The 72,089-nt window shown below is 44.4% G+C and overlaps 3 protein-coding genes across 4 annotated transcripts; 1 reads left to right on the forward strand and 2 right to left on the reverse strand.

The window, feature by feature from the left end:
• Nucleotides 1–5,437: 5,437 nt before the first annotated feature.
• LOC118795307 (coiled-coil domain-containing protein 50-like) lies at nucleotides 5,438–19,641 on the reverse strand. Of its 2 annotated transcripts, XM_036553707.1 has the most exons (11): nucleotides 19,453–19,637; nucleotides 15,715–15,777; nucleotides 13,843–13,972; nucleotides 13,113–13,203; nucleotides 12,184–12,283; nucleotides 9,360–9,484; nucleotides 8,941–8,985; nucleotides 8,633–8,716; nucleotides 8,320–8,393; nucleotides 7,551–7,633; nucleotides 5,438–6,632 (listed from the first exon to the last, which is right to left on the reverse strand). In XM_036553707.1, exons 1-11 carry the CDS (start codon nucleotides 19,499–19,501, stop codon nucleotides 6,613–6,615), a joined length of 864 nt encoding a protein of 287 aa, XP_036409600.1. In that variant the 5' UTR covers nucleotides 19,502–19,637; the 3' UTR covers nucleotides 5,438–6,612. The 2 variants fall into 2 exon arrangements, with proteins under 2 accessions (XP_036409600.1, XP_036409601.1); XM_036553708.1 differs by lacking the exon at nucleotides 8,633–8,716 and having other exon boundaries at nucleotides 19,453–19,641.
• Nucleotides 19,642–21,305: 1,664 nt separating this feature from the next.
• Nucleotides 21,306–30,024, forward strand: LOC118795394 (carboxypeptidase N subunit 2-like). The gene is made up of 4 exons (XM_036553852.1): nucleotides 21,306–21,375; nucleotides 22,744–23,927; nucleotides 25,040–25,044; nucleotides 27,173–30,024. Exons 1-4 carry the CDS (start codon nucleotides 21,370–21,372, stop codon nucleotides 28,780–28,782), a joined length of 2,805 nt encoding a protein of 934 aa, XP_036409745.1. The 5' UTR covers nucleotides 21,306–21,369; the 3' UTR covers nucleotides 28,783–30,024.
• Nucleotides 30,025–58,010: 27,986 nt separating this feature from the next.
• LOC118795732 (transcription factor HES-1-like) lies at nucleotides 58,011–59,916 on the reverse strand. The gene is made up of 4 exons (XM_036554432.1): nucleotides 59,449–59,916; nucleotides 59,222–59,317; nucleotides 58,932–59,019; nucleotides 58,011–58,553 (listed from the first exon to the last, which is right to left on the reverse strand). Exons 1-4 carry the CDS (start codon nucleotides 59,554–59,556, stop codon nucleotides 58,048–58,050), a joined length of 798 nt encoding a protein of 265 aa, XP_036410325.1. The 5' UTR covers nucleotides 59,557–59,916; the 3' UTR covers nucleotides 58,011–58,047.
• Nucleotides 59,917–72,089: the final 12,173 nt, after the last annotated feature.

Genomic DNA, 72,089 nt, shown 5'->3' on the forward strand with positions numbered 1-72,089 from the left:
TAAAACCAAGAAATATGGAGTGCGTTGAAACTGGATCCCTCTGGTCCAGACTAAATCCTGCAGACACGTATGCATGCGGCTTCCATTTTCCTTGTGTTACAAAAATGTGTTAGAAAAAATGTGCATACAATGAAATAAGAATATTTTAAACTACTATTTTCAATAAGGTGTTAAGTGAGATTCCTTTTAAAAGAGTACCAGAGTGAAACTATATTGATATACTATACATATTTCAAAATACACATATACATACTTACATATTGACAGGCATAATATGATTTTCTTAATAATTTCCTTGACAATTTCTTGTTCAGAGCATAATTTTGCAAGCACCGTTTGAGCTTGAGCCCAAACAAAATGCAGTACAAACATGTTTTATCACACACATTTCACTATTAAAAGTACCAAATGAACTGAATATTCTCATGACATTGGACACCATGAAAACACCTGGCCAAATCACCTCTGGCTTTGGTGATGTCACAGAGGACACTTCCTTTTTTGGGCAAAAAAAAAAAAAATGTCAGTGGGCGTGCTTAGACATACCTGCCTGAAAAAAAAACACCTGCCTGGTTTACTTTCAATCTACTTCTAATAGAACACAGCACTGCCTGTTAGAATGAGGTGTCATAATAAACTGTACTGGAAATTCAAAGTGGACCTACAAAAGAATAATAAAAGATGAAAAGAAAAGAAAGAGAACATGAATTAGACATTAGAGGATTCTGAGCCATTAGCTAAGTTGAGGTAAAGGAAAAGAGATGAATTTATTGTACTGGCAATCTCCTCCAATATGAAAAATAAATGAATAAATGCATGTCAAAATATATAATCCATTTTATACCATATATATGTGGAAAATGCATTGAAATTACCATGCATATTAACATGTATTTGTTTTATAAAACATACAAGAACGTAACCAATGTGAAAGTAAAATTCTAATAAATACAGGAAGTTTTTATATTTATGAAAATACTTCCTTATAGCTTAGACCTCATATCTGACTAGATATTGCAACATATTGTTTTATTTCATGAGGCTTTAGTGCAGTGTCTGTGCCTGTAGTGAACTGCAGGTAGGATTGCCAAACTCAAACCAGTCTGCTGTCATTCCTGTGGGGCAGTGAGTAAGATGCCGACGGCCAAACAACCCTTCTGTTTTAACACAGGTTATGGAAGTGTCAGTTTATATTCACGCTCAACCCTAACCCCACGCTTCATACCCCAGAATCCTCCATCCAAGAAAGCCTGAAATTGTTACATTGTACAGTGTTGTTCAAAATTTCTGTTATCCATACTAATGACTGGTGACCTTTTTAACCTTAAAGCCTTGCAGAAGAGCAAGCACTTATGAAGAATTAACAATGGGATTTTGTGGGAGGGTTAAGGCAGAAAATACAGTGACACAAAATAAACCATTGAGAACTACATGACACATTCTTACAAATACATCTATTAAGATGCTGCTGCCATCCACAGACAACCCTATAGCTAACTAGAATAGATACTGCCTTTTGGTATTTTTCAGAAAAACTGTCAACATGCACACACACATGCACACATACGTACACACTTACACTTACTTTCTTCTTTCAGGCCTGACCTGTTTCTTTAAGCTTTAAGGAGGAGCCCACACCACCTGGGTGTCACCTTATTCAGCATCTCCTAACTATCTACAGTTGTACTAAACTTTTTCAAGAGTATTTAGAGGTATTATTATTATTACTATTATTTCACTGATTTATGCAATATCACATGTTCTTGTTATTTTTGTTGACGTTTTGAATATTGTATTTACTCTATATTTTCATTATGCCACCCGTGATTTTTGCATTGTGCATTGTTGACACTTAAAATATGTCATGTGGCGTTATTGTATGTTATTATTGTGATTGGTTAATAGTTAGTCCTTATCGATGAGTCCTAACTGTCTTTTGTCTACTTTAATATTTGTAATATAATATACTTTATGCTACTCATTAACTTTAAATTATGCTACCGACTGCGTTTGGCACGAAATTAGCCCTTACGACTATCACCTACTAGTCCAGAAACGTTGTTGAGGGTTAAATGGCTTGCATAGCATATTTCCTATAACCTCCTCTACCGGTTTTTCCTGAAGGCGGCTCGGGCTTATCGGTAAGAGGAAAAAAATGTAAATGGGGAGAATTAAAGCGCGGGCTAAAGCACTCTGTATCTACAGCCGCAGAAAAGGCAACGGGACAATTCCCTGGCAAGACAACTCCTGTGACAGTGCACTCGAAGTTTCCGTGTACCTGAAAAATGTTTCCAATCGTTCACGGACTGCCCCGCAGGTCTCGCTCCGTTGCCTTTGGGCGCAAGTCCATGCTTCCCGACGTCTGGAGCCGCAGCCTTTTACGGGACCCCTACGCGTGCATATGTCAACGCACCCTGGTCCAGGTAAGCAAAGGAGCTGTCAGTTCGTTGCACCTGTAATTTCCACCTACAGCTCTTTGATAAACTATTCGTCTTAATCGCACGAGTTACAGCACAGCGTGCAAAGAAACTTACATCGACGGCGACGACTATGTGACGCGTATAAATGAAATGTCTACATGTAATGAACTATGACTCGTTCAATATCTGGAATACGTAGCTACTCAGCTGAACAGGCTGAGAATCCTGTCTTCGAAGGGAACTGACGACTTCCTCGACCAAGACACGACGCTGGATTAAACTAATTTATTCGTGCCATTTAAAACATTGTGTATATTGGTTTCCAAAAACGCGGTATTATATTCTGTTGGGTAAAATCTGTGATTGTGCTACACACAGACATAGCTAGCGAGCTACTAAAAACTCGCAAAGCAAAAGGAAGCGTTTGTACAAACCATTTCAGCATATGCTCCTGATCAAAATATCCCAATCATAAGATAACAGTATATCAGCTTTAATACAACAGCATTTCAAACAACATATCAAGTTGATATCAAGCTTGTCGTGAACAGCAGCTGTCACACACTTGTTGAGCCTGATTTTAGGCAAAAAGCGGTGATTCTCCAAGATAGGTAAACTTGTAAAAAGCAGCGGATTGCCAACGGCTAAACTATGGACACGTCTATGTGTGCATTTCTTTTAAGGCCTCAGTACTGTATTACCTCGGTTGTCACATAATGATTTCTCTCAGATAATGCACAGATTCATTATTTCACAACAGTAGGTGGTTTGATTGACTGTAACATTTTGTTCAGTTTCACTATAACAGGTGGGTACTACCGGAGGATTTCCGCATGTAGGACAGTTTTAAAGTTGATTAATTTTTGACCTCTCTTTCCGCATCAAACAAGGTGGTATCACCGCTGTCATAACCACGCATTCCTGAGCCCAGAAGCCCATTGAATTATACACTGACACACCTAGCACGGAGTGTTGGTACATGTATTACGAGGGAAGGGCCACAACGAACAGATATTCATAAGAAACAGGAACCCGCTAGCGTTCTGCAGTGCAATGTTAAGAAAATACTGTCGCCGGATATGTTTAATTTAATTTAATTTCAAATTAAAGACTAAACTGCTTATTCAAGCTGCCTTCCCTCAATTCGACACAGCTGCTCGCTACGCTAGAAACCTTGTCTGAGATATGCACGCAAATTTCAGTCATTGTTTCTGGTAGCGCGAGCTGCTGGAAGCAACAGGCAGACCGCAGTTGCGACGTCGTGCTTTACCGGAGCACATCGCATCTTTACGGCCTCTCTGAGGGAACAGAGAGGAAACATGCCACGGTTGTGTAGAGGGCAGTCTCCGTGCCATTGTCTGGGCAGACGGAGTGGTGTTTCTACACGCAAAGATGCCATCGAAATCTCAAGCATGCAGCTCAACAGGCTTAACCGAGTAAACAGTTCTGCATCTGGCTTCCTCCATTGCTCAGAAGAAAAGAGTTTTGATTTGTAGGCTTCACTGCTTAACAGAATGAATTAATTGCTGTTTGAAGACTAAATAAATATTGTTTATACTCCATACGATTCACTTCTTCACTGTCTTTTCTACAGTTTGCACTTTTATGTGATGCTGTATACAGTTCACCCACCCTGTGACTACGAACAGGAATACATTGTATACCAGGTCATGAATGCATGAATAAACTGTACACTGCCTCTGATAAATAATTATTTAGTAATAAAACTGTGAAAACACCTCTATAAAATTCAGTATGGCTATGTGATGGGTCACTGTCACAGGGAAGAGCTAATTTGCATGCTCAGATGGTGTTTTGTGTTGGAGGGTCTGTAGCTGGGGCCAAAGAGGAGTAACAATACTGATGATTACAACACTGACCTCTGCTGGTACAGCACTGACAGTGACAACACTAAGCCCTGCTATTGTAACACTGTTACAGCACTTACAGTCACAACATCGGCAATCACAACACTGAGAACCTGTGATCACGGCACTGTCAATCACAGTACTGACCCATGCTCTCACAACCTCAATCAGTCTCCTAGAGAGAAGAGAATATACAGCTTTAAAGGTAGAGGTCAATCTAAGGGAAAAAAAACAAAAATCCACCACCAATGGATAAGAAGGGGCTTATCAGGGCCCAAAAGGAATTAATCATGCCGCTATAACCTTTGTGAGGGGAAAATGTTTCTGAGGACAAAACAAAAAGCAGAAAAAGCAGGAAATGCCTACCGTGGGTGTGCCTCTAGGCAAACCAACAGAGTTCCTAAAAGAGTTCCTCTTTCACTGTGGCAACTCTTGATCTGGCCTCCACAGAGCACGGTAACCCCAATCTTCATGTCTAATCCCCCTCCACTAACCCTACCAACAGCACTTAGATGAGTAAGACAGACAGCAACGACAAAAATCCTCAGTGTCAAGTGAACTACAACTTGTCACTCCAACTTTTTTCTGAGCTGCCAGTGCAGGCCTGAGGTCTTTGTGAAAAGTGGCCCTCTGTTTTCTCAGCTAGGGCAGACCACAGTCATTCACAATCAGTAACAAACTGCTGATGAAGTTCCTCTGAGAACTTGGGCCTATATGCATCCAACAGTCATCATACATTTTCTCACACATAAAACACATGTACAAGACCATATGACAACACGTACAGTTGATATTTCTTAGCTCAAAGGGACATTATGACTGCGTATTCAGGTTTGTCAAGACACTTCATGTCATGAAGTGATGTCAACATTGAAGCGGCCTGATGCTTTGTGCCTCACTGCAGTAACATCCTTATCCCCACTAGAGGGGGGAATTCTACAGGAATTTTATTATCATTTTTAGAAGATGCAATGTGCTTTGCCATTAATTACATAGCTTCAAGAGACCTACTGTGTTTTTCATCTGGTTTATAACCATAAACTGGTTGGAACAAAATTTCAGATGTATAAAAGTACAAAAAATATGTATCTGTATTTTATTTTGTTCAGTTAAACTCCCATCAGTTCACAAAAGTGAAAACTCCTTCATACACAGATGTTATCCCTGAACACATTGATGTGTGATATATAAAAGTTTACTTCCAATAAAATAAAACAATTAAAAGCAGCTTAGTTTAAATAAAAGTCTCAAAAGTAATGGACATTTTCAAGATGGCAAACATCACAAACAGCATCACATCCAACACACAATCAGCCAAGAGAAAAACTAAACACTCTCAACACAAAAAAATGGAAATGCTCATTTTTAAAGCAGTGGTGCCAAGATTCTGTGAACAAGATCTGAGCAGTGAAACACACAGCAACCCACATGCCATAACAAGTGCATTAGGGAACAGAGACAAATTGAAGGAACACCCCCAAAAACCAGTCTGCACATACCTGTTGTGAGTGGCCCTAAACACTTGTCTGTGCACATTTACTACAAGTGAGCCTGAACACCAGCCTGCACATATCTACAGAGGGCAGGCCTGAAAGCTAACAGAATACAGGTGTTACTAATACCTGTAGACAGGGAGTCAATACCCACCGCTTCATGGCTTTAAGTGGCAGAAGCACAGGGACCAGACAAGTGTCAGAACAAGCCCATATGCTGTTTCAGCATTTTGAGACTAAAACGATGGTATATAGCCAGATAGGCAATGCCTATTTTGTGTCCTGGTATGACTAAACAGCTCTAGTCCCTCAGAAGGAGGACAGGGTGTGTGTGAATCCAAACATGTTGCACCTTCGTGAGGTCTCAATTCTCAACCTTGTTCAGTGACATTAAATGGAGATAGGGGCCTTAGCAGGGACCAGGTTGGCTCTGTGAACATTCCCATCCAGGTCATGTGACCCTAAATCCAGCCACGCCGAGCAAAGATGACCCTGTGTCTACAGGGAAGGTTGCATTCCCTCAATGTCTACAGTCAAACAGGAGGACACAAAACACTGTTCACAGCTTCCCTTCTTCCTCCCCCTTTCTGTGCCGAGTAAGAGTAATACCGTCCTCCATTTCCTTCTTTCTTTTGGTTGTGAGAATGAAAATTCATTCCATTCTATTGCCACCTCCTTTCTCCTGATATGGCCATGTGTAATTTGCCAGACTTTGGTCTGGGTGAAACATGAAATAAAAGGCAAAAAACCCAAATAAAATAACAGACAATATAAAATGAAACATAAAATACAAAATAAAAAACACGGCAACATGGCAGCAGGTATCCAGGGTCACCGCCTGCAGTTGGGGCCTGTAAGGGAGACGGAAAATTAATGTCATGTCAGTGCACTTCCATCAGACAAGGAGGCACCAGCCAGCTTTCAGTTTTCTTCCATATATTTTTAAACAGCTGCTTATTTTCCCTGTACTTTAAACAATGGGTAAACCTAAACTGCCATGAATAAATATATGTGATGTGAAATTTGATTACATAATGGAAACAAGCAATCCAATTTTTCTGGAATCTGAGAAATGTAATTTTATAGTATTCCTTTTTTTTAGTAATTAATCTACAGTGCACGAATGCAGCCTACATGGAAAACTGGTTGTACTAACACATCGTTTCCATGCAGAATTTTTGCACACACTTTATACAGAACGGATTCCCATGTGAGAGGCTTGGGCCCTCACAAATGAGCCTGTGGTTTGAATCCTGGAGCTGCGGCCCACCACAGAATGATGGTGGAGTTCCAGTACTGGCAACCGAGTCCCAGTTGCACACAGCAAGGAAATATAGGTTTTCCTAACAGCACCACTAAGTGAAATTCTCCTCAGATTTAAACAGGACTGCCAAACCTCAGTGTAGAACATTAAATGGCTACATGGTAGGTGATGTTTCACATATGTTCATCCAATCACAGAGATATACATTATTGGAATTTAACAGATGCTTTTATCCAGAGTGACTTACATAGGTTACAATTTTCCCATTTATAAAGCTGGATATTTACTGAGGGAATTCAGGGTTAAGTACAATGGCAGTGCCCCAGCAGGGAACTGAACCAGTAACCTTTTGATACGAGTCCTGCTTCTTACCACTGTGCTACACTGCCATCCCAATATATACTGCCTAACTCTTGAGTGCAGCATGCACAACATACTGTATCGGGGCAGGAAGTCAGCTAATTCAGGCAGACAAAAACAGGAGAGGAACTTTGGGTAACATCACCTCTGGATGTGGGCTCTGTTCTGGTTGGAAGGCGGGTGGGGCAGGGGTCCACATTCTCACGGTTGCGTGTAGGAGGGGGTGGTCTGAGGGAGAGCGAGGGGCGGGGCAAAGAGAGAGAATAATATTTCAAATCAGTCTTGATCAAAACTGTAGAGAGCTGAGACAGGTCAACATGATCACAAAAATCCAGTAGTTCTGTACTTGATTTAATTTCAACCCACTGAAATACCAGTACAACCTCCTTCTTCAAAGGATTTGTCTAAGACATTTTTCAAAGGAGTATGTGACTTTGACAATATGTGCCCCATCAGCAGGTAGTGTCATACATGCTGAGAATGTCACTGTAAGCACGTACAAAAACAGCCAAACAGGACCCAATGCAATACTAACTGTAACTGGAATTCAGGTTGGCAGCGACTCCATACCTACACAGCAGTGAGGTTTGGTAATATTTATCTGCTTGGGTTTAGAGGGCCCTGCTACTCATATTCAGTTTGTAATCCTTTGATATGTTGGTGAAATCATGGGTGACACAGACACTGTTACACCTCATTAGAGTTAAAATACTTACAAGTTTCTTCTGGAAGTGGGTAACAGCACATTGTTAGTTATTATGACAACTGCATAATAACTGATGTTCACAGGTGTGCTCCATATTGTTATGAAGTTGATGCAATGCAATAATGTGTGGTTACACAATGATTCCTTAAATAATATAGAGATTGTAAGGGACACAGGGACTCGGCTCAAGGACACAAGGCTCTGGTACCTGGCTGGTTTCTCCTTTATGGATCTCTGGCTGTCCTCATGTGACCTGGCCCTCACAACTTGCTCTGAGCTTGCCTGGAACACAGCAACACATGCCACACACCACACAGAGATGTATTAAAATTGACACATTTTTCTAGCTCTAAAAGGAAATTGTAAGTGGACCTTATCTTTTTTTAAAACCTCTGAGCAATTTGTCAGTGAGGTATTCGACCACTTTCCATGTCTCTTGCATGGCTGGCCGGGTAGAAAACGGTTCCAAGGATTTTCAAGGCCTGTGAATAACTTTAAAAGGACAATCAACAAATCATCACCCTCGAGTTCACGTCTGGTCTGCTTTTTTCTCTGGATGACATGCAGCGCCTCCTCTCCTCATCCATCAGTAATCGAGCGATTTCCTGTCAAACCAAACAAAGCCGCGACCAATCGGAAAGGGCTGACTTCTGGGGACAGGAAGTAACTAAGATTTGGAAGCAGTGCGAACAACTCTGCTATTAAGAAAGTGGTCCACTAGGAGAGCTAAAATTACAGTAGGATGGAGCCAATTAGCTGTTGGATTCCATAACCTCTTCAATGTGAGATATTGTTAAAAGGGTGGACACAGTCCCCCTCTGCCCCTTACCTCGTCCTGAGCAACTTGGGCTGCCCTTGTGTCTGCCTGACTTGCCTGTAAAAAAAGTGAGACACTTTTGTCTAATGCTATATTCATGCCAACTTCTGCTAAACTGAAACTACTCAAGGCCCGACATTGAAGATCCTTCTTGCTACGTTAAGCCATTGTATACACATGAACATAATGGAATGGATACATTACAAACATTCTGACAAAGCTCTGTGCATCTAAAAACTGCACTGAACTGCAACTATAGAGTATGCAGATGCTAGATGTAGGTCAGTATTAAGTTAACAGCTTAATCGAATGGTGAGCTCAGCTGGAAGGACACCTATCTGCACCTCTCAGACCTGGGTAAAGACACACTGTTCTTGAGTAGCAGAAGCTACAGGTGGGCAGTTTAGTCAATGTTAAGTAACCTCACTCACCTTCTGCTCCTCCTTGTACAACTTTCTGGCCACTTCCATGTCTCTGAGCTCTTGGTCTTGCAAGGCCAGACGGTTAATGTCCTGGGTAACTTCCTTCATGCTGTAGTTGCCCTGTACATTCCAGTCTGAAGGGGGTGTCAACAACACCATATTGCTCAGGAGGTTTCCTCCATTGTGGGTGGGTTAACCAACCCATCATTTCACACAGAGGGATTAAAAGGATTTTATGACCTACTAACCAAGAAAAACCTGCATGATTGTGTTAAAGTCTGAGGAGAAAATACCACTGCAAAGACAGGAATGGGAAACTGATTATTTTGAGGTCAGTGATTTTTATCTTCAAACCAAGGGAAGTTTTGGCAGGGAAAGAAAAAAAAAGATAGGCAGCAGGCAACAGAGATGGAGAGAGAGAGGGAGAAGCAGAAAGAGAGAGCAGAAGGGAAAGAAAGAGGAAGAAGAGGAGGAAGAGGGGGAGGAACAATCCAAGTGAACATTGGTTGTAGCCCACCACCACCTACAGCTCTGAAAATTTACATGCGTGAGCACGCACGCACACGCACACACACACACACACACACGTACGCACGCGCACACACACAAACAGACAGCACGCACGCACGCACGCACGCACGCACGCACGCACGCACGCACGCACGCACACACACACACAGAGAGAGATGTGCTCTCCTAGCCCTACCTGGCTCCCCTGGGTGGTGGGACGACTGTGAGTCCAGGCTCGTGTCAGGCTGCGTACTGAGGATCTCCTCCCATGGGTCCTGGGGCTCCCTTATATCCCTCCTCCCTTTGCTGGATTCCTCAAACCCTGACCCCAGTCCCTCTGCCCCACACCTTCCCTTTGGCTCCACCTCCTCCTGCCCTGCCAACACTCTGCTTATCCCTCCCTCCCTGTGACCGTCCCTGTCTGATTCAGCCTCTCCCTCCCTTTCTCCCTCCCCCTCTCTGCCCCCCCCTTGGTCCTGGCTCAGCCGGGGTGGGGGTGGTCTCGCCGGCTTTTCCTTTTTGCTAGGTGCCCTCTGAGTCTCAGCCCCGAGCTTTCCCCCATCTGAATAAAACACAGATCGTGAGGTTTGGGACCCCTCCCGCCCGTCCCTGCCACGCCCGCCCCGCCCCGTTATCCCTTGATGCTCAGAACGTCCGCCCCGGTCGAGGTCTGGGGGGATGGGTCCAGTGAATCTGACCCTCCTCGATTCAGGCTGCTTTGATACCCGGGCAGAGCCAGACGGAGATCGAGGAGCTGGAGGGGAGGATGGGGGGTGTGGGTGGGGTTGGATGGGTTTGGAAACAAGACAATGAGACAAGCAGGAGAGTTAGCGGCGCTAAGGTAGTGAACCTTACGGTTACTCACCAGTGGTAGTGATTAGACATTAGACACTAAGACAAAACTGCAGCACAGGGGGGCCAAAGCTCCTCAATGGCTCAAACAGAAAACACACAGATATGTCAAACGTTCTGGACTTGTCTAAACCACCCGATATGCATCATGCCAGATGTTGCCAGCAGGGCATGCACATTAATCAACATGCAGCATGATGAAGTGCTGCTGCAGCTTAGCCTAGCTGACCTCACCAATGCGAAATGCACTCACACACCGAAACAAAACTACTTCCAGGAACATGGTTGTGCTACTGCTCGTTTTATCCACCAATGATCAAAGCCTACCGGAATGCCAGATATGTTGTGACCGACTGCAAAGGAATTTTTCACCTACTTCATCAGATACGTGTTCATCTATTAATGGGGGTGAGTTTCAGGAATCCCATCCCTACCCATGACTCATCAGTAAATGTGAGGGTTTTCTTGTGTTTCCATTTAAGGTCCTGGAATTCAGGCACGTGCATTTAGAAAGCAGGCGCTATGCTCTCATTTCCCGTCCAGGGGCCGGATGGCGACCAAAAACAGGAAATGCTGACAGTGCGATAAGGAACGTGGAGACCAGCTCTGTCCTACACACCTCACTGCTGTGTTTCGACCAGAAATTAACCACATCCCATCATGAACACTGTGTTCTGACTGTATTGCTGTATGTTATATGCCACGCTGGTCCAGTATAGTTGGTTAGAAGATGGATTCTCCAAAGACAAACTGTAACTGTGTCTCTCACATTACTGAGAGTGAACTCCAGTGAAAGTTGGTGTGTGGAATACAGCAATCCTTGACCACCTTCCCCCCAAAGTGAATTCCTACAGGTACATGATAGAGTTCTCTCCGATGCATTCCAAGTTATTTGTTTGTTGTCAGTTACCAGAAATGCTTTGCTAAGAATGAGTCAGGCATACGGTTTTTAAGTTGCATTGCACAATGCTCTAGCTAGGCTCAGGCAAGGGGATGCTTCACACAACAGGAAAAGCATGGGAGAACGACTGCATTATAGCAAGGCAAAAGCGCCAAAACAAACACAGGCAGACACAAGGAAGGAGGAGAAAGAGAGTAATAACCCTTTCCCACTGGAGAGGTGGCTGGCTCATTACACCCCTTCCCCACTGTATAAGCAGACTGGTTCATTAGACTCCTTTTCCACTGTAGGAATGGAACCAGGCTGGCTTGCTTAGTTAAGATTCTGGGTGGTTTTACATTGTCGTTTTTAGTGGTGCTAATACATGTCAGCTCAGCACTCAACTTACCAGCAAGCTATGGGCAGATCAGAACCAGAACTGTACATATATATAACTATACTTTTTTGATCAGTAGCAGAACACTGTTCCCTCTACCCTCGCCACTCAAGCCCTGTGCTTCAGGTCTCAGTCCAGCCTTTACCTGCTTCCCTCTTCAACATGATGCCACAGGAGAGCAGCAGATCACCAACCTCCTCTGCCCTCGCAGTGTGGCTCCACGAAGACTTCCTGCTGCTTTTTCTTCTTCTTTCCCTCCTTCATCTCCTTCTCTTGCAGCTTGCGAGCAATGGCCTGGGGAAGAAGCAGTGTGGAGGGGAGGCCCCCCACGTTGACATCACTTCCTTGTTTTTGGAACTCCAAGTTCAAACAACCTCAATGATTGTGAGATCATAAAGGAGGGTAAACATGGACACAATCAGATGCAGCTCCCTGCCTACCGAAGTCAGCTACGGTAACAAAGAGCTGATTCTCTTTTGGACAATGTTACAAAATTGGTTCAGAAATAAAAAACACAAGCTACAGGGCGCTTGCTTTGAAGCACACATCAAATATGATTTTCAAACACATTCAACGAACTACACTTAAACTCTGTGAAGTTCAGTGTTGATTACAAGGCTCTGTTCTTGACCTACAAGGCTTTGTATAGCCTGGCTCTTCTGTGTCTGTCTGATCTAGTCTGGCCCCACTGTATTTATCTGATCAGCAACACACTGTTCAGTATGCTGATGCCAGAGTTTTTGTACCTTTTAAGATAAAATTTTCAAAAACATTTCAAAAAATTATATGTGCATAAATAAATCATTCTTAAAAATAATTTTAATAGTAAAATTGATTATCTTATAGATTAGGTAGGGGTTTGTCTTCATTTCAGTGTATATAGGTATTATATGTAGTGTCATATCTCATATAGTGTCATTATATATATATAGTTCATCATTAATAATAACTAAAATAACTAAAAAAAACTGACAGAAACTGTAATAGCCAGTGTTATACCAAATCAGAACATCATGCCTGGATGGTGACACAGCACCCTCATTTGACTTAAGGCAGGAAGAGCTGCCACGGGCGGTTACATGTGGGAGGAATGGGTACTCGGACGACTGTGATTGGCTCTCACCTCATCCATCTTTTCCTGTCTTCGTTGCTGCTCAGCCTGTCGAACTAGCCTGTCTTGAATCCCCTTAGCAACCTCAGTGTCACTCTGATCTCTGTGGGAATGACACAGTACAGCTTCTCAGATTTCACCACTTATGGTACACACACACGTACTCAGAGTGACATAGAGACACTCTTTCTGCCTGTTTCAAACCACACTTCAGCATGTAGCTTTTCATAAATGAACCAATTTTTCATTTAATGTGTTCCACAATGATACTAAAAAAGCCTTAGAAACAAGCCAGGCATAGATGTACATGTTGGCAGGAAGCAAGCACAACCACCTGTGCAAAACCCTTTCAACTGTACAAAGTAAAGGTACAAAAGTCAAGTCTAAATCAGTGCAATTTGAGGGATAATACTTAATTAAAGGGCAGAATGCAAGTAAACACTTCATTTGAAAGTCCCCAGGAAACCTTCATAAACACTTTCATCACACTATACAAAACCAGTCATAACCATTCAAAATATACCACAGAACTGACCTCCATCCAGACATAACCTCATGACATAATTACCACTCCACATAAAGGATGTTGAAAAATAGTTTTGACTTAGGAATGCTTAGGATTGGCATTACGTAATGCTTTCGAGGGCTTTATGTAGGCTTTGTTGATTGATCTCGACTGCATATGGGATGGTCACGAGCAGATCAGGAATTATAGGTAAGGCGTGCAGTTTAAAAGACCCACATGTCTCTCTGCCATCTCTGACCGCGGGCTTGGACCTGGAGGTCTTCCTCCTCCTGCAAACGCCGGGCCACCTGTATATCACTCCGGATCAGGCGGCTCTTGTGAATGTTGGAGGCCAGGTGACTCTCAACTGCAAGACAGAGACAGCGAGAGTCAGAGGTGGCCTCTGATATGACCGCTAATGCCGCTTTGTCTTTCAAATTCAGTAACCAGATTAAGCAGGCATCAGATTTGTTTTACTTTTTTTTCACAAGATTTTAAAATTAATTTCAGGGGCAACAAAACTTAAAGATGATGCAGTATTGAAACATTTTCCACCCAACATTAAGGCAGTCACAGAATAATGTTTGGTATTGAACACCCCCTTTCGGGTTATTTTCCCACAGACTTCCTTATGGCCTAACTAACAGAGTCACTGATCTACATTGCATCTGAGCTTTCAAAGGGGGTGGGGGTTAAAACATCCATGTTTAAAGCTATGCTTTTTATGGCATACAAGCAGTTACAGGGAACCAAGAAGTTAGTCTTCTAGTTACAGAATGAGTCCAATACCTATAATATGAGTCAATGACATTATAGTTGAATGAGTCTAAATGACCAAACAGTTAAAATGTTTCGGAACAGAAAGAAAATCAGCGCCTGTTTTCAACTCACTGTTTCACTGTCACACATCACGAAGTTGGAAAGTTTTTACTCTGAGATGGAAAAAATACCAAACTGACACATGTGGGACCCTCAGCAAGTTGGCATGAGAGAGAAATGCAGCCCCTGCATTTGGAGTAACCACCACCAATTACACTTTGTGGAAAAGTACTTTAAATCACAGACCAAGAAATATAATGAACCCCCATTACAGACATTTTGGTAAAGCCCTAATTGAGGGTCATTTCAGGACTTCCTGCTGTAAACCTATCTTCACAGGGATGCAGAAACACAGCACAATGTGTCTTTGGGGTTCATTCTTCCACACTGTGCAATGGAACTGGACTGCACTTTAATGAGGGACATACATGTGTCTTATTACAAAAATCAGAAGAGGTGCACAGTACAAGAATTAAGATGCCTTTAAGACTTTAAGAGGTGTCTGCATGAATACATACCAAAGTCATAGGGATAATAAGAATAACCTCTCCAAGGCTAGTAAAGACAATGACCCCCTTCAAACACATTGAAAACATCAGTCCATAGAGGATACACAGTGGGACACAGCAAGGTCCTCAGAAAATCATTTGTGTGACTGCTGAGCTTTATGGCATTTCTGTGGTCTTCTTGTTCTGATTACTTTCCCCCTTTTTCCACACCAATTACTTGAACCAATAAGCAATATTACGTGATCTGCAATGTTTCTGATTGTTACTGATAAGAGTAAACAAACAGAAGGCCTGTCAGTCAAAAAACAGGACAGTACCTTTTGCAGTAGGACTGTGACATCACTGTCTGTAACAGCCTGAAGAATTGTTCCATGTGGCCAAGGGGGGGGGTGGATGGGGGAGTTCAATGCACACATAGCTGCCCGTAGGATCCTTTCGCAAATTCCCCCCCACAAACCACGAGCAGACTGGTTTTTCATAACGTGATGTAACATGCTCATGTGACATTCAGAGGGGAGAATCAGCGACTCAAGACGGTGCTTTTTTTTTTTTTTTTTTTAATCTGTCTTTTTTTTCCCTCACTCACGCACAAACAGGCACACACGCAGAACACAAAAGGTCGACCTTTGCGTTTTCTTGGAGGCTACTGGCATTTGCTAACTGGGTCGATCGTTATCGAACCTCAGATCTGACTGCAATGGGAAATGAACAGAGGTGTCTCAGCTGCCACTGAGCCCGCTTCCTGTCACCGGCGCCCGAAGAGGGATGCAGGGCCACATACTTTCCTGCTCCTGGAGACTGTAGGCCAGGCAGCCATCCTCCAGCACAGCGAAGTCACGGCACACTGCAGACACAAGAACACAAACACGAGGTGTTAGGGAGGGGCTGGAAAGAGCAGACTGTGTCCTAAGGGTTGGGGTATTAAGGCAGGGCTGCAGAGAGCTACCAGGGCATTAACACAGGGCTGCAGAGAGATAGCAAGGTGTTAAGGAAGGGCTCAGACCCGGGTTACCTTTTACATGTGGCGTCCCATTGGCGGCTCTCTGGTTACTGGCCTAGTTCCATAGCTACTAGTCAGCACTGCTGTCTTTACTGTGAACGCAGTCCAAATAGGCCCAATTTTGGGTTAACTCTGTTTGCATTAGCTTCAGAATACATTATTGCTTCCCTATAACATCCCAAATACATGGAACATGTTTCCCTAATATCTAACATATTAATCTTCTAGAGCTGCGACTGGATGGTGGTCACAGGAGACACCTTTCTCAGATGCAGGTTAAGACAATATAAATGAAGATGGCTTTATTTATGTTTTATTTGTATTCAACAATATTCCCCCATCTGGTTAATGTCATGGCTGTCAGCAGTATTCTGCATAAGTCTATCGAGACTCCACATCTGAGGTTGCACAGGGTATTTTAGCTGCTTGATAACATCCTGCACTTCTAATCTCCACTATCAGATACAGGGTGATACAGAAGCCAGAAACATTAAACAAAGTCCTGACTACTTACAATAACCAACAATAATAGTGTCAGGTTCTGTGCCTGTTAGAACTATACAAGGCCAATAGCAAACTATAGCCTTTACCTACAGTAGTACTGGAATCATACAGACTACATATTCCCCTTTTCCACCCCAGAGCTTTAACCAGCCAGGCTAATAATGCCCCTTTTTTACTGTACAGCTGGAACCAGACCGGCTCTTTATGCAGCTCTTCCCCTACAAACCAGACTAGGTCATTATACCCATTTTACTCCACAGAGCTGGAACCAGCCTGGCTCATTATCAGTGTCTATGAGAATGTAACAGAAGGCTGAACACATCCAACAGATGCAAACTGACAGGTCAAACAGTCAATGACATTTCACAGCACAAAACATGCTAACATGATGCTAACATATCATTAATTAAAGGAATCTAAAGTTGTTGTTGATCCATTGTACACAACTTCTACAGTAAGCATATACAAAAAAAATTTAAGACATTCTGAATTTGCTCTGGCTCATATACACTTCACCCATTCACTACACAGCAACAGGGAAGTGAAAAGCCTTGAGATTTCTGAGAGATGCGATTTAGCGGACAATGAATCCTTGATGTCTGTGATGACATCACTTCCGGACTGGAAACTCCAGACACCTACAGGAAACTACAGGAATCCCCATTCTTTATAAGATCCCTGTTTGCACCACCAGCTTACTAATTTAAATTTAGCCATTTAAGAACCAAATAAAATAAAAATACCAAAAAAATAAAAATACCAAATAAAAATCTTCCGGTCTGTCACAGACTTACAACCATAACACCCACAATCAATGTTGACATTGTTAGCTGCCAGTTAATTTTTCTGTTCCAATACCAATGTGCACACACACACTGCTGCATGGTGAACCGTCTGAAAATGTGCTGCCATTACGCCCCCATGGAATGAGAACGCATCACCTAAGGTCTGCAGTAACACATACTTTTTGATGTCACACACATCAAAGCCTGATGATGATTATTATATTAATAAGCACTGGAGACAACAAGCTTCACTATGGTGTATGAGCAAAGGTCTGTCAGTAAAAGGAAACTTTACGTTCTGTTGTAAATATTGGCAAAGTCTGGGGTACTGCAAAATTCAGGAAGCCAGGTCTACGAGACCAAACAAGCTCTGAAGACAGGGAGTCACACTTTTATGTCAAAAGCCTCTTTATTCTACAACAACAAACTTATAATTGCACATGTTGATCCTCACCTTTACTATAGAGACATATTTTTGCAAAACAATAAAAGTTAATGTACCATTATTTCCACAACCAAAGCGTCACACAAACCCCAGAATACCATTACTGGCTGTTTTCAGTCTTGTGGAATGAAAAACTCCCATAAATATACTTGCTGTGGCTTGATGTGCCTAGCGCCCTAGCCTTATGATGGCTCAGTGTAGGTAATTTCAATCCCCACAAAAAGAGAAACAGCAAGGTAGCAGATTTAGAGGAAAACAGCTGCAGGAAGGTGAGGGCACTCCACCCTCAGCCCCACACCCCTCCCATTGTCTCCCTCTTGCCTCATTGATTCCTCATAGGATTACCCCCTAAAAACTGTAAATCTGGAGCTAGTTCAGGTTAGCCACAGGGTAAGGAATAAACCTCTCCTAGCACTGCAGTTCTATGGAAATAAACTTGGCTTCGCCGCGGGGCCGCATCACACCACCCTGTTCTGGTGTTATAGTTCCATGGTGTGAATAGTGTCAAAGAACGTTAGCTGACGTAGTTCACTAGAGATTATCGGCTAATGTTCGCTTTCTGAGCTAGTCTGCTTGCACAGTTGCCAGCTGAGGAGCTAACTGATGCACTTTATTATTTTAGTTAAAGTAGTCACAATGTTTCTTATTCTGATAGAATTGGGGTTTATGGTATATTTACAGTACATTTATGGACAGTGAATTGAAGCATTGGAACAAACTCTGACTCATTGGAAATGTATATTTTTCCATAGATGGATATATATTTTTTAAAGAAAACGGCCAGGTTCAGGTGAGAGAGTAGGGCCAAAATGACGTTACTTCACTGCATTGCCCACAGCAACCCAATATTCAATTAGATTAATGTTATAAATTGATATGGATCAATTTATACCTCTTATTAGATTATAAATTCTCTGTTTGGTTGTTACATTTGCCTTTTGGTTGACAGCACAATGAGGGAGAGAGGAGGATACAGAGGGAGAGAAGGAGAGAAAGCAGGATGGATTCAGCAGAAAGAGAGAGAGCAAGAAAAATGTTTTTGTTTTGGTGTAACACTCATGTTACTTACTAGCAATTCATTACAAGTATTATTGTTGTAAATTAAAATATCATATATAGAAAAATATTAATGTATTAACTGTTATCCAGTGAATGAGTGATTTAGCAGGGGGGGCTGAACACTTTTGCAAGGCACTGTATGCATATCACATTCTCATTAGGGGATGAGCCCCCCTAAAGGTCTGATCCAATCGCCCCTGGTCCGAACCACTTTACGAGCTATTGTTTAAAGGCAAGTTACGTTACCGGTAGGTTAGTCTTTTTAAGACAGTCGCTGGATTTGTCACATGGCCAACTTGTTACATTAAGATCCAGTGTATTTAAAACACACATTAGTGTTGGTATAAACCTTTCAGTCATAGTTTACAAAGCATTTTCCGAGGAAAAATAGCTACCCAAATCGCCAACAAAACTAAGCTATAATACACGCTACAAAAGTAAACAAGAAAGGCGACATGTAGCAGCCTACAGTAATCTGAAAAAGAAATACACTGAATGTATTAGTAATACACTGAATGTATTAGGAACAGACTGTGTCCACAATGCAGTGTCTGATTTATTCCTTTTAATACACACAATCACATAGTATCTGATATTTCTTATACTTTTCTATTACTATTGTAAACATATGGCGCTATGGATGGGAAGACAGGTGCCAAACAGACGCAGGTAAGTTAGCTACTTCACAAAATAGTTAGCAAGCTATCAAACTCGATTCCAACCTACCTTCTTTCACTCCTGGTAAACGGTTCTGATCAATACTGAAATCAGCCATGCTCACAATGTTTCTAAAACTCTGTGAATTCGTAGATTTTTCTGCGCTGGAATGAGCGCGGTTCACGGGCGCTCGACCGAGGTTTAAAACTTCCAGTGCTGACGTAAAGGCACAGCCCACTCTCGGTTTCTCTCTCTCTTCTCCCTCTCCGTCTTCAGGAGACGTGATTTCACAGTGTAATTCAATCAGGCAAACGTCGTTGAAATCTCAGATACAGAAATGAGATCGGATCGTTCCCATATTTAAACGGAATAATCGGCACATCTTCGCTTTTTCTGTATTTCTCATTGCACCTATTCTTCTTTTATAAGAATTTATATATTTTTGTACACAATATATCTGGCTGAGCGCTAATTGAACGTTGTCTCCCCCCTGCGGTAGATTTGTACAAACGACAGTCTTGCACAAACAGGGGACAAGGAAACGTATCCAGCGACGGAAGTTTTGCTGTTGTGGAACGTGTTCATTTACAGAAACACGAGACTCCGCGGTAAATGAACCCGGATGGTATCACAGTTATTTTCCCGGCACAGCAATGGCAACATGAACAGTAGCCTACTTCTGTTGCACAGTCAGACAGATGAACAAATAGAAAAAAAGAAGTTTGAGAATTCGACGTGGTCCTTAAGTATCACTATTGATAGCTTGTTTCCCTTTCAGAACTGACAGTTCTCACTCAGCTAAACCACACCTATCCGACATGGGCAGCAGTGGGACGTTATGGTTGTAAAACTTAACTTTCATGAAAAATCATGCGGTGGCTACTTCTGATCTACCTTTGAGTTACTTGAACCGCTTCAGTAACTTCCCAGTGTAGACTAATAGCATGCGAAAGTTAAACTGTGTCATGCGTCACGTTAAGACGCCATGCTGGATAAGATCGTCTGCTAAACCAGTGCACTGCAAAACAAGGACCACTGGGTAATAGTGTGAGTTACTTGCGTTGAGGTAGAGGTAGGGCTAGGAAGCAGGGTTTGTAAATTAGTTGCCAGTTCATTTAGGGGCGCTGTTGTACCGTTGCCTCAGTACACGTCTAGCTGTACACACGGATGACATGAAGACTGGAAGTCACTGCTGCTAAGTCAGCGCGGTAAATCGATGGAAAGGGCTTCCCCTTTCTAATGAGTGGCTCCACGTGATCGAACTGTGGCTGATATTAGTGGTGGAAATGTATCGGTGTACAGATGCCACGCTGTCTTTATCAGCGCACAAAACCTGCTGCTCTGTGGCTGCTCCACCCTCAGGGTGGGGCTCTGCTGGCAACAGCATCAGCAGCTCCTCAAAACAAAAAAAGTCCCCAGATTGCCAGCCAAACTTTTTCTTTGCAGACAGACACTGGTAAGTTTAGGGCAAGGGGTGATGCAGATGGAAATTAAGCTCATTTAAGATCTGCACATTTACCTCTGCCATAGGGCCATCTGCTATGATAAACATATGAAGTGGTGTGAAAGGATTAGGCTGCAACACTACCTGAGTGCTGTGGATGCATTATTGCAAAATAACACACCCTCACGTTCTCTTTTTTGTGTCTAATGTTGATAGCTTTGGAACTGAAGACAAATAGAACAAAACTTCAGTGATACTTTACAGAAGCACAACAAGTGCTTTTCTTATAATAATAATTAAAAAAACTGTGAAATTTCTGTTTAAATATCACGAAGAAGCTGTTTAAAGTCTATAGATCTTGGCACAAAATTGCCAAAACTGGCTGCTGCCTCCACGTGCGAGAGGGGGGTGGGAAGGGCCTGCGTAGGGTGGGGGGGGGGGGGGGGGGGGGTTAGCAGAGGGGACTGTCGCAGTCAGACAGACTGTATCTGGCTGAGAAGTCTGCAGGCTGAGCAGAACGACACGAGTCTCCCGGCTCAGACATGGGGGTAAGTTATTGCACAGTGCCCAGCATGCAATACACATGGCAGGGGTCAGTTGGAGAAGGAATGCAGCTGTCTGTGCATTTCTTATCATATTGGATTTAACACCTTTGGAAAGGAAAATAAAATAATGAAAAAATTAAACTAAGGGAAGATGCTGGGTAGAGGTACCGGGTTGTGGTTTTCGTACAGGGCAGACAGAAATATTCAGTTATAGGGAAAAGTGTTCTTCACAATGTTGCAAAGGTTTTAAAAGCTTAAAAGCTTAAATGTATCAGGCATCAACCCAGTATTTGCTTCTAGTTTATTTTTCCACAGAGATATTGTTTTATATATAACTCTTTACAAATATATAACACTTAAACAAGTGTTTTGATACAAACATTAACCTTAAAAAAAAAAAAATATATATATATATATATATATATATATATATATATATATATATATATATATATATATATATATATATTTAGCTTTCTTACGACACATTTTATTCCAAAAAAGATTTTCAACTGAACTCTGAACTGACATGCCACATGTATCCCACTCTTTACTATATTAAATACGTACACTTCAATGGCAGTTAAAGAGCAGATACATAGTTAGAGAGAGAGAGATGCAGCATCATGTTATAGTATTACTGCCAAAGGAATACAACAGGCTGATAAAAGCACATCAACAATTTGCACATTACATGTTGTCACATTAATCCACTTAAATCTGTAATGATATAAAATCGGTGTTTTTGACAAAGCGATTCTTCTTTTGGCAGAGACAAACCTTTATCCTCTGTAACCCCGGGGTAAGGTTTGGTCTCCTTATATTATTGAGAAGACTAATGTTCTTGTTTAAAGGTCTTTTCAGAAGCATTTTATTCTGCTGAAAAAAAAAATCAAAAGCCCAGAGGCAAAAAGACAAAATATATGGGTGGAGAATGGAATGTGTCTAACAACACTAACATAAAGGATATTTCACCTCAGGTTTTTAGCATGGGGAATTTTCAAAAAGCGTGTGAAACCAGTTGTTCTTGTAAACAAACAGATCTGATTCACTGACCTTAAAAATTTATTTTATCTTTCTGAGAATTTGACATTTTCTTTCTGAAGAAGTTTGGGATGCGGTTTCTTGAGTGAGTGATAAAAATAAAAGATGATTATTATTATTATTATATGCATACATACCAGATGTAAACCTTGCAAAGTATACAATCTAAACATGATATAATCTCACTAAAATGTCCCTGAAAACCATTCAAAGTATTTTTGAAATGATCAGTTCTGGTAATATTGTCACTCTGTATCTAAATTGTCTGTCTGTACATGTAGGAATATGATCAGTGACTTCTAATGAGTTGTGTCATTATCTGTGCAGGTGCAAATGGTTGTGGCCACATGCCTCTGCCTGCTCCCTGCCTTGTTCTGCACTGTCGCACGAGGCTGCCCGTCACAGTGCCACTGTGAGGAATCGAGCAGGGTGCAGTGTCAGGGGAGCGACATCACTGAGTTCCCTGCCCACATACCAGCCAACACCAGCTACCTCTACATCAGCAACACCAACATCTCCTCTTTGAATTCCAGCGACTTTGAAAACTTTTCTCATTCGCTCAGGACTTTGAACATAAGCAATTCTGGCATAGAGGAGATATCTCATGGCACATTTGAGGGCACTCACCACCTTGAGGTCCTGAGTCTGATGGGAACTGACCTGCAAAGCCTACCGGCGCACCTGTTCAGCAACCTGGGGCGTCTGGAGATGCTTCTGCTGAACAGGAACAAAATCAGTGTGCTTCCAGGGGGGTTGTTGCAGGGGCTCAAACAGCTGAGGTCTCTGGACCTCTCCCAGAATGCTCTGACAGAGATCCCAGATGGCATTTTTGATGACCTGCTGAACCTGGAATCGCTCTTTCTTCAAGGAAATCAGATTAAGCACCTCCCACGGGAAGTGTTTTCCAAGCTGCAGAAACTGCAGGTGCTGTATCTCTCCGAAAATCAGCTGTCCACATTGCCCAAAGGTATCTTCTCCCTGCACACCCAAAACCACACGCGCTTCCCTGTGGGCCTTCCCATGCTGCAAAACATCTCCCTGCAGCACAACCACCTGCGCTCCCTCCCCAAGGAGCTGCTTCAAGGCCTGCCCGCCCTGCGTCACCTCAACCTCCACAACAACTCCCTGCCGAACCTGCCCCGAGGGCTGCTGTCCTCGCTGGAGTCCGCCCAGGAGGTGGTCCTCACCCAGAACCCCTGGAGGTGCGACGAGGACATCGTCCCGCTCCAAAACTGGCTGCGCCACCACCTGTCCAAGGTGCCCGACGCCAGCAGCGTGGTGTGCCTGGGTACCCCTCGGCTCAGCAGCATCAGTATTGCTAACGTCTCCAGTCACGACTTAGACCCCGCACCGGGCAAAGGGCAGGCCGTCTCCCCGGACACCCTCCGCTTCGCCGTCAGTTTAGTCGCCACTATTGTCATCAGCATCTTCATCATCAGCGTGTGGTGGAGGAGGATTAAGAAGACGCCTTTCCCACCAGACCAAACCGCAGAGCACGCCTTTCTCATGGAGTGAACGGGCCCATCGCTGCTATAACAAAGGCAACGGATGAGATTTGTGTGAACCTCCATCAACACCTTCCATCCCTCAACACCTTCATCATCAGAGTGATCTGTATAGCATGTGTGTGTTGGTCTGACTTTTCCTCTGAACCAACACTGTGCTTGTTTTCTGTTACGGACAATGCCTTTTTAGGAGTAACTTCAACAGTCTCTTTTGGGACACTGAAAAAAGCATGTAGTGTGGAGGAGAAATACAATACCAAGAATTCTGCTCCAATTGCTGTATCTTTACATATAGCTACATAGTTGAACAAATCCTTGCATTCTTGCATTGAGTTGTCAGATTGTTATTCTCATTTATAGAACATAGAGCATAAGGGTTTTAAAACAGTTAACTACTAGAATAGTAGTTACATTTTTTTCAAAAATTGTTTTAAAAAAGACATTGTTTAGCTCTGTTAGATCAAATCAAGATCAAATGACAGCATAGATAAATGGGTAAATAAGTACATACATTGTACATATATAATATGAATCATTATCATTTTTACTTTTAAAATAGCTGCACTTGCTTGAAGATATAAAATGCAAACTGAGCAGACAATTTTACTCCCTTAAGAAGCAATTTTTTGAAAACAGCACAGGGTGAAAAGTTGTTTTTGACAGCAAACTGTATTAACATTTATCTCGGTCACTTGTGGAAATAAAGGAATATTTTCCAATACCAGATTTTGCTCCAAGATGGAATTGTATTTATAAGGGGGGCGGGGGTGAATAAATCATCAGGATGTGCTGAAAGGTACATTGTGCTGGCTAAGTAAACAATGAAGGCTTGCAATGTATCGGACGTCCTTTATTCTGAATTAAGACACCCTTTGGTGCCTGTGATGCTGGAGAGGGAGAGCCAGGAGTACAGAGGGTTGCTCCTGCTGGTTCTGGACACTCTCTCCCACAGCCTGGGAGGCTTCAGGACCCGGGACAGCAGCGGCCTCACAGACAGGCACCTTGAAAGCTGAAGCTGACTGCTAATCAGCCCAGGTGAGGCTTGCTGCCATTGTTAGGCCCATAATAAAGGTGAGTGCAGTTTGATGTGCTTTGTCTGGTTTTTGGTTTAACTCCAGGCTGGGTCTCTTTTCTTGTTTTTGATTATTATTTGTAACCCCTGAGTGGGGAGAAAACAAAAATCTGCTGGCCATACAATCGCTGGGTTATCATCTTTCTGTCCAATTACTATGGTACCATGTTGAAGGAAAGTGCCGAGAAAGCATTTTGGACATATCCATGAGCTCCTTTAGTCAGCTGTAGACCCCTGCAGTTCATAGCACAATTGAATTCATTTAAAATGACCTGTACTAGCACGTAATAACACATATTAACGGGATATCTGCATCAATGTACTTGAACTAATTCACTTCAGCAAAAAGAAGCTGAACAGTCAATCAGTTTGTAAATACAGAAGTCGTCTTGTTCAGCATAAAGTGGATGGAGGAAGAATTCACAGGTCAGAAAAGCAGATGAGGATATTTTTATGACCCCATTTCCTCTTCAACAGTAACAACAGTGATGCCATCCTGATTTCTGCTCCATTGACTTTCAGCACTAAGGTAAAGTTGTAGGTCTGGGGATATCTCACAGCAAAACCAACATTAAGGGATCAGTGACACAACAGAAATGAACTTCTAGTTTCAGCTGCGCCAATCAGAGAGCAGGTGATACAGCCTCCCAGAAATGACTTGGACCAGCACAGAGCTCTGTGCAAGAGGTGGATGAACTTTGCTTAGCGTGGGTTCACTGGTGTTCAAAGTACAGCCAGAGTTTACTGTGGGCTTGTATTGCCTCAGAAAAATAACATACTAAATAATAAAAATAACTACCCACCTCTTGTAAACTGATATAAATGTAGCGCAATGTAATGCAATAAATTTGGTAGTCCATCCATGTCATATGTGCTAGCAACAACTAAATTCCAGTTGCTCTTCTGATGGTCTTCACTTGATTGTTACCCTTCAGCTTCTCATTGGTGTGTTTGAAGACCATTTCAGCCAATCACCAGCTACTATGACATGTTGAACTGAAAGATTTGTAACAACAGTTGTTTCAGTAAATCAGTTGGACTCAATATCCCGATAGCTAAGATCAACATTACAGGGTGTCTCTCATTAAGTCCACCCAGGTAAGTCAAACATGGTTTTCTTATTTACGAGAGGCTTCAAAATTTACCAATCAAATGAAATCTGAAACTAGCATTGATAAAGCTCTTTAAGGGTATTATCAATAAACAGTAAGTTATTGTAACCATGTGTTAACACTACACTGTGCAGTTGACCATTGCTTCCTGGGTCTACATTTTGACTGTCATTTTGTGGTTGCCAAATGGGAGTTTGGGATTTTGAAGTACAAGTGTGAACAGCATGAGAAAAATATACTTCCATGCAAGGGGGTAACAAAAAAAAGTACACCGTAACTGAGCACAAGAAAATCACGAGACAATATAGGCAGTCCTTGCTTCTGTGGCGGAACACTTTCCTGGAAACCCTGAGGTAAACTGGACCTTAAGGAACTGCATCTTACATTCCCATGCAATTTTATAAGTAGGGATCACATCTGTTGAACAAATGGTTAGAAATCAGATGTTTCACAAATGACTAGATTAATATGGGATTGTGTCAAACGCTGTAAAAAATTCATTTTGCTTGAAATGTGCTTGACTTACACATGACGTACAGTGTTAATACTCTGTGTTGTGAAATGCACTACGCAACTTTTGCAAACTAGAACATGGTGCTGCCTTTGGACAGATGTTTATTTAGGCTAAAGGGAGAGTGCGCACCCTCAACGAATAAAATAGATTAATCTCCTCAGGCATCCCTTTGTGAGTTCATTACACAAGAAAAACAACACAACAAAAATAAAAATGTGGAAATTCAAGAAAACTCGGTCTGAATCTTCCAGTGTTTTACTCACCATAAATCAGGATTTTTTTTGTTGTAAAACATATATTTTTATCATTTTTATATTTGTTGCAACATAGTTGTAGCGACTGCTGTTATTTATGCTGATATTCATAAAAGTGGTGCTCTCTTCTGAAATATTTATGCATAATCAAATTTCATGTTTCTCATCACAAAATGTATTACCAAAAAAAAAAACCCATAAACATTTAATGGCATTATGCTGTCGGGTTGTGTGACCATCTCAGAATAGTTCTAAACAGAGTGTAACCTGCTCACTAATTTTCCTTTTTCTTTATTTAGGACAAAAAATGATGAGCAGGCGCTTTTGTGCAGCTTTGCTTGTCTTGCTGCAGCTGTGTTACCATGGGGACAGTTGCCCTGCGCGATGCCAGTGCTTCACTCCAGCTCGGGTGTTCTGCTCTGACGAGCGGCTCACCGAGGTGCCCCGCAACCTCTCCTCGGAGGTGAGGGAGCTGGTCATCATGACGACGGGCATCATGTACGTGCGCCCCAGCGACTTCTCTGAGGGCTCCAGGCTCACCAAGCTGGTTTTCCTCAACAACCTGCTCCAAGGTGTGTCCCGGGCGGCCTTCGATAAGCTCAGCCACCTAACGGAGCTGGAGATTAGCGGAAACCACAAGCTGCTGGAGCTTGGCTCAGGGTGCCTGAGAGAACTGAGCAACCTGACCACACTGCTGCTCAACCACAACCACTTCCGCGCCCTGGGGATCGGTATGTTCAACGCCCTGCGGAAACTGGAGACCCTCCAGCTGAAGGGCAACGTCATCGTCAGCCTCCCCGGAGACCTGTTCCAGCACCTCCACCGGCTCCGCCTTTTGGACCTGTCCCTGAACATGATCTCCTCGGTGGGGCGGCACCTTTTCCGCGGGCTGGGCCAGCTGGAGACCCTCAGGCTGAGCTACAACCTCATCTCCGACCTGTCGCCCGAGGCGTTCGACGGTGTGCCCCGTCTGAGGGAGCTGTATCTCCAGGGCAACAAGATCGCCGACATCCCGCCGACCCTCCTGTCCCGGCTCAGCCAACTGAGGGAGCTCAATCTCCGAGGTAACGCGATCAAGGACCTCGCTGCCGTCAGCTTCCCGCCCAGCCTGAGGAAGCTGAACCTGGAGAGCAACCAAATCTCCAGCCTGTCGCCGGCCACGTTCCAGCGTCTACCTCTCCTGTCCCAGCTGTTCCTGTCCAAAAACCAGCTTTCCGTCCTTCCCGAGGACGTGTTCAAAAACCTAACGGCCCTACAGAACCTGGACTTGGCTGAAAACTTAATCACCACCCTGCCGAAGGCCATTTTCACTGGCCTGTCAAAGCTCACTGTGTTGCACCTGCAGAAGAACAACATCAGCTCACTGGAGGGGCTGTCCTTCGAGGACCAGGACGAAATGGACCAGCTGTACCTGTCCGACAACGCCCTGCAGAGCGTGCCTGAGGGTTTCTTTGACCCCTTTTTGGCCCACAATATCATTCGCCTCCACGGCAACCCCTGGGTCTGCGACTGCCGCTTGCTCTACCTGCACGACTGGCTGTCGTTCGGGGCCCAGATGGTGCAGGAAGTCCCTAAGATGCTCTGTGAGGCACCCGCGATGCTGAGAGGCCAGGGCGTGCTCTCGCTGAAGAGGGAGCAGCTGACGTGTGTGGGAAACTCCAGCTACGCCCTCCCGGCCACTCCCACCCGCTCCGAACATCAGCCGGAGCAGACCCCGCCCTCTGGCAGCTGCGTTGTCCAGGAAACTGATGGTGTCATCTCGGTGCAGTGCACACTGACAAATTTCACCCAGGCTAAACTCGATGTGCAGTATCGCGACGAGGCAGGGGATCGCATAAGCCTCGCCATGGCGCATGCATGTCCAGAGTCCACCCAGTGCATTAATGCAACTGCAACCCTCACGCTTTAAATGCTTCTGTTGTAGCATTTAGTCTTCCTCTGCATCCAGAGTACCAGTGGACTTTGTAATTCAACATTTGACCATCAGGGGCACTGCTGGCTTGTCATGAATGCGGCAGTTTTTATGGTAAGGAAGGGATGAATTCATTCTTATGGGTCACAGCAAAAAGTGAAAAAAGTAAAGGTAATAAATAAGCAAACCAAGGTGATGGGGTGTCATATCAGTGTTGGACATCGCACCTACTCCTTGTCTCTCTCAGAACAGAAATACAGTGTTGTATTATGTACTGCATTGTCCTAAGAAGAATACATGGCCCTGGTTTTCTGTCCACGGAGGGAGAGAATGGCAGACTCTTGTCTATGACATGCTCTGGGCTTCATTATCTTGCTGAAGTGCACAATATGCCCTCCAGGATTCGCCACACTAGGAATCATCAACATAAACACAACCAGGAGGTTGCGGGTTCAAATGCGGGGGTGGGGCACTGCTGTTGAAATCTTGGATAAGGTGCACGAATCAGACTGGTCCAGTAAATATCCTGCTCTGTAAATGGTTAGTTGTTAATCATTACATATCACAATCACATAATGTAATCATTAACCCGTCTTGAAGTTTGACTATCCGCACTTCAGTCTTTTCCCAGTAGATGACACTAGTTCACTATGAAATGCAGGCACCTGAGAATTAAGAGTTTAATCATCTATTTATCTCTCCATTTAAAATCAGACAGTTATATATATATATATGTATATATATTCAATATGTATATCTTCACAGTGTTTCCGTGACACCAGAGATGTTTCTAGCAGAGATTTCTGTCTGTGCTGCAGCTGATACATGGCATCCCACATTTGTGAAAGATGAACAAAAACACAACAATTTGCTTTTTTCCCAGCAGTAAAGTTCAATTCCCAGGATTCCCTCAGGCCTTTTAAAAATCCTCAAATCTGGCTCAAACAGGAAAGCCATAGACCATAGTCCAAAGGATAAACCATAGGACAAGCAGATTCTAACAAATTCCTACCAGGAGGGATACCATTGCACACAAGGGAAAGCCAAATAAATCATTTAGTGCAGAGGGATCAACAGTTTATTATACAATGTATTCAAAATCCTCTGAGAAATGATCATGTATTCACATGCACAGAAACCTGGGAGTTGCAAAGGCACCTGACATCTCTGTTACAAGAAAGCACTGGTTGATCACAGTTTGTTGTATTAAAAAAATAAAATAAATACTGTGCTGAAGAATGATATGACTCAGACTTAGTTGGACTGATTGATGTGTGTGTGTACATGTGAAATATGGGCGCTCACGAGACATCTCAGGATTGATGCCACGGTTAACACAAAACACTCACAGTATCTCACCGCTACTGCAATTGTCACAGCAGGCGGAATAAGAGCAATATGCTTCTTTCCTAATGAAGCACCACTGCACCCCAATTTTAGCAGAATACGCCCACATCCAAACCTGCCTACCTAGAGTATTCTGACATGGCCACATTCATACTTTACAGATGAAGTGAAGTAATGAAGAACAAAATCCAAGACTGCACAGAAAACCTCTTCCCACTCAATGAGAACCTGCAGGGGGGGGGGGGGGGGGCAGAGAGGATTTGATAGGCAGAGCTTTAACCAGGGGGCCACTGACTCTCCAGAAAGTGCACTTGTGCAGCAAGAAACGGACACTAGGCTGCTCTAGTCCACTCTAATGCTGGCCAGCTAATTAATCAATCACCAGCTGTGACTGCTGGTCTCCTGAGGAGAGGTTAACCAGCGTGATGCGGGGCCCTCCCCGGGATCGGCTGGCTCTGTGCCGCCACGCGGCCTCAGTGCCGGGGCCTAATCGGGTCCTCATATCAACAAACCTCTCATCAAGGGCCCCTGCTGACGCTGTCAGGGGGAGAGAGAGAGGGAGTGGGGCGACTAATTTCTAGTGGCGGGATGCCGCAGCTACCCCGTGAGATGGAATGACAGGTACTGGTAAGCTCCTGTCACAACCCCCCCGTCTGGCCTCAAGAGTGAAGTGAGACACAACACAAGCGTTCGCTTTCTTCTTTGGTCTTCTTGGGGAAAACTGAAACCAATACTACTACACTACTGTTATTGTAATCATGCCTCATGTTCATGTCTGAAAGGTTTTTTTTTCTTTTTTTTTGGGGGGGGGGGGGGGGGGCAGGTAGAGGAGTGGGAAGAAGGAATCTAATCTTGGAGTGTCCCCAGGGGGGAGAAGACATGTGAGGGCTGCGGGGACACCAGCGGAGCAGCGAAACAAAAGGAGAGACATCAGGGAGTGTCCTGGCGACTGGGGTACTGGGAAGCTGTGAAGGTGGCCCCGTGCTCGCTCACGATCATCACTTACCCCAGATCGGCGTCATCTTTTCCACCTGGATGGGAGAGAAATCACAGACCATTCTGTACAGATGCTGAGCCAATCCATCCTCCACAGCTCTGAGAGCCTGTGCTAAACCAGATGCTTATAATTCATAACGCTCTGGAGCGAACAGGAGTTCCATGTGCCCCGCCTCGCAGCCAGACATGGGCGGGTTACACAGACAATGTGGTCAGATATAAATCTCGACACATCGACAGAGGCAGACAGAGGAAAACACAGACTGATGACTCATTCAGGAGACGGGAATCCGCAGACCAATGATAAGAGGCATAGCCTCACGCTATTCTGTATGTACATACATTTATCATTTTATATAATGCAATTCAGAGGTCATAAATTGCTCCTGAGGACCTTGGCGCTCATTAGGTCACCAAAGGGTTGGCTTATCTCATGTGTGTCATGTGAATGTTATTCTATCTGTCACCGAACTGAAAGCTCTGTGTGGAGCTTTGTTTTATTGCGTGTATAATTAATGTTTCACTTTAGGTACAAAATTATGAACACCACCGAGGTTAACTTTTGCCAGTGAAGAATTCCGTCCAAAACTTACAGTCAACACAGCCAGTGAAGGGAGGCTAGTAAGAATGGTGCAGTCTCAGTGCAGACATTTTTTGTGGGTTAATGCAACTCTGAACTCCTACTTCGCTCTGGGTAGGACAGTTTGCCAAGTGAAAGGATGTAAAAGCAGCCTGTCTATCTGTCCTCAAGAAGCCTGGAGAGGAAAGAAATGTGTCTTTCTCTGTTTCTCCCCCTCTCTCTCTTTCTCTATCTTCTCTCTTTCCTCTCTGTCTCTCACTCTCCTTCGTGCCATCCGAGCAGCAAGTACTCCTGTAGCTGAGTGCTGCTCAGAGAGGTTATAATGACTAGCATTCAACCTGCTGTACTGGATTTGAAACCTGAAAACCCCTGATTTTCCTGCCTTAGCCATAGCTACATGGGAGGCCCCAGCCACAACCTTCCAGAGCACACCAACAGCCATTTGTGCAGCCACCTAACAACATCTGTACTGGAAGTGAACTATCTCCACCGACCTTTTCTTGGGGTTAGAGAGTCAGGGGATGGGGTTCTTAGGGTAGTGGGGTGGGCTACAGGGTGTTGCTCTCGGTTGGAAAGGGGGTTTCCTCCAAAAAATGCAACAAGGAGTCCTAAACTGTAGGCCTCATCATTAGTGTTTCAAGCCAGTGTCAGGGGTGACGCTCACTCATTTAGTGATGCTTACCTGACACAGGTGGATGCACCTTTGTTCAGGGAAAACAGCTGACCTGTGGTGAGTGTAGAGTGGCTGACGAGAGATAATCTCTTGCTTTATTGGCCTGGCTGGCCTTTGCCAGCACCTCCAGTGGGTGGATAACAAAGGCTCTAATCTCCTTACAGGGAGATTATATTTCCTTCAGGAGCATCAGCGCCCCCTGCTGTGAGGACCTGCCTTATAATTGAGCCAGCTTTTGTGAATAAGCACTAGAGGTGAAGTTCTCCTGATATGCATGTAATCAATGTTTCATTGAGCATTTTGAGCATATTTTCATTAAAGAGCCACTCAGAGGCTTACTATAGTCCTGTTCAGCAGAAAAGAAAACCACTAATCTTGTTTTCTTTATGACATACAAATCCATTTGATTAAATATATTAAGGTGACCTTTGTAAAATACCCGTGAAGGTCTCAAAAACAAACAAGTCAAATGCCTAAAATACTAATGCAGCAGATGCATGCAGGGATGTGAAAATACATAAATGCCACTCTCAGAAGTGGCAAGCAACAAAGGGTTTAAAAAACCCTGCCGTCTTGAAATGGCACAGAACACTTTCATTCGGAAGTCACATTGCTGAAGTATTTTACACACACGACAAAACAGTGAACTTCTTCACAGCGGCCAAACGGCCTTCAGCCAAATATGCACTTCACTTTTCAGCCTCCTGACCTGCATTCTCACCTGTCCCAGTGCGGCACCGCTACCCTGCACACCTGTGATGGCTGTTTCCACAAAGGCACTGAGGGCCCGTTGAGGGCTCCTTTCAACTCTTCCTTCAAAATAAATAAATTTGCAATACAAAATTTTCTAAAAAGGCAAAAGTTAATGGCTTTAATGCAGATTCACATCTACAAATTCACTTTCCCCTCCCATAAATAATACCACAATACACTGGACAGTGGAGGTGCACACCTGGCAGATCTGTTATCTCTGAAGGCATCAATGAGCATTACCACCACTGATCTACTTACAGTGGACTGTGCACTGTGTTTGATCATATGATCAGGAATGGATCAAGAATGGCCTTTGCACAAATGTAAATTTAATCAAATCAATTCTACCACTTCATACCTCTAGAACAACTGATTCCAGCGATTTCTGTGAAGACAATGAAAAGCTGAAGTTACAGCTTTGGGGGAAAACACGAGCAGCTAAACTGGTGGAATTCTCACCACTTTATCTTACTGAGAGGAGTGCGTGTATGTGTGTGTGTGTGTGTGTATGTATATGCGTGTGTGTGTGTGTGTGCATATATGCAGATGTGTGTGTGTTTGTGCACGCGTGTGTGCGTGCGTGTATGTGTATGTGTGCGCGCGCGTGTGTGTGTATGCACGTGTATGTTGAAGAGGAGGACTCAGGCAGCAGCGTTCCATGGGGTCTTCATTAGGCACCTCGTTAACAGCTCATTAACACCAGTAACCCACGTGTCTGCTTCCCCCCCCTGTGTGTCACGGCACAAGGAAAGGCAGTAATTATCATTCCATATGTTGAGGAGCCGGGCCATGGCGATGCAGCGCCGAGCAACCTGGGAGGGCGCTCCCTTCTGTCCCTCTTCTCGGCACAGCAGTGCGTGGGCGTGTGACATGCGGCCAAAGCTTGTCACAACCTCTCCTGCGCGTGACGTCCCGCCTGGTGCGGGGTGATGGAGGGAGTGGGAGCAGAATGCTGAGGTATGGGTTGACATCAGGAGAGAGGCCTCAAGTGTCAAGCCCCTGGGCCTTTTCAATAACCCTCGATGGAGTGAGTTTTGGGGAGGGGAAGCTTGGGGGTACATTGATGTAGGGTGATATGTATTGTTATTTTAGCCGAAAGTGCACAACCTTTCTTCCTACCATATGGTGAAACTGCAGCAGTGGTTCTATGGGCAGGTGCTCTGTGAGGGAAACTTTATAACAGTGATCTCTATTCTCTGTTTCTGAAGTGTTTATTTGGAGGCCACTTGGCAAACAGCCCCTCCATTGTAATGCTCCCTCTAATACTGTCACTCTACCTTTGGGAATAAGAGGTCAGAGGTAACAGAGCACTGCTCTGCAGAACCGGAGCAGCCGCCACGAGAGCAGCTTCATGTTGCCTGTCAGTGGTCGAAATTTAGAGATGGCTGTTGAAAGACAATGATGGACCAACACGTCCCATTGTGTTTCATAAGAAAAACGTCCATTATCAGGATGGCGACAGTGCTTGAGTGTAGTGGAAGCAATTTACCGCATGCTGTATCGTTTCTGTGGAAATACTTTGATGGTGTGATGATGAGGGCGCTGGTGGAGTGGGTAACTCCTTTTACCTGTTCATTCATTTCCACCTTTTCAGCCAGTCACCCACCACACATTACGAACAACATGAAATAACACGCCTGAACAGGACACACATACAGACAGACACGCTCATCAATATTATAAACGGATTTGGTGACAGACTGCCATTAGGAGAAAGGAAAATGGTAAAGAAGTATGGTAAATGATCTGAACTTCCTCACAACGCTTGATGTGACAGCGCTTCAAAGTCATTAGGTACCGAATGAGTGAGCACATGCAGTAAACACCGAACCGGCAAGTAGATAAAACATAAATAAATGAATACATACAAAGTAAAACTGGAAGGTTGGGTCTATTTAGAATTCCAGTAAGACTTTGTGCCATCCCTCCCCCTTAATTACGGCGGGTTACTGCCATAATGGGATTGTCAAGCGGTGAGGAGTGACAGTTTAAAGGAAAGCCGATTGCCGATGAAACGGGCCTTTAAGAGGCAATTTTTCAGAGGCTTTTTGGCTTCACGCTTAAGCTCCATCCAAATCTGCAGCCCTTTCAGGGTAACCGGGATACAAATCCACACCGTTGCAGCTATCAGAGGCACATAAAACCGCCTTACATCTGCCTTCTTATTCGCCGTTATTTTTCTAAAGGAGGTTTTCACCCTGCCATCCAAACCAGGCTCTCCAGCCTTCTGCCACCCACTTAAGGCTGCCAAGGCCTATACCTTCTTTGTAGAGAGTCGCCAGCTAAGACGTTGCCGGCACCACCATTTCATGCCATGCCAGGCTCTCTAACTGAGGCGTACCAACTGCCATCACTGGCCAAAGTCACTTCATCCAGCCTGCATACAAACAGAGTGGCTATCAGGGCTAGACCAAGTGGATGCCTGCTCTTTTCTCTCTGTACAGATGTTTCCCAAGACAGACAGATGGACAGAAGAGCCAAAGGACACAGGGATTGGACTGGAGAGAACTGCTTACCGTCCAGTCCTGACCCATGCTTCAGCTCCAGCCCCACCCACCAGCCCTACCCCGATCCATTGAACATGTGATAAACTCATTTTCAGTTACAGGCTGGAGGGAGTAGACAGGGGGATCTCGGGTTACCACCCCCGCCCCCCCAGCGGTCTGTCCAGACGCCTCACGCGTGTCTGCCCGCTCCTTCCCGACAAGCCCAACGAGGGACCCTGCGCGGGGGGGGGGGGGGGGAGGGGGGCGCTGTTTACGGGCGGGACCGTCCCGGGTGCAGTATCCAGGCTTTGAAGGGACACCTGTGCTGAAACTGTATCTTTACGGCCTGGGACGTAACCCGACCCTCCGGCATGGAGCCCAGGCCTTGCACTGGGCTGCCAGACAGAGCCGCTCACAGCCTTTGAAGATTTTTTTTTTTTCCTCTGAGGCGGTCACCCCCGAGTGACAGGCTATGAAACATGTTTGATGCTGATCTCATCACCGTGGTAACGGTGATACAGGAGCGGGCTTAACTCCTGCCCTGGTGTCTGTTATTCGGTACGAGACATTATCTTTACCCCCATCACATGTTTGCTTCTTAAATGCACTCCCCTGTGTGGCTTTCATACAACATGATTCTTTAGAATGGGGGGGAGGGGGGTTCTTGTTTCTGGCGTTTGATTTCCAGGCAGTTGGGCTGGCCTGAGATGCTAGGTCAGGCTCTCGGAAGTTAAGGTCATCCTTTCACTGACTGGCTGCCCTGGGGGGTGGGGTGGGGTGCGGGGGTGGGGGTGTTGTTCTAGCCTAGAGCCATCTGAACTCTGGAGCAGATTACAGCCTAGAGCAGTTTATAGCTTGGAACAGTCAAAAGCAGTCTAAAGTCTGCAGCGGACTTAAGTCTGGGGGGCCATAACATAGTATTATTATTAAGAACAAACTCAACTGACATTCATGGAAAAGTACAGAAATGTTAAGTCCCGTCTTTATCCGGCACATAATGGGCTGAAGGCCCTGCAGCTGTTTTCCTACAGGAGTGCACTGAGCCACTGGGCATAGCCTCCCTGGGGTGTATTCATAAAGCATTAGCGTTCCACCAGCGCACTTCCACTGGGATCCAAACAATGCCCTCTAAAAGAGCTTAAAAGTACACTGTTGTTGGTGAAAACAGTGCAATTGCTTGACACTGTGTTTCACTGTAATGAATTGACCTCATCATGGTTTAGAGGCTGGTTATTGAGGCTTTTTTGTTTGTTTCAATTCATGCTGAGAGAAAAACTTTGGCTAACAGCCATCCTGTGGTGTTACTGGTAATGAAAAGGAATACAAACATAAAAAATAGAATTTAAATGCAAAAGTACATATAAAAGACAGTTCACCTTTTCACCACATCTGCTTTAGAGCTATGTCAAGTTTGCATGTACACAGTGACTCATCTACAGCTGCGTCCTCCAGTTTGTAATAATTCTGCTCAAAGTGGACCTGACACACACACGCACACATGAGAAAGCGAATCACCAGGATGAGTTCACTTCAAAGACGCAGGCAAGCCAGCGTCTGGACACACCACAGAGCACGAGATTCTCTCTGTTGCCATTGCGAAAATGATGACCGTGCACAACAAACAGCCAAGCTCTGCGTCTCAGTGGAAACATCCAGCTGAAAGAGGGCTTGCTCTTTCGTCTGGCTTTCGGGAAGTGATAAACAGTCTCAGAGAGTGCCGTGTGGAACTGGGTTCAGCTTTGTGTGTGTGTGACTGTCCTACTCCTCTCCCTGGTGTTGTGTGCTCTCCCTGACTGACTGACTGACCGACCTCTCTTTCTGGTGAATGTGTGCTCTGCCTGATTGACCTCCTGCCCTCTGTGGTATATGTGTTCTCTCCCTGACTGACCTACTCCTCTCCCCGGTGTTGTGTGCTCTCCCTGACTGACCTCTTCCCCTCTGTGGTATATGTAATCTGCCTGACTGACCTCCTCCCCTCTGTGGTATATGTGTTCTCTCCCTGACTGACCTACTCCCCTCTGTGGTATATGTACTCTGCCTGACTGTCCTACCCTTCCCTTTTGCATGTGCTCTCCATGACCATCCCTGGTACTGATTCTGTTTCTCTGAAACGGTGCGCTCAGCTTGAGAGAAAACTCCCCCTTAAGCCTTTCACTTCTGAGCATACCTGACATGCAACCTAAAGTCACGTAATTTGGTGCATGCGAAACTATATTTCCTGTCTAGTTATATGTTGTAAAATATTTACATGTATACAACACATATCTAGATGTGCATGCAATAGGCTTTGCCTGTAAAGCAAATTTTGAAATATGTGAAACATATTTTTGAAATAATTTGATATTCACTTTTACAATTTCTGGCCACCAGTGACACTACTCTCTGCACTAGCATTGCTCTTAATGGCCTCTGCAGACTTAAACCACTTTACAATGAAGGAGAGTGGAGTGCGCGGCAGATATTTTGCGCTAGGATGTACCCATACATCAGAAGACATGGAGGGAGGGAGGGAGAGATTTATTTAAACCAGGGAGGAAGGTGATTAAATGGCTGGATTTTAACAGCCTGATCGGGAATATGGCCAGGACAATGGGGAGCTACCCACTGTCATCTTCATGATAAGTGATGTGAGACCGTGCATTGACCACTGTGAGTCAGGACCTTGGGTTACCATCTCATCTGAAAGACATTTAGGAAAGATACCTCACCACAACTGAATGTAAATGAATGAAAATTAGCAGCAGAAATGGGTTAGAGAGCATGCGGTCCTGGAAAATGTAAATGCAGAAATTCGCCTTGGAGTGTCTGATAAGGAAATAAATAAGGGAATGGAATGCTGTACTGATGTAGTTGGACTGGTCTGTTATGGTAGGGCCCTGAATATGCATTCGCTCAGTCCAAATGACTGCATCTTGACTCCATTTAAAATGGGTGTAGCCCTTATAGCATATATCCTCAGACATTGACTAGCTGCAATAAATCATCAGGGCTCTGAGCACTGGGCCAGAAGAATGGAATTCATATTGTGTGTTTCACGTTACGCCTCCTGGAGTTAATTGTAGAGAGTAAATTATGACAGGTGTGTCTACGTGCACAGGGGCTCTGAATGCGCTTGGTTTTTTGGTACTGTCTCAACACCAGGACAAGGCCGTCAGTTGGCAAAACTGCTCCTCAGCTAGTCACAGAAGAGACAAGACAGAGAGAAAGAGAAAGAGAAAGAGAGAGAGAAAGAGAGAGAGAGAGAGAGAGAGAGAGAGAGAAAGAGAAGCGGGGAGACAGACAAGGAGAGAAAGAAAGGGGGAAGACAGACAGAAGGAGAGATGGAAAGAGAAGAGAGAGACAAATGGGGAGACAGAGAAAGAAAAAGAGAGGGAGAAAAAGAAAGAAGAGATGGAAAGAAGGGGTGACAGAGAGGGAGAAACAGAAAGGGGGAGACAGAGAGAGGGAGAGAGGGAAAGAGAAGCGACAGAAAAAGAAAGAGAGTGGGCGAGGGGAAGGCACAAAGAGAATGTGAGACAGAGAAAAAGAGAAAGAGGCTTTGCTTGCTGTATTCTCTGTTCACACCATGCTCCTTCACTCATGCTTTCAAGTTTCTCCCCTGTATCTGCACCTCTCCCCCTCCCTTTTCACTCACTGTTCCCCCACCCCTCCCACTGGCCCGTTCTTCAGAAAAGTGATACCTGTAAATATTTCGCACATGCCTTCCCACAGAGTTCCCACACTGAACACCATCTCGGTGTGTCGGCCCTCCTCTCAGACAGGGCCTCCGGCACGCCGCCCCTGTGCCACCCCCGCCCCCCCCCCTCCCACCCACTCCCCCACCCCCCCGTTCCATCCCGAGGCCTGCGGTTTGGACAGCTGCAGCCACGATGGCTGCCCATACCCACCCCCCCTACAGAGAATATCCGCCACACATGGAGTGCCAGCGTGGAGCGGGCCATCTTCCCAGCCTGCCAGACACGTTTCCCCGGCCAGGGTTCACAGCCCTAATCCCCTGCAGCATGGCTCCAATTTAAGCCTCCCCACCGCCAGGACAGGAAACGAAAACAGGCCCACTGCGCCCCACCCGCCAACACCCCCTGAAACACCCCCCACCACCCGAAACACCCCCCACCACCCCCCTTCTCCTGTGGGGCCAGAGCCAAGCTGTCCATATGAGACTCATTCTCTTTCGGGAACGGCCAACCCCCCCACCTCCACCCCCTCCGCTGTTCTGGTAGCACAGACTCATAACGGAGGATTTTCTGCCTCAGCTCCTCAGCAAAACCTTCCACTGTCGTCATAACGACGATCCAGCGCTTCCTGGTTCCGGTTACCCCTACTGTTCACATCAGATGAAAGAAAATGAGGAACTGCCCAAAATGAGATTCAGAGAAGAAGCTTTGTTGAACTGCATAATGTTTTCTCATCAAACAGACAAATTTCTGTCTCAACCGCAGGTGAAAGATAAAAAAGTGATAACATAATACACATAGGTAGAAGGCAGGAATCAGTGAATGGTGCTTCTTCCACTCTCTCTGACAACAAGCATGTTTTTTTAATATCATGTTAGGGTTGAGAAGTAGCTAATGAATTAAGCTGAAAGAGGAGGAGGACATGAAGAAAGACTAAAGTGGAGAAACCTAAATAATACTGAAGGAAACTCAACAAATCACATCTGTCCTGATGTGTCATGAACCAATCCGATCACAGACCAGTGACCACCTGATCATGGAGCATATGTGTATCCCACAAGGACCGACTCATCAGGGCATTGACCCTATGCTGCCACCTAAGGGAGTCTCAGGGGTGAGCAGGCCCCCCTAAAACAGGGCAAAGTTACACACTATAAGTCACCTGAGCCATATTTCAGGCCCATCCTACAGGACCTGAGGTAACACTCTTCTAGGATGAAGTCTGAAAAATCAAAACCAGACCTAGCCCATTCTCATAGCCAGAGCCCCCCTTCACTCAGCCCCCACCAAAACCCCCACCCCCATCGTCTCAAGAGGACGGTTGCTCCAAGCTGGAGTACTTAGAAAACCAGGGAATGGTAAAGGAAAAAAACACTGAAAACATTGAAAAATGAGGAGATTTTTCTCTCAGCCCTGTGGTTTTAGCATCTCTGGTTCCCATTGCTTTCATCAGGCAGCAGTCTGCTGTTCATCCCTCCTGGCTATTAGCAGCTGAAATAACCCTTTTTTATACTCGGAAAAAAAAGATGATTTCATGCTCAGCAATCTATGGTGTTTCTGTCCTGATTTTGCTTGTGTTGAAGTTCAATTACCAGCATAATTACCAATTACCAGCACACCGGGGATTGCGCCGTGAGACTCTAGTGGCGTCCCACTGGGAACGCTGGGAACAGAACATCTGCCCAACTCGCCCGCCCATGCTACCCACTCCTGGGGGTTCCCCCCTGTCGGACGCCCTGCGGTGTCCCTTATTCCTGCCCAGCAGGGGATGTGGTTCTCACTCCATCATACCCACTGTCTGGGCCAGGCGTATAGAGGGTAGGACCCTTTCTCACCATGGAGGCCAGACCCCCCTGCCAGGGCGCATGGTGAGAAATGGCCCCCTGGTTCCCACATCCAGCCCTGGATCCAGGCTCCCACCCTGCCACTCTACTTTGAGAAACTGTGCCTGTTTAACATGCATTAAGCACTGTTGCCTTTCAGATATCGCCCACTAAACTCCCTCCCTGCATCAGCTGGAAACTGGTTAATGTCTACTCTCCAGGCTTCTCTTTAGGGCCCCCACTTGGGGCCCCTGTTTCGGGCTCCCCTCTGCCTGGGCATTCTACTCTCTGTACTTTGCTGCCAGTAGCAGTTCATTGTGGACCCTTATTCCTAGTCTAAGAGAAGGCTTTTTTCTCTATTTTTTGACACTACCTCCATTCCCAAGAACAAACGGAAAGGTTATATTCTCTAAGACACCTGGGCTCATTCTCTGTTATATTACCATTGCTTGACCTCACTGCCATCATTTATCATGCGTGTCTATTCAGAGCTTAACACTACATTTAGGACTTCTGTAAAAAAAAAACAGATTACTTATCAAGCAAGCACTGCTTAAACAAATAACCTCAAAAAGCCCAAACCTTGAATGTGGAACAATGTCTTGCTTTGGGTCAATAATATAAGGGTGGCATCCTTAAATGTCACCAAAGTGACCAATATTTATTTTCTGTGCTTTTCTGTCAGACTGGATAGCTTCAGTTCTGCACACCTCTGTTCCAAATGGGTTCGTGGTTTAATCTGGTTTGCAGATGGTACAGTGGGTGTGTGAAAGCAGATCTCCCTCTGCTCTTCTCCTGTCTCACAGACAAGCTCTTTATGAGACACAAATTCCCAGCTGCCATTCATGTCCATCAATCTTTCAAAGGCCTTTCCGAAATCAGATTTTATGAGACTGGCACAAAGTGATGAACCGGAAAATATGATAAAGGAGAAGATGTCAAAGATAAGTGTTAAGGACATGGACCACGTCAGGGTGACAACGTCAGCCTGACAGATGTATGTGATGTACCAGTCTAGATTCAGGCTGCAATCAGGCTGCAGTAACAAATTTACCTAAATGTATTTTATATATTTTGTTCCCATTGCATACTCAACATGAGACTGTTATTTGCAGCACTGACCAAGATTACACTTGTACTGTGGTCCAAGCCTGACAACATTACCACTTCTGACACGATATGCTTGTGTGCTCACCATGGGATCTATAGAATCACAGTGTGTGTACAAACAGCCTGTCTCCACTAAGTTAGGTTCTTGAGAGCATCCAAGGGTGAGAGGGTGTGGAACATCTACAGAGGTCAGCAGGTGCACTCACTCCTCAACACCTCAACTGCAGGGTGAGTATGCCATTCTACACTGGAGCAGCGGGACTGTTCTCCCAAAATAATGATACCTTAGGCTTTTACTTGAGGAGAGCAGAAGTCCTTACCCATAATGCCCTGCGTACTGATGATGTCTTCATGCAGTGCCTCCTCACTTTGAATGCAGTCTTAAGCTTCTTGAACTGTGTGGGGCGATTGCAGCCAGTAATCACGAAAAGAGATTCGCTTTATTCCACATCAAGAGGAAAAAAGCACTTACAGAAGTCAGAAAATATGTTCTTCCGTTCTCCTGAAAATCTGAGGTTACCATAAAACAGAGCCCTATAATCTGGGGTGGTGTGCAAGGCATCATGGGTCATGCTCCCAGCCTCCTATAGGGTATTTTCTTATCTAATAAGCCGTTTAGTGTGGGTGGTTTTAAACCACATCCATGGCCAAGTCTCCTGTTTCTGCTTATTCATATATGCTCACTTCTTTTTTCTTCTTGCATTAGAACCAAAGATGAACTATTGACATAGGCTATCAAGTTACATGGAAATATGATATATTTATATTCCTTGGCTTTTCATGACAAATCCTTATTGGAAGTTACACATCTCTGCAGCAAAAAGGCCACTGCATTGCAATATGAGGGCCTGTCAGTTCACATCAGCCAACAATGTCTGTCTAGGGGTCTCATGTCAAAGTATCATAAGTCCACATGATTAATGGGTCTTTAATCATTGTTCCAGATACCTGCCACCACACAGGGCTAAAATGAATAGTGAGGCCAAAGCAGAACTAACTTAATTCTTGTTGCCCAACCCTTTGCAAGGTATGGGAAACATAGCATCAAGCTAAGATTCTGGCAAGAGAGAAAAGGGCTTGAATGGGAAGAAAGCATTGAGGGACTCAAAGGGACTGGGTCAATGCAAAGGGGGCTGGACGCTGAATAAACCCCGCTCGTCCACTCTGTTGATATTTTCCTCAATGGCTCTTTAAAGTAGTGGGTTTTGGGCTGCCTCGACACACTAAATTTGCCCATTGTGCAGGGCAGGGGGGGCACGGTCCTAGCTGTTGAGAGGCAAGGTGAGGAGGTTCTTGGGGGGGCAGATGGGACCTGCTCGTGGATTCAATGGCCCCCTTTCTCCCCCTGCCATCCGTCCGCATCACCGGGAGCGTACGAGGACAGGCCCCTTTCGGAAAGCCCTGCAATCAGCTGTCAAGGCGCTGAATGCGCAGCCATTGTTCCGCCCCCTGGTTATTAAACCTCCTTCTGGGCAAACAAGAGCAGCCCCTTCCCTTTATGGGGGCCACGGTGACCACAAAGGGAGCGGTCATGAGACACAGAGCGAGGCGGCCTTTGTTTGCTGTCTTTTTGCGCCATCTCAAAGGCTCGACCCAATAGGGGAGGGTCCCATTTGGCTTTTATTGCGCCCCCGTATTGCCGGGGCTCAGTTGTCCCGCGAAGAAGAGATCTTAAACTTCCATCGTGCGCCCCCCCCCCCCCCCCCCCCCCTAAAAAGGAGATGCCGCAAATAACTCAGAATGACAGAATCTGTAGTGCAGAATCCAAAACAGAGACTGTTCACTCAGTTTCTTACTATACTCTTGGTAAATGACCAGGGTGATCAGGAAAAAGAATGAATTAGAGTAAATTATTAATTTTAAAAAAGGTTTCACATTCCATTAACAGGCTCATTTGGACTCATCAGAAATAATCAGTAATGGCATAAAGTAGATTTTCAAGAAATCTTTGGATCTTACTAAATGTTTCTTCAGATGTTTAACATGTGAGACTGCAGCTTCACACATGAACACCTTAACTGGACAGAACAATACCACAAAAATTACTGCAAGTGATGATTTGACACAACAATTCCAAATAAAATTCCTAATAATTCTTTATAAATCTATTAAGAATCTTCTTTGATTGCACTCTCGGAATATAGGAAGCACTTAATAATGGTGAGTACATGAAAAAATATTTCTAAAGCGGACAATGGGAAAACAAAATCAGGCTTCTGCAGCTTTGTGCTACAGGACAGCTCATATGTACATATATTTACTTATGCAATTAATATATTTTTCCATGAAAGTTGATGTGAATAGCATTTGCCAAATTAATGAATAATGCTAATACATCAGAATGGTAGTGTGTTTACATTTACATTCACATTTATTTATTTAGCAGACGCTTTTATCCAAAGCGACTTACAAAAGTACATGCAGTAAGTATAGCGACAGTACGGGGAGAGAGCTGTAGGGGAGATATTTACAGGGAGCCTGAGAGAGAGCAGAGCTTTAGAAATGTGCACTCTATTCAGATGCCATTGCTAAGTCTATCCTGCCATGGCATTAAATATTTTTTAAAAGTGATTCTGAATTCGCAGTAAGCATTTTGAAGGTCTGAGAGTGAAAAAAAATGTTTCCCAGTAGTAGCTAGCATACATGCTGAGATTCAAACCTCTGGTGTACAGAAATGTACTGTTTCTGTCACACTCCTGATTGGTGTCGCTGTGCATTGGGCCTCTCGGGCTTCTTCTTTGCCCTGCCATGTCCGAATCTGACCCACAGCGTGAGCCATGCCAGTGATTAGCCCTGTCCCGGGCGGGGGGTGGTGGTGGTGGTCAGATTATCAGACAGGTCAAACAGCTGGTTAACCAGCGTGATGCAGGGCCCTCCCCGGGATCGGCTGGCTCTGTGCCGCCACGCGGCCTCAGTCCCGGGGCCTAATCGGGTTCTCATATCAACAAACCTCTCATCAAGGGCCCCTGCTGACGCTGTCAGGGGGAGAGAGAGAGGGGAGCAGGACGACTAATTTCTAGCAGCGGGACATCGGAGCTGCCCCGCGAGGCGGGCTGAAAAGTACCTGCAACCTCCCGTCACCTCCCGGCCCTCGCCCTGCGGGGAGAGCGCCATGCCGGGCTCCATGCTGGGCCATTTATTCGATTAGGCACCGCTAAGTGAGGCTCCTCCATTCTGTGGCTTGAGAAGGCTGCTAGACTCCCACTAGGCAAACACTTACCCACAGCGGGGGAAAAACCAAAAGGAATGAGTTCCTACAATATAAATAACATGCCTGTCTGCCGCGTGGTAAGAGAGGCACTTCGCTCATAATTGCCCATCGTGGTGCCGCTTTCCAGGCTGACAGCTGCACTGTTCTCTTCCCCCACCGGCTCGGAGAGCGCTCGCATTGAAGTCTCTGATTTTTCTCCGCGCAGCAGAAGTCACTCATCTTACTCTTTAATCAGTTCCACAAAACCAGCTCTTCTTTTTTAAATGGCTCCCCGGATGGAGAGAAATGCAGGCATTGACGTCTCAATTAACTCGAGCCCAACCTCGCCTGTTCCACAGTTTCTTTTACAGATCCTGGCGTAGTTAGCGGAGGAGCTATCAGCAGTGCAAGCTGAGGCACTTAATGCACTGTGATCTCCTTTTTCAAATTCCACTTATAAGAAAATTATAGAATGCCACAGTAAATTATTACAATATATTTTCAGAAAAGAGGCACACATCTCTTCAATACAGCTGGATGACTTTACTCCATATAGTTTCCCTGCCTAAACAGTGACTGTATTAAACACTCCACATAGTGACATATGGTCACCTTTTCACCAAGTTGCAGTATTCAAAATGGTCTTCATCAGAGGTCTCTAATGGCTTATTTTCCCCTAAGCCACATTCTATAAAAGGGAACAAAGAGGTGGATTTGTCAAATTCAAACACAGTTGCTTTGGAAACCTCTCCAGTATCCATGCCGCTTCTCAGTAAATAAGCTGGGAATTGTGTGAGTTTAAATGTTTCATACTGCAGCCCCCCCCTGTGCGCACTGGTAAGCAGTGTGGGTGGGGGGTTGGGGGTAAGACCATAAAAGGCATGTCATGTGTTGTGAAAACAGATTTAATTTTCTAAATTATCTGTCACCCAATGCACAAAAGCTCAGGTATGGAAGCTCTCAGCGGGCAGGCGACCTCTGACCCCTGAGAGAGAACTCATAGACCGGGCGGCTGCCACAACAGGGGGCAGGGCCCCCGAGCTGACCCCCTCCGCCTGGCACTACCTGCTGCTAGGCACAAAGAAATCCAGCCCCAGGACTCATGGGAAATAAAGGCCCAGGGATAATGACTTGGCTCCATCTTCAAAAAGACTCTTCTTTTCTGCAGAGACCACTTTGTCTGTCATGAATAAGTTTTATGCTCGGAGAGCCTTTATTTCCCGGACTTCTCTCCCCTCTCTCTCTGTTTTGAGGCTTCAGTGTAGCTGCCACATGCGAGAGACGCTCTCCAAGCATCACTAACTGATTATGGCCTCTATTCAGCACCATCAGTCTTCATTAGATTAAGCTAAGCCCAGCTCTTCCCATATGCAGAGCAGTCAAGTGGCCTGGAATTCCACACAGAGATTCCCTAATGTCAAGCAATGCTGACTTAAGGCACACAAAATGCCATATTTTCATATTTTGCTTTGCCAATATGAATGAAACGCTTTTGACAGTTACAATGCTCTGTAACCTGACCGACCCTTGTCATTAATGATCAGTTGTGCTGTAAATTTATTAGCTAGAGCATTTATGATATAATTCCTTGAGTAAAAAATGTGTAGGGACCTGTGAGACATCAAAAAACAGTCATTGTAATGCCTTTCTTTACCTCTTGGACATACACAATCAAATAAGAATAGTAATGCTTTGACTTTTAGTTGATGGCCTTTGGCTGGACTGATAGCTTTACCATATTTACAACAAAAGAAATGATAAAAACAGAATAATGTGCGATTAAAATAATGCTCCTCTGCCACTACACAGTGCAGTGGATAACTGAGCACTACATATCCCATGATGCATCTGCCATTTCATTACGATCAAAATGCCAGAAAGGCAGGTTTTATTTGGGCTGGGGAAAAGCAACATAATTACTCGATGGAAATGTAGTTGTCAAATATAGATGCAATCAACTGCCCCTCACTCAGCTCTCTAAGGTCCTGCTTTAAGGGTATCTGTAACCCCACAATAAGAGGCTTCATTAGATTAAGCTAAGCCTGGCGCTACTCCTGGTTGGAGAAGTCAGGCAGTCTGGCACTCCACACAGGGGTTCCCCAATGTCAAGCAATGGTGATTTCAGGCACAAAGGTGGACCTGGACATACCCCCACATCCCTAAGACCACCAAGCTCAGGGGGGATCAGGAGATGTTCGCTAAGCGTTTGGTGTCATCAGCACATAGGATTCACGCTTTCCCATGCTCTTCTGTGACCATCAAAGGGTCTGTAAGAGAATCGTGCCCCCTTCCCCCTCACAGTCCCAGAAGACTCAAGGCCTCTTCAAAGAAGAATTTTTTTTTTTCATCCAATGCTGTCTTAAAAACCAGATAAGGGTTCTCCTGAACGGCTCCTTGTTCGATCGTCCTGAAAACATCAGTTTGGATAATCAGTAGAGGATGGAGAGCATACTAAAGAGCTATCCACTGTTGCATGAAGGGGCCGGGTTCTGCTTGGTTCTGCCCATTTCCTGACCCTCTCACGAGCTCTTTGGTTTCGGGTTTATTCCTCTTAATCACAGATTTCACGCAAAAGCAAAATGACAAATTGGTGGGAAACAACCAGGATCCTCAAAATCCTTTGCCTGCAGCTACTGTCTTATTTAACTTATTTAACCCCCAACCAAAATTTGAATGGTTTTAGCTTTCATAGCTTAACATGCCCAAGATTTCTGTATAGATTCATGCTCTTGCTATTTTTTCAGGACCAAGAATTAAGTTAGGGTTTAAACCAACTGTATAGCACGTGAGGAGATGGAAATCATGTTTAATTAAATGAGCCTAAACAAAACACTTTTTATAAACACATTTTAAAAGCTTTCCAGTGCAGAGACTGCTAACATGTCCTTCACCACCCCTTAGCATACTAGGCAAAATATGCACAACGATAGGCCTCGTATTGTTTGAGCTGTTTGTGGTAATGACCCCCCCCCACCCCCCCCCCCCACATACACACACCCTTCCTTGAATACATAGATTAGCAAAAAGAGGTGAAAAGTCACATTATACCCACTTCACTGTACAGCTTGTCACTAAAGTAACAGCTATACAATGGCATACACACACAAGAGGAGCATTTTTTGAAAAAATATATTCCTATAAGTCTTTCAGTCTCAAGGACACATCCTGTAACATAAGGCAGACCAAATAAATCCCAACATCGCCCCAATGAGGCCTGAACGAGGCCCGCGCCCCCCGTGACAAAAAAGGGGCCGATTTACAGGCTTCTCCTCCCGGCCGCTCTGTGGAGGTGAGTGCAGCGGTAAAACGTTTTATGGAGGGGGCTCTGGCTTTCGCCTGGCCCTCCGCGAGGGGGGTCCTTTAAAAGGGCCGGCCTCTGTTAGACACCTATTAAAAAGCAGGGAGGGAGGCGCTGAGACAGAGACGCTCTTTGTGAAACAGCGGGACGTATTTTTTTTTTTTTAACAGCATGTGGTGCGCGGCAGGCGCAGACGCGGCAGACGCCCCGCTCACCTGCGCTGGGGGCCTGTCTGCGACAAACACGGGGGCGTGTCTCCAGAGGTGTGGAGTTCAGCTCAGGAGAACGCACACAGACTGCATAACTGCACAGAGCAGTTCTGTGCCACTGCTTTCATCTATGAAGCGCTACAGTGTGTCAGCACTTTCAGACCTCTACTGTCTGTGCACAACTTGTGAAGCCACGTTGTCCTTGCTGTTGCTCAATATTCATGTCAAAATATATTTTCGTTGGTGAGAAAGAATGAATGAACAGGTAATTAATCTCTATCAGTCAAATGCTAGAGCACAGTAAAATAACATGGCCAGTACAGCATCTTTGCAGTGCAGAACATGTATGCCTGTGTGCTTGTAGCCTGCATGGAAGTGTATGCTAATGCAGGTGTGTATGTGTGTGCGCACGCGCATTGGGCGCATTTAAGTTTCACTACTACCTTTGTGTTAAAGCTGTATCATAGCAAACCAAATGACTTAATGATAATAATGTGAGAGGCCTCAAGGCATCCAACACTGTGCATCAGCACTTTGGTGCTTTCATTTCTTAGCGTATTAGTGGAAGAGTGATTTCTCCAGGGCTCTTCACCTCACATGATGTGAGACATGGGTCCCTCACAGCCCTTTAGGAGTGCTGTTTACTCCTTACATTAGGATCATTCTCTGCTAGAAATTAGGGAACAGCACAAAGGTATCACATAGCAATCCCACAATGGAAGAATCCCTGCAGTGTTTACAAGGCTTTGGTATTCTTCAGAAATGTTGAATAATTGAGGACATTCACTGGTGAAATTGAACAGAGAAAACAAAACCTGTCAAAAAATGTAAAATCCTGTTTGGCATGGTTCTTTCAGGAGATTAGCAGTTGGCTTGTGCTTTTCATGATAATTAGTATACAAGGCTGTAACAGATTTTGTGGCATTATGGTTCATTTATGAAAATGCATGATCTTTACATTTTTATGTATATAGTGTTGGCTTCATGAACAACGGTAGGGCTACCTTTCAATATTGTCCTTTAAGCATTTAAAGCCATTTGACCACTGTATGTAAATCTGTCTGGGAAATGTTTGAGTATCTGGTTAAATCAGCATGAACACATAAAGACATATGTCACAACTGGCTCAGTAAAACACATGCATCTGTTGACCAGGAGCTCGCTGAACCGCATTACCATGTGAATGAAACGCCCTGTCTTTTATGGGGAATTGACACTATAAACTGTCATCTCAGTTACATGGCGAAGGTAATTGAGCCTGACTCAAATTAATGGCCTCTTAAAACTCATGCATTGAAAGTCTGCATAAAATATGTTAATAAAAACGCCTCCGCGCTGAAAAGAGGATTTTAATACAGGTTGGATATTGCTGATGCCTTTTGAAGAGCTGAGCGGGGCAGAAGAATCTCAAAACCCAATCGGTCACAGAGCTTGTCGTTTAGGGATGCCATGCATCTGAGGACACTGCGTGGTACTCTGAGGTCTTTTGTAAAGGAAGAGGTCTGCTGAGAAGACTGAAGGCTGGTCACAGCTGCTAAGCAGGGGCTTTTAGTTCATTTTTTTATGTGGGAACCCCTCTACATTTTAGCAATAACTTGTTTATTCAGAACTTGTACATGGCCAGGAAACCCAGTCAAGCTTGTGACAAATGTGTGTCTGAGTATCCGTCTGCGATGACTAACGAACCACAACTCAACGATCTCATTCAGTCTAACTGCAATGCGCTTTGCTCATCGGAGAAATGAATTTATGTGACTGCTATTGTTCAGTAATTCATGCAAAACTGTTACATGTAACTGTTTAATTCAAGGTAAAGTAAACATATAAGTATATTACACTGGTAATAGCGTTGTGCAATCAGCCTGTCCAATATATTGTTGCTTTTATAATGCGCATTTATAATTTGTCTGTTATGTTCACGCTGAAAAACTCTGAGCAAGAACTATTCTTTTGGTTTTATTCAAGCTTCTTCTCTTCAACATGAGTACCGCACTTCAGTGTCAAAATAAGTGTATCTTTTACATAGTGAGATATGAGTGTTATCAGGGTTGTTTTCAAAAACCCACTGGTACCTTACCATCATATTATTGTATAAAATGTATTTGGAATTTTTTTTACCATTTACAGGCAGATTTTGGAAAATGAAACTCAAGAAAAGTGTCACTGTGATGTGAATTTTCTCAGGGTCATGACTTCAGAGACTTTCAGGACTTAAAGGTACTGCACAATGCTTGAATACATTCTCAAGTCTTAAGTAGGAACTTTCATTTTTCAGAGTAGAGGCTGAAAGGCAGAGGCAGAGTGGCATTACGCCAGCCACTTCAAACAGCAGGCAATCCTCCTGCCCTCATGTTTCTTAGAAATGTGCAGAAAATAATGTGACTTGCTCTGAAAAAATGCTCCCGACTGTGGGGTAAGGATTGAGCGGTGGTCTCCCGGAAGGTGCAGCCGAGGCGGTTCAAACTAGGCCACGCCGCCAACGTGAGGTCTGCGGGTTCTCTCCTCTCTCTCTCTCACTCTGTTCTGCTTGTTCTCTCCCGTTTTCCCTCACTCGCTCTCTGCAGCTTCGGAGGGACCCCGCTGCTTCAGACCTGCCGTTGGGGCTCTGAGGTTGGGGGAGGGGGCTGTTACGAGGCGGGTGCACCTGCTGGGGAATAATAAGCCGTTAATGTGGGTCGGTCTGGGACTCCGCTGCTAGGCCCTGCCCTGCTCGCCCGTCCCTTAGCTGTGCCAGGCCTCTGCGTTGTGGTAACAATTATGCAGTCTGGCCCCACCTCTTCCAGTAAAGCCCAGCCACTTAAAACAGCACGCCACTGGTCACTGCAGTCATCCAGGAAGGCTGTGGGGTCATGACCTACATGTGCCACTACAGCAGCTAGTTTCACCACGGAAGTGCTGCATTTGCCCGCAGCCCACAGCTCTCCTCCTGCAGTAAAGCTTTCAGTTAGAGTGTCAGACAAAGATGCTAACATGTTTTTAGTGTTTGCCCTATACACATATGCACACACACATACACACACACACATCTGCATACACATGCACACGCGCACGTACACACGCACGCACGCACGCACGCGAACTCCACAACAAAGTTAACAGAATGTTGCAGGATTCCGAAAGAGAGAGCGCAGGTTGCTGTGAGAGCGTGCAGGAAGAGGACATTTTTGTGGCAAGGCTGAGGCACACAGATTGCTGGCGTTGAAGGCATACCTCCCCGTCGCAGCATGGCGGGTATCTGAGCGCCAAGCTCTGCACCACTCTCTGCGTGCTGGCATCTCCAGGGGATGAGACTTAAGGCTTTCTCACAGAAGCTGTGGCACTGAAAAAGCTCCATGTGGACTCTCGCGGGGCCCGTTTCATAATCACGAGCGTTTCACTATGACACGGACCACCCTGAAGGAAGGGAGCAGGATCGCAGCAGGAATATGAAAGCACTGCTGTCGCCCCAGTTCTGTGGAAATGTGCACTGTAGTGTAGCGTTCCGGAGTGTAATTTAGTGTAATGATGTAGGTAGTTTAGTGTAGTGTGGTGTAGTGCAGTGTGGTGTAGTGTAGAGTAGCATAGTTTAGTGTAGTTCTTTCATCATTGTAAGTGTTGTTGATTTTTTTTTTGATAACTAATTCTTACAGTATGTGTAATGTTCTGATCCCTAGGCTCTTTGGGTATCGCATAGTGCTGTGTGTATGTGTGTGTGTGTGTGTGTGTGTATGCGTGCAATTTCCCTCTGAAAGCAGCAGCAAATATCATTCTTATCAGAGGAGTAGGTGTCTGGAAACTCCCTTGTGTGCCACTCTCAAAGGATTGGGCAACCCCCTCTACCTAATGCCCATGGCACTGCGAAGTTTGAAAAGGAAGAACGGTTCAAAAAAGAACAAAAAATACAACACAAACGACTAACCCTGATAGTGTCTTCTTAATGTCTTTCTGAAGGTGGGATGTTTCATTATTTGCTTTTTGAAAACTAAAAATCATGCAGTTTTTCAAAGTGAATGGCGCTGCTATCTGTGATGTAGCAGATAATGCCATCCATCATGGTGCTGTCCCCTGCCGTGACTCGGCACTGGATGAGACTGCAGGAAGAGGGTTGGCGTGATTCAGGGAAAATAGTTTTCACACCTGGAATGTGACTGTCGATATCTTGCTGGCCAGCTTGCATATCTCAAGTTAAGTATGTCTGGTTAAGGAGATATGGGTGTGAAATTCCACACAAAAATATGACCCCTTGTGTACTTTTCACCGATTTATTTGATCATTCCATATCCCGTAAGCACATCTCCCACACGGCGTAGTTCCCTTGAGACTCACAGAGAGCTCACTCATTACGATGGCACTAATTCAGGTTTGTTTAAAATGCGTAGTTTAACCGCTTGCACATTGTGAGCGGAATGTAGTGCAGTGACTGAAGTAATGGGCCTCGCTCAAGGGTACGTATCAGAGTCACATCTGGGATTCAATCCTAACACCCTCTGGTGAAGAGAGAAATTCTCCGTCCTGTGAACAAGATTCCCTGTTTTGCTCAGTCTCCCAACTGAACGATCAACGTCAAATCCTCGTGCCAGAACAGACAAAAGGTCTTTGAGAGTCTGGAATGAGCTACAAAGTCAAAGCTGTTACTCATGGGCACAAATACTCTCGACCACATCCACACGCCAAAGCTGTGACTAAAAGTCTTTGCTACACATTCAGGTTGCGTGTAAAAGTCTCACGCATAGAAGATGCACAGTATTAAATGTCTAAAATATGAGAATGCATCGGTTTTTACTGACAATCATTTTGCGATCATGTTTATTTTTTTTCTTTCTACGGTTGATCTGTAGAATAACAGAACTCGCTGGTGCACCACTGACCTGCTGCCAGTCAGCTGGAGAATTCAGCCAAACCGCAGGGAACGGTTGCCATGCACTATTTTGCTTTGCTTCATCAACATGTTGCCATAGCAGTGAGGAGAAAGATGGAGAGGAAGAGGTGCTTTTACTGTAAATTCTGCAAGGAGATTGGTCAGACCTTTTTTGAATGAATGAATGTGAAGACTGAGAGCATCCTCTGTCTAAGAGAGAGAAATTCAGTAAGTCAAGTCAGTATTCAATACTGAGAAGCACCATGTGGGTTAATCCACATTTCTCAAGAGACAGTTTGTTTGGACATCCTAAGCCCTGGTTAGCTTTCTAAGGTCTGCGGTGGTGGATTCATGGGTGTAAAAATCTATGTCAGGGTTTAAATTCCACACAACTAATGCATATTTTTGTCACATTAAATCTGGCAAAAATGCGTGAAATAATAACACAAACGTGGCCTGATGTCATCCATGGGTGTCCTTGCACACGCTGAGAAAATCTGTGGCTCAGAGCAGAGCCACGCTGCTGTGGTTAAAACAACAAGCCGCCTCACCCCTCCCCTCGCCTCCCCTGCCCATGGCCCTCCCTCTACCACCACCCCAAAAAACCCTCTGACACACAGCACCTGTGCAGAATGGGAGCCGGGTGGGGGGGTGAGGGGGGGGCGCGCCGCACGCCTGGCGGGCCGGGCGCCCCCACAGCCTCGTCTGTCAGCATTTCCAGGCAGGCGAGCGGGAGGTGATTCGTGTGTCAGAGAGACGCTCTCCCACATTCTCCGGCTGCGGAGGGGGGCGAGGGGGGGGGAGGCTCCTTCTCACGACCTCTCAGGTTCCTGAGCTCATCTGGGAGCTATTCATTTCCTGCCAGAAAACAGCCCTCCCCTGCAACGGAGGGGGAGACAGGGGGGCGGGGGTGCACCTCGGCCTCGAAGCAAAGCCAGGGCTTGGTACAGCAATCTCCAAGAGCTTAAATCATGAAACTCCTGCATGTCTGGGCTACAATCAAAGACAGCGCTGGGGTGACGTGGGGGGGGGGGGGGGTCTGAGCCATATGGTAGCACTTAGGAGCCAAGCAGGAAGCAGAGAGCTCTTGTGTGTGCTTGTGTGTGGGGTGTGGGAAATGTTAAACGACATGAATGATGGCTCACCCCGGGGGTGTGACAGGCAGGCGGCGTACGGGTGGACGGTCGCTCAGCCAGTGCCACCTGGGTGGTTAAATGGGTGCTGGGTGTTTCGCGGGCCGCGGGGCAAGGCGGAGAGGGAGCAGCTATGGGGCCTTCAGGAGGCAGCTCCCGCTTTCTCAGCATGCTCCCTCTCCTCCCCGCCCTGTTCTGGCTCTGCCACAGCGGCCTCACCGGCGCTCCCCTTGTTAGGTCTCGCAGAAGCTGCGCCAGTACGCTCCTGGCCTCAGCCCCACAACTCTGTGTTAAAGGTGTGAGGGAAGCCGAAAAGGCGTGCCCCTGAAGGGATCCGTTCTGCCTGCTGCCGGGATTAGGAACACCTGGGGTGCAAGCCTCTTTAAAGACGGGCCACAGTCTGCCAAAGCCTGGGAAACAGGCGATTATGGTGCACTGTGGCGACACCACTACAACTTTTTGCTATAGCTGTTTTGACGGGACCCTTACATTTAATAAACTAAACAAACCCATTGACGTCTTTCACACATAACAAAACTAGGCATTTAAATACCCTGATCTCTAAACACGCCAAGTGGCTCCTCAGTGTCCGCTCTATCTACAGTAATCAGCAAATACCGAGATCAGGCATCTTAAAGTGTACTCGCAGTGACTGGCTGGAAAGAGTATGTAGTCAGAGGCACAATTCTCTGTCAGATTTTCCAGGCAGGTGAGTGGGAGTCAGTTTGTATGTCAGACAGACCCTTTTCCCACATTCCAGCACACACCTGCAGTATTCTTTACACCTATAGGCAAACTGAACATCGTGACAGTGCCTTGGCAACAAGAAACAAGCTGTCACCCAGCTATTTCATGATTCTGTCAAAGGGAAAACAAGACTTCAGCCTTTCCATTCATTTCTAAGAGTCCCTGTCCAATGTTTCATGTCATGTCCCTGTTCTGGCCTAAATTTCAGACTTTTTCTGACTATGTTTCCCATGTACAGATTTCATTAAAAAAATTACAGCACCAAAGGTGTACTATAAAGTGGCAAAAATAAAGTAAAATCACCCATTTCTTTCAGACAGAGACCCACTAAAGAGATGTGTGAGGTGTAACAGACTGTCATTGGCAACCCAAGACCCCTAGTGCAGTAAACAGTCATCTTACTAGATGGCGCCAGTGATCCAGCAATTAGTACTTAGCCACAAGCTGGAAGCCCCTCCATAAATGAAAACTGGCACACATACATATTTTGAAGTTTCTAGACTCAGTTTAAGAATTTCTATTTGTGATGAACACAATTTGAAAAAAAAAATGAATTCTTACATTCACATCATTGTTAATGACTAATTAAATGGTAATTCCTCTTCAGTTAAATTAATCATTGCTGCACCAGATACCTTTATTATTCATTTACGCAGCTGTGTATGAGTGGTAGCCATCCCACCCTCATTGTAAAACTACTCTGCCTCACTTGGGACCTGCACCCCTCTGGATACAAACCCAACTCTTTAACCACTACACCTCACTTCCAGCCCTCTGTACCACACAAAATATAATGTGTAATCTGTAGATTGCATAAAGATTAGAAGTAGAATTGGTCATATTGCCTCTAAATCACCTGGAGGAATAGGTGAGGCATACCCAGCCTCAGAGGAAGACCTTTTGAAACCTTCCACAGCTGCAGCGGGTGATCTTTGTTCCCTAAGAGACCCCCCCCCCCCCCCCCCAAGCCAGGGGAACTTGTGCACTGAATCATATGCGCACTACACAAGTGTAAATCCTTCCAAAACCCTTTACCCTGAGATTGAGATATTTTCCCGTGGGTCCGGACGTCTCGTGACAGAGGGGTATTTTTGTCCTTCTTCGTCCTGTCTGGTCTCGCTCTTTCCTGCACGCTCCTGCATGTTTTTTGTTTCTGAAAATACCCAGGTCGTCTCAGGGCCATATTCCCAGCACCCGGGACACAGGATTTAGTGCCGAGAGCTGCACCTGGAGTCTGCAGGCATTCAGATGTATGCCATTTTTAGTTAGGACATGTCTTGTGGCTTGAAACAGGACACTTGTAGGCAAACGTGCTTCTTCCGACTCCTCCCGACTACACGGCACAGGCAGAGTCTGTAGGGCTTTCCCCCAATTCAGAAAGAAGGGCTTCTCTTTCTCTTTATGCAATATACTATGAGCCTTTTCCTTCAAGCTATACATATCTGAGCTGTAAGCATATATCAAACAGTCATTAAAATTAATTCATCTATATATTTCCAACGGCACTAAACACTATTAACCACCACTGATACGAAAGTTAAAATACTACTTTACACATGCAAACACACACACACACACACACACACACACACAGTGCTCATAAGAAACTAAAAAACCCAGTTCACTTAAAAGAGATTGCTTTTCTGCTTGTTAAGGTCATTAAAAAAAGTTAAATCCTTTTCGAATAGTTTTCACATGTCCATAGTCACCACATTTATGAGGTATTGCAGAAAAGAAGGGACTACAAAATGAAGATTCCCCATCATGATAAGTCCCCCAAAAGGATGATCATGTCATGCAGCATGGCCCAGAGAATCTACAACAGTAATACATGAGAAATCTACCAAGTCGTTTGACTCAGTTCCTTGAAGATTGGATGTTGTGATTCCATGCATTTCAAAATTGAAGCGAGGCGCTAATTCAAAGTGAGACACTATGGATAGATATACAGAGATGCCAAGAATACACTCAGACACAACCTAAAAACTAAAACTAGAGATTAGAAACCCACTAGGAACTAGAAACCCAAAAAAACCAGAGATTAAACCAGATTTGGTTACACCGTTTTACTCAGGGTGAACAGATGTGGACACACAAAAAAATGTTTTAGATTCTTTTAGAATTTATTTGCCTTCCAAAACGAAGGAATATTTAAGAGCATTCAACATATCTTTGGCATCACATATGAAAAAGATACCTCAAATATATAAATGCAGTTTGACATACTGACAATACAAATCACATTTCAATATGAACTTTCAACTTCTATATACAAATATAGTGCATAATCTTCACTTTAATACAATTCAAGAATAAAAAATAAACTTTAAAAACACAACCTCAATGAGCTCTTGCGGAAAAAAAATGTAACCGTCCTTTTCAGAGTCATTTGAGCAAAGCCTCACTCTACCACGGCCTCCACACTGAGTCGGCGGTCACTGAGGGGGCTCCAGGGGAAACCGCCGCTGGAATCGCTGTGCTGACATTGTTGGCGTACACTGGGATAACTGGTCCATTGGTTGCGAAGGCAGCGTTAGGAATCAGAAACGCGAACTGCCCGTCCGTCGCCGGTACAAGCTGGAACCCGCCATACAATTTAGCGGCATCTGATGGTAAACCGACCGCCGAGCCACCCTTGCAAGGCACCCCGTTCAGCTGCGGAGAAGCGCCGGGAATCTGCACCATGGGCTGGCTGAACGCCGGATGAGGTGGGCCGGCGGGGATCTGGTGCTGGGTGGAGTAGTTGATGGCGTTGATTTGCGACATGCAGCTGGCCAAGTGCCCGAGGAGCCGCGTTCTGACCTCGGTGTTAACCCCTTCGCAGGTGGATAGGAACCGCGTGACTTCATTCATACACTCGCTGAATCCCGCTCGGTACTTGCCAAGAACAGAGGGATCTGTATTCAGGGCAGCTGTCAGAGGAAATGCAAAATATGGTCATTGATGGGCTACGCATTGTTAATAATTTTTAAGCTTTCCGCGTGCAATATTTTACAGAGGAAAAAGTTTCAAGGAATCAAACAGACTGTTATATTTAAAAGCCCACGCTAACCGGCATGCATCGAACAACTTTAAAGTTGGGACAAAACAGACCTTTAAAATATGTTTCACTTTACCACCCCGTACCACCACTGAACAGAAAATTGAGCTCTATAAATAAACCCGGACCGTGGGAACGGAACTGTGTGCCAAGCCTGTACAACTGCTGCCGAATAGCATCCAAACCGCAGACGGAAGTCTGGAAGAAATCAACCCTTAACTGTTCAGGGAGGAGAGCAAAACACACGTACCAGTCATCTGCACTCTCTGTAGGTTGCGGAGGTGCTTTACTGTCATTTCAAGAATGTCCGCTTTTTCCAGTTTTGAGTGTCTGGAACTCTGTGTAAACAGAAGATTATGTCAGTAAAAAGAATCGATCACAGGTTAGGTTTCTGGTTTCACCAAGTATGTTGGAAATGATTTGTTAAAACTGCATGAGCGGTACATCTACCGTCAAACTAGACTTTTTAGGCTATAACATCACTGCCAAGAATATCGTGATCATGAAAATTATGTTGTTAAAATTATAATTCATACTCACATCTTTTTTCAGTGCGTCCAAGATCAATGTTTTCAGCTGGCCCAAGCTTTCGTTGATTCTTGCTCTTCTTCGCTTTTCCATAATTGGTTTAGAAGACTAAAATGACAGAGCACCAAAGACAATTGTGAAAAAAATGCGCTAGCCTTAGGTACATGTTGTGAGCAAAACGACAAACTGCAACTACGAACGGTGAATGTGAAAGATTAGACCGCTAGCGAGCGATGTACCTTTCTGTGCTCCGAAGCCGTCTTCGGTTTGTCGGGAGTCGTGTTCATGCTTGCCGGAGTGGCAGCAACGGGCGAGGAGCTGTTTTTCTCCATCATATCGGCTGGCATCTTCTGGCGGCAGTATCCCACACACTTATCAACAAATAGACGCCACGAATCCTTGTTTGTCAGCTCCCACAAAAAACGTTGTCAGGGAAGATGTGATCTTAGGTACCAATTTTCTCTATCCTCGTCCTTTTGGAATAGAAAATCCCAGTTTATAGTTGAAAATATACTGAATTGTTATTTTTTTCCCCAATACTGTGTTGAGATGAGTACCCTTTTAACGGTCAGTGTGGCCCGGTGAAGAGTCAGTAATAAGGATGTGGCTGACTCTGAGCGTACAACAAGCCTGTCAATGTACCGACTGATCGTATTCTTTGCCGGGTCTTATTTATATCTGCCACTGCACGCGAACGGCTCGTGTGAAACTTCCCAAACTTTCTTTCCCACAGTAACTTTCTACCAATCAGCGTCAACGACACGCGGCCTGAGGGGAGGACGGCTCGTGGTCGGCGCCCTTTCATTGGATGTTTGGCGTTAGAGCGGGCGGCCAATGGCGCACGGCCCGGCGCAGGGCACCACCGGGCTCCTGCCATCAATCATCCTGGTTACATATTAACCCTTTCTTTTCTGGCACCAGATAAAGCTTTCAGTGTACTGCGTGTGATGCAACACAAAATAAAAAACGCCACAGTCTGATGAAACTCTTTACACCTGAAACTATGACTATACATATATACACACACACACAATGGGGTGAAATTTACATCTAAAAGGATTGACTGACATTTTTTTCCTGCCCGTTACAATACAATCGGAAAAACCGATGTTAAATTCGGAGTATTAAGACGACACTGTGCATAAGGCTACAATCAATGTAACATAAATAATTTAATTCGATTTTTTGTTTTGTTTTCTATCATGGGGGTTTTTGGAATCTTTTCGAATAGAAGTTTAGAAAAAACAGCTACCAATGATACTTAAAGTATTGGCATGATCAGATCTGTGAAGTGCAAAAAGAGCATTTTGCTTTTCGACAAACTTCCCTTTTTATACATGCATGAAAGTCCATGAGTGAAAAGCATTTCAGACTGGCAACGGGAGAAATATTTCCAGCTTTTAAATTAAACCAGTTATGTTGCCAATTTGACACGTGATCAAAACGAGAACTCTTATGGGGTTTATACTCTGAAAGAAATACTTAAATTATCATCAGCAAAAGTCCAAACGTCTCATGTATAGTTTGGAGGTAGGCTCTGATAGCTAGCGCACGGCGCTTTCCGCGCTGTGCCTTTAAAACGCCGCTCCGCGCAGAGTTTGACATCTGTCGGCATGCGATCGCCTCTGTGGATGTGGAGCACGTGCCAGGATGTTTTATTGCCGCTGTGGTTGAGATTTGGCCGCCGAGCTGGGGGTGGCGGTGGTGGTTTATATTACAGAGACGGTAAATAGCAGCTGCTGTGTTAAGGCCTGGGAAAACCACGCCCACTACGAAGCTGGATCGGGCTTATTGGAATGCGAGCCGGTCTGAAGTTATTTTTTGCGTGGACAAGCGCAAGCCGGACGCCATGCACTATCCCGCTTCGAGGGAACGGTGGCGCTCGGCAGTTTTGCAGTTATTAACGTAATTATTGTAACGGTTACTACTTATGGAGCCACCGTACAGCGGCGATGATAAATAGTAGTAATAATATAACGGTATAAAATATTTATTTGACAAGGTCGATGACACTCTAAGCAACGTCAATCTACGGATGATAAAGGAACAGTCGGTTTAAAAACGAACTAAAATTGATTGATGCAGGAAACAAATGTGCTGATAAGTGCTCGCATAAAAAAAAACGAATGCCAATCATGGGTGACACTGAGAGCGTAATTGTTTACCTTCAACCGTGTGCTATAATGTAATCTCAAGAAGGTGTATTTGCGGGCTTTGCCAACAGCGTGTGACGCGTAGCACATTAACAGACTTTACGGACAGGGGCACGGGGAGGAGGGGGGGGTTTGCTGTCACCCGGCACTGCTCGACTGCATGATCTCCAGCTGCTGTTGACTGCGCGACACGTGGCGGGCAAACGACCGGGGGAAGGCGCTCCTTCTAACGGCCTGCAGCCTGCAGCAACGGGAGCGCTGACATGATCAGCGCAGCGGTGCGCGCAGCACGAAACGCTCCCCTAGAGCCACGCTGTGGGCTAGTTCAAAAGGAGCGCCTGTAGATCAGGCCACCTAACAGATTGTAATCTTTCTTACCAAAATAAGACCCCACATAAACCCCTTTTAGCCGCATCTGCTATTCCTTGCTTCATCTAATCTTTATCACGTTTCCGAAGAATTACCGATAGGCGATCTGCGAATGTTTTTTACAGTCGTGTTTAGAATGCAGTGGGCAATATCAAAGACGTTAAATACTTCAAAGCGATTAACAGAACATCAAATTATTGATGGCTTGCTTGCGGTATATCTAGACTGATAGTGAGATTAGGCTACTTTCAGATGCACCGAGAATTTGTTAAAACGTGATTCTGTCTCAACCATGGTGACTATAGAAATAGTTCATTGAAACAGTGAAACATTTCCAAAGTCCATAATTGCTAGGCGCTGCAATAACTATAGGGATATTGTAGATTTATGGATACAAAAAACACAGTTTCACAATTATTTTTATATTATAAAAATAGGTGCACAATGTGCCGTAATATGATGTATTTTCTTAGTTAGCTTGGCAAACACGTTGACAGATAAATGCAAGTTTGTCTTTGTGTAAAAATGTATTTATTCTAAACTTTCTTCCCACAATGTGAAATGTTTTTTCATCATTTTCAATCACTTTTTTTAACTATAAGAATAATCCATATAGATTTGAAAGACATCAACTCATGGACCAATTAATTATTTACAGGGTACCAGTGAGTCTAAACCAATGATCTGTGTACTTTACTCGCCAGAGGTGTCATGGGACTGTGAGACTCATTGCACATGTGAAGCACAATTAGCTAATAATAATTAGCCAATAGTGATTGGTAGCTCTGCCATTCCCTTTACCATTGATAGTTCTACCATTCTCTTTTCTAACAGAAATTCTATGGTAAAACTAAATATATTCCAGTCTTCATAATCATTGCTAAGGCGTTTTTGATGAACTTTCCTTAAACAGATAACACTGAACATTTGTGTAAATAGTCAGTTGGCACACACAGGTGATTAGCAAGTAACCCAGTTGCAAGTGACTGGGATATAAAAAGGAGTGGACTGTTTTGTTAAATATTTGATATAATAAAAATGTTTGTCTTGCTCCCATATAACGCAGACAGTTTGATAAGTAATTGATATGAAGATGTGTCTACAAAGGTCATGTCTTCTCATTGAGGATGTTCTGGTGCAAGCTAAGAGCTAATTTCAGCAACAGTGGAACTAGTTGGATTTTGGACAGCTAAACTTTGTGCCAGCTCTTTTCCACGGTCATATCTTTATTGACGTTTTCACTGCAATAATGCAATCAGGGGCGATAGGAGGGATGGAATACGTGAGAAAGCAGGAGATAGCATGCTCCCAAACAATCTGGCCTGTAATCAGAGGTAAGCTTTAAAACAGTGGGGCCTCCTTTAATGTGTAACCCAGTAAACAGCACAGCGGAAAAGAGGATTCACAGGTGAAAAAAACAAACCGCTGCAGATAGGATGTTGTGTTTGAGGGAGAAGGAGCACAGGGATATCAATGAGTCTTGTCTCTTTTCAAGGACAGGTAACCTTCACACATTTCTCTGAAGAGCCGACATATATCGATCACTTTCATCACCCGTCACAGTCGTAAGAGTGAACCAATTCTGACGGCTTACAGGAAAAAGTATACTGGTGGTTTACAGACTGTCACAGACAAACTGATAAGTTTCGTACATTGTCCAACCATTTAAGAGGATGTTTACAATCGGGAGAGGAACTAAAGTAGTTGTGCTTTTTGGTAAAAGAGCCGCAGTGATGTCTACGTGCATGTGTGTATGCGGGTATGTGTGTGCAAGTGTTCATGTGGGCAAGCCTGCCTGAATTTGAACCAAAGACAGCGTGAATGGAAGCCTGCTGACATTCTAATGCTTCCATTCCATTCCAATGTGGAATGAGCCTGAGTGGCAATCAAAGCTCTGCCCTCTCTCTCGCTCTCTCTGAAATGGCATATTTGTCTGAGTGGGGGAAGTGAGTGCATTAGAAGCCATCCAGATAATTTTCCGACAGATCAAGCTTACTATCACCCAGTTAACACAACACTGAAGCACGGCCAGCAGACAGCAAGGGATAGCATAAAAAAGAGAGTGGATGGACTCTCTCCTGGTGCACTGTCAGGCTGTGCGGGTGGTTGCACTGATCACTGCAACGTACCTGTGCACGCAGCCATGGGATGCACTGATAATGTGGCCACAGAGTACAAAAATATGGAAGGTTTCTTCCTTTATGCTGTGTGTACATTGTACTGGGCTTTGAAGTGTGATGCAAGGATGATTTGAAGGGATTAGGCAAAATATATAGCCTTGTTTTGTTTTTACATGAATAACCTGTAAAAGACATAAATGAAAATGCAACAACCCACACCCTTCAGCTGACTCAGAGTCTATCACCAACAAATTCACTAATTTTACCAAATTTAACTTTGTGTAAATTACTTTTTTTTTGCCAGAAATTCCTCATTAATCACGCTTGCAAAGTAGCAGATAGACTACACGAAGCATACAATGTATAACCCAGCTTACATTTGTTTTCTGTCTGATATTGCGTACTAACCTTCATTTACTGGCCCTGCTCAATGGGTTAGGCACAAGAAAAGACAAATACCAAATGCAGAAAAATCTATCACCTTCCTCTCAATAGCGGTATTAAATCAAAGACCTAATTTCTGTGACTTTATAGGAAATGTTTCATATCAACATATTATTTGGCATTATATATAATCACACCTAAACACACACACACACACACACACATTCAGGAATCAAGACTCTTTTGCACAAATGCAAACCTCTTACCTTGAACCACTATAAATGTTTTTGCTGTAGTTCAGAATATAAGAGGACTCTTTCAGACCAGCCCTTCTCCATGTCTAATTGCACAAGCTGAGAAGTCATTTGCAATCCAGAGGACCCACAATGGTCCATTCACAAAGGACTCAGAGATGCCTCTTGCTATCAATGTCAACAAACAAAGCGCATTTCAATTACGGTCGCATAAACCTATCAATTGCTTCCTTAAGGGGCTCTGTAGTTGACAGGAGATAAGACGCCAGCTTTGAAGACACAGGGCCCATTTATCTGTCAGTATGATACAGAGAATCATTCTCTTTAATTGGCACTGCTTTGTGTACACAAACACCGAGTACAGCTGGTCATCTTTTTTAATAATCGGTCCCTTTTGTTCCCCAGTATTAATGCTGTTCGGATGACAGAGAAAATGACAGAGTTAATTGAAAGCACCCATATAGCATTTCAGACATACAACAAAGTTAGAGTGTGGTTTGCTGCAGAGAGAAAAAAAAAAAAAGAGTAAAACACAAAACATGCCAGGACACTGATCACACCTTCAAAACACTGACTGCAGAAAACTGGCAGACGGAGGCTTGAGCCATAAATTCTTGTTGTAAACAAGAGTAATTACTGAAGACTTCCTTGAATTAGTCATTTTGCAATGATAATGGCACTTCATGTACTGGCTGAATATTAGCGTGTGTGTTTGAGAGTGTGTTAGTGTACATATATGCAAATCTCAGTTTTGGAGTGAGGGTGTGAGGCAATAATCTGTACCAGTCGACCATGAATTACCTTTCTCTTAGCTATATTAGTTGTGGTAAATCTTCGTCTCATTTCAATCCTCTAATGCGACACGAAGAAGTAGTTTAAAAAGACAGAGTTCAATTCTGCAAAATGCTTAGGAAAACAATGTTCTTAACTATCGGTTTATGATGCTTATGATTTAGTATGGTGTCTTCTTTTGACCTAACCTTTCTGTATGCACTTTGTAAGACCGTTTGCTAAATGACTAAAAAAAAAAATCAAGTGTCTTTCATATAGAGGTAAATTGTCTAGTGACATGTGTGTTTGTGCATATTGCTCAAAATGTGCGTGCAAAGGCTAACAGAAACAGAAGACAGAAATAATGCATTTTTATGAACACTGTGTTGAGTCTCAGCATATCAAGTAGTCTCTGCATCACCCATGTGCTCTTGCCAAAATACATAAGAATAAATATACAGACACGGTCAAAATAATTAGCGGGACTCCACCAGAGGAATTACAATTAAGAAAAATGGAAGTAGAAGCAAATTAGTATGTATTATTCAGACAGTTAACTGCATTATTTTTAAGCAAGTAATACTAGCACTAAGATTGATTACATAAAGCACTAAGAGGTTGAAAGCAGCGATGAGTTTAAATGGGTCAGATCTGTGGCTCTTGAGCTGGCACGGCAGCCAAGCTTCTGGGAACCTACTGATTACTGAGCAGCACACTGTGCTTTCGCAATGGGGCAGGGCGGTGGATAAAAGGCTGATTTTTATGTCAATTGATTTCTTTGCCACAATCAATCACTCAGCTTTGTCAAAATGGCAGTCCTCCCCCACCTAAATGATATTCCACTTTCTGGACACACCTCTTAAGAACATAAATGGTGTGAACATACAACCACAGGTCTCAAACTGCTAATAAGCCTGAGCTGACTATTGACATAGTTCCATGTGGTCAGTGATGAAAGTAAAACTTAAAGAAATGGAAATCATTCAAATACCCCAGCTGTAGTGAAACTGTAACTGGCTTGGTGTAGCTTCACAAATGCGTTAGCTACACGTTTCAAGTGCACACACCAAGGCCTAAACGGAAATATCTGCCGCCAAACAGTCCAGACAGCTAAGCCCTTATTACACGATTTATTTGCATTGTCGAACCGGTCAACGTCCTACATGGTTACGGTTTTTTGCAATATAACGAGGAAAACATTGATGACTAAATGAAACGAGAAGATTTCGTTACTGAGAATTTAATAACTTAATATTTTATGGGTTTAAAATAAACAAAATGGGCTTTAATTTACCAGACGTAACTACGGTAAAACAAAAACTAATCTATTGTAGTGTCCCGCACCCAAGCCAGGGTCACCACAAAAATGTGGCCGGTAGCTAGCTAAACATATTTCAAAAATGTTAACATCGCCTAGCTGCCAGACTGGAATGAACTAACATAAAGTCAAATAAAGTAGTACAACGTTGAGGTTTTAACCCGACAAGCTATCCAGCAAAATACATGAACACGCTTACCTGCCAGGTTTACGTCACCTCACCAACCGGCACTGCTCATTGTGCAGGAACGGGGGCGTGTGGAGGTCAGAATTCACGGAGGCGTCTGTGTGTTCAGGCATCAGTTTAGTACAAGCGCGATGCGTATCCATGAATATTGTATGGATCAGTAAATGTAATGAGTGCTATCTTGATTACATAAAGAACATTTAAATGCACACTACCTGTGCTGAAATTACCTTCTCGTAGGCTAAATAAATAGCCTGTCTGGGACTGGCACTGCCTAATTCTAAGACGGTAGCTAGCTGAAAATAGCTTGTCTGCAATAGATTTCTGTTAAAACGTTCTCACATCTTAATTTGATAACATTGTTACCGTAGTATTATTGTCTGTCACTTATTATTATTGTCTTATTATGTCTTTCAGACACATCAGAGAACTCTCTTTTTGAGCACGCTGAGCCTAAACCGCGATTTCAGTTAGAGAAATGCATGACAAGTACTAGACCCCATCTTATGTATCAGTGTAGCCTTATGGTGATCTCATTTCGTGTAGAATTACATGATAACACAGGCAGATCTCAATGGCATTTTCCTGTCTCCTCGGTTTTGATTGACTTGCTTTGATTCTCTTCATATTAATACATTGTGACTCAATCAGATCAGCGAGTCTCAAGCACACACTAGGTTCACCTCACTCTCCTGTTATTCACATCCAAAGCAACTCCATGTTTAATCCCCATTTATATCACCTCCTCCACCAGCTGGTAACATTAAAGGTCAAAAGTGAATTTGGAGGCATTCCCTGTGGACCACATCACCCAGGTTCGGCGCCAGGAGAAAATGCAGAGGGGTGCATTTGCAATCCAGGTGGGTGCACAAAAAGTCATAAATATTACGCAGACATTGAGACATAAGGAGACAACTGGGGGTGCACTGAGGTCTGTCTGGGGGTGCACCCCTAAGCACCCCCATAATGCCGGGCCTGACATCACCTCCTCTCAGTGATCAGTTGGCTGGGGTGCAACGGAGGCCTTGAGGATTTCCAAAAGGCGCTCCTACCCACCGCAAGACTGCTCTTATGCAGCAGCAGCCCCAGGGTCCGTCTCCGCAAGTGCTCGCTTCTCCACTGGAGGATGTACACCTGCTCTGGCCTTCCCGTGGGAGTCTGCAGATTCAGGATAACCCCGAGACCTCATCTGGGTCCGCGCCAGAAATGCTCTCCTCCACTCCCATTACCAACACACTTCTCCTTTTTTCCCCTCTGTTTTGTCTTTCTTTTTTCTCTTTCTACTCAATTGTGACAAAGATTAGTTTTTTTTTTTTTTTTTTGCTCTCATTTTTCAGGGGTGTTCACATGATCTCCTGCGCGCAGACTATTGTCTGTAGATTGTAGAGCTGCCAATTTCAATTTGGCCGCCCTGTTATCAGCACAAAAAGCTTAATTTGAAAAGTGGAAATCAAACTGTCCTGCCAAGAATGGCAACTGACATTGATGGCAAACTAACTGTTTGGTGGAGGGCTGCACTTTATGTGGCTTTTGTCTCCGCTTTTCTGTGTCTGAAGCTCCACGCCTGTCATATTCCTACAGCTTTAGAAAGGTCAAGTCCCGATGCCAAACAGTTCTCAAGCATTTGAAATGATTCAGCCTCTTGGAAAACCGCAAAAACACTCTTCCATTGAATGCATTTATGCAGTGGTTTGCTTGTGCTTTTTGCTTCTAGCCCCAAGAGTGCCACTCTCTTTCAGCTGAAATCATAAAACACTATCATGCTTACTCAAACCATTATTAAAACCTTGGAAACCAGAAATAATGCATATATCCATTTCTGAGGCAATTCCTTTTTCATAAGCTTCTCAAGGAGTTCTATGTGTGATTAATTGTTATATTGAGAAAAAAGTTTTTTTTTCCCTCGCCATTATCATATATCAAAGTGCAATTTGTTTTAAGTATCTTGCATGAGTAACCGAATCTCTTTGACTATAAAAATGATTCAATAAGAAACAAAAGATGGTAGGTTTATGGTTAGTCCTGCCTATGATATCTCAGGGAGGAGATTAACAAATGAAACATGTTCTTCTCAGTTAGTCCTGATAGAACCTGCAATATTAGACCCTGACCAGGGCTTATTCACACAAAAACACAAACAAATGTACACACAGACAGACAGATGCACACAAACACACACATACACACCTACAAGCACACATGCATGCATGCACACAGATGCACGAATGCATGCACATGAACATACCAGATATGAATACGTGCATGCACAGCCTACTAAGGGTCCCCCTTTTCCCAGCCAACACCAGAATTATTTTGTAGCTCTGCACGTCATCTCTGGGACCTTACTGCTGCTATGTCCCATCCAGGACAGAGGCATCATTCACCACCCTCTGAGGGCTCCCCTGTACATGGGGTCCCGTGATTCTGCCTCTGGTTGCCCTGTTTGCTGTAGCTGGATTCCCCCATTTTAATTTTTCTGATTTCCTAATAGCATTTGTCCAAGGTGGTCCACCAGACATTTCACAATTAAAATGAACTGCAGACAGAAAGAGAATTTATAGATTGGCATGCCCGACTCAGTCTCCCCAGCATCTGTGACATGACCACACAGCATTATGTTTCCCATTCTTGCTTTTCTGATTTACCTTGAATCTAGTTGGGTAGTCCCTGAATGTTCCATGATCTGTTTCTGTCTAATCAAATTCAAAGGGCAATCTGCTCTCCCTGTCTGGAAAGAGGAAGTGGTAGTGGTTAAGTGGTGAAGGCTCCCTGTCTCAGGGTCAAAGGGGTCAGATTTTGGGTGTGACAGTATCACTAATGCCATCTGAGCATCTGGTATCCTGGGGCAAGGAGGTTTACCTGGATAGAGCCTTACCAGCTCTTCAAAAAGCTCTTTTGGCAAAGCTATCAATCAGATTCTTATCAAAAAAGCCACCAACCCTGCTATCAGAGAGGGACGCAGGAGATCAAAAGTATGTGCAAGGTGGCAGCAGGTGTTACACACAGTGGGGGGCACAGCATAGAATACAGTTAAACCCATTTTAGAAGGGCTAGCCCCCCTTAAGACACAGCAACACTCATTTAAGGGGGGTAAGCACTTCCCAGTGCAGCAAAAGCAGTCAGAGTTCAGTGGCAACCCATTGGCCTGTTGAATCATGCGGCCACTGGGACAGATTTGGGAGAGATTACTCAGAATGGAGTACAACAGGGCTCATTTTCCTACCCGTCCCAGAGCCAGGATAATCCCTGTCAGCTCGCCTGCAGCCATCCTGCCTGGGAGCTCGGAAAAGATGTTCAATTTCGATCCGCTTTCCTGCTCTTTCCCTCCATTTTTTTTACGTTAAGTAACTTTAATTGTCCTGGGAAAGTCATGGTTGCCCCCCCCCCCCCCCCCCCCAGGGTATGAGGAGGCAATTCATAATTAGTGTTAGAGAGTGGGGATTATGGACTGGCGTGAGCAGGGCTGATGTGAGCTGCTCTGACAGAGAATGAGTCGCGTTCCTGACTGCGCCGGGGGGAGAGAGGAGGTCAGTCAGGCTGGTCCGCTTCCAACCCCACACGCTGTGAAACCGTTTGCGTCAAACCGGGCAACTCCTCTCCTCTCCTCTCCTCTCTGCTATTTGGTCGAGCTGGTGTCCATAACACACAGCTATACTTTATGAGGAAATTACAAGCTTGGTCTTCTTTGAAATCTGCATGGTCAAAGTTTTTACTTTTTGGAGAAGCTGGTATTTCCCCAAATGATGAAATAATTTAGATTTTACCAGGTACACAATGTGAAATATAAAGATTAATGCCTTACTTCTTTGCTAATGCAGACGTGATGTGTATTTTTACAGATTATTGAGGGTATATATTCAGCTGGGAAAGACTGAATACGTTAAAAAATTGAATACATTAGTAGGGCCCTAAAAAGATAAGAATCAAGTCCAGTTCTCTAGCCGGTGCACTGCACTACCAACACAGACATTTCAAACATGTAATGATGCATGTCTGAATCCTCCCTTTTTTCTTGGGCGTTTCAGGAACTGTGCTTTGTGACAGTGTCAATGAGACCATATGAAGCAGCGCACCCCATGTAATGGACATTTAACATTGTGGTTCATGAGAATGAGACCTTGTGTATATTGACTGTCAGGGTTGGAACAGAGCAATTCTCCCGCTGCTTCGGAGTGGAGGCAAACATGATTCACTCTTTCTGCAGTGAGAACACCAAAGGTTTCCTGTCATAGAGCTGTCATTCGCAATTAAATTATCCAAGGGTTTTACATGGAGGCTGCTGCCGGTCCGCACGCAAAGCACTAATTGGATTTCAGAACCCGAGAGGCAGAAACAGAGAGGGGGAAAAAGGAGAAAGAGAATTAACTAAGATACATGGTCCCATTGGCTCTGGCTTTTCAAAGGAGTCGGTTCAATCAAAGCGGCAGCAAAGGTACAGAAACACATCAAGCTTAATAAAAAAAAAAAAAGTCATTATAAGTTAACAATTTATGCAATGTGTACATTTTACATTGTATAATGTACACATGAAATTACATTTCATTGAGTATTTTTTATGATTAAGAAATGGGGTGGTGGTTGCTAGTAAGAGACAGGGAAGACTGCACACCAGGCACAGACCACACCTGTTTATTACCTACTACAAGGCAATGTCATGAGGGTTATAAAGTGCCTTTTTAATGGGACTTTAAAAAGAGAAGAAGACTCACAGACCTGCTGTTGTGACTTCCAAAGCTTCCACATTTCTACAGCTACAATGCAACAGAGAAACTCAACAGACTGTGACGTTGGCAATGACCCTGAACTCAGATTATGAGGCATTGGATGTGTTTTGCTCCATGCCATATAATCTGGTCCGGAAAGCAAAAGTTGGAAAGGCGAGAGATATGGAAACGGAGCACCAGACCAGATGTAATGATAGCTCAATCTTTCACCTGCAGTACAGTCTATGTCCTCTTTAAATTAAATGCACACCCTAACTAGAATACCTTCTGATCAGTATGTACTTTTGTTCCATCAACAATATCTGCAAGGGTTCCTCCTGGTCATGTTTGGAGAGCTTGTTATTTAACTTCATGAAACATCTGGCTTAAGTGGTAACGCTCATAAGAAAGCAAGAACATACAAAATTTAAGGATGAGACCAGACCATTCAAACAATCTAAACTTGTCATTTCACTATAGTCGTACTATCTAGCTTTGAGTCAAGCCTTGTTGTAAATGACCTGGAGCACCTCACATTAATGATCAGGGTCACTGACGGTGGGTCAGTGATTCAGGCCTGACATGCTTCTCTCCCAGTTTATCCACAGACAGCAGCTGTCT

Source organism: Megalops cyprinoides, chromosome 20 (genome assembly GCF_013368585.1).
Source record: "Megalops cyprinoides isolate fMegCyp1 chromosome 20, fMegCyp1.pri, whole genome shotgun sequence".
In the NCBI taxonomy this organism is placed as follows: domain Eukaryota; kingdom Metazoa; phylum Chordata; class Actinopteri; order Elopiformes; family Megalopidae; genus Megalops; species Megalops cyprinoides.

Bases quoted from the DNA above. Each gene is read 5' to 3' on its own strand.
- LOC118795307 (XM_036553707.1), bottom strand. From the start codon at position 19,501: ATGGCTGATTTCAGTATTGATCAGAACCGTTTACCAGGAGTGAAAGAA. The intron at 12,284-13,112 runs GTGAGAGCCAAT...CTTCTTCCCCAG, and splicing joins GACAGGAAAAGATGGATGAG to GCCATTGCTCGCAAGCTGCA. The intron at 8,717-8,940 runs GTAAGGGGCAGA...TTGGTTTGACAG, and splicing joins CCCAAGTTGCTCAGGACGAG to GAAATCGCTCGATTACTGAT.
- LOC118795732 (XM_036554432.1), bottom strand. From the start codon at position 59,556: ATGCCAGCCGATATGATGGAGAAAAACAGCTCCTCGCCCGTTGCTGCC. The intron at 59,318-59,448 runs GTACATCGCTCG...CTGTCATTTTAG, and splicing joins CGGCTTCGGAGCACAGAAAG to TCTTCTAAACCAATTATGGA. The intron at 59,020-59,221 runs GTGAGTATGAAT...CTGTTTACACAG, and splicing joins TGGACGCACTGAAAAAAGAT to AGTTCCAGACACTCAAAACT.